This window comes from Lathyrus oleraceus, chromosome 7 (genome assembly GCF_024323335.1).
Source record: "Lathyrus oleraceus cultivar Zhongwan6 chromosome 7, CAAS_Psat_ZW6_1.0, whole genome shotgun sequence".
Classification (NCBI taxonomy): Eukaryota; Viridiplantae; Streptophyta; class Magnoliopsida; order Fabales; family Fabaceae; genus Lathyrus; species Lathyrus oleraceus.
Genome location: NC_066585.1, coordinates 311,123,163 through 311,184,110, shown reverse-complemented (window position 1 = coordinate 311,184,110; position 60,948 = coordinate 311,123,163). Strand labels below are relative to the sequence as shown.

General features: G+C 36.7%; 3 protein-coding genes and 2 long non-coding RNA genes across 5 annotated transcripts; 1 reads left to right on the top strand and 4 right to left on the bottom strand.

The window, feature by feature from the left end:
• Positions 1–5,444: 5,444 nt before the first annotated feature.
• LOC127103582 (eukaryotic translation initiation factor 4 gamma-like) lies at positions 5,445–9,515 on the bottom strand. The gene is made up of 2 exons (XM_051040830.1): positions 9,459–9,515; positions 5,445–5,918 (listed from the first exon to the last, which is right to left on the bottom strand). The coding sequence occupies exons 1-2, from the start codon at positions 9,513–9,515 to the stop codon at positions 5,445–5,447; spliced, it is 531 nt and encodes a 176-aa protein (XP_050896787.1).
• Positions 9,516–14,055: 4,540 nt separating this feature from the next.
• LOC127103581 (extensin-like) lies at positions 14,056–14,484 on the top strand. Its single transcript, XM_051040829.1, has one exon. It carries the CDS (start codon positions 14,056–14,058, stop codon positions 14,482–14,484), a length of 429 nt encoding a protein of 142 aa, XP_050896786.1.
• A 1,242-nt stretch (positions 14,485–15,726) lies between these two features.
• LOC127101141 (uncharacterized) lies at positions 15,727–17,044 on the bottom strand. The gene is made up of 4 exons (XR_007794572.1): positions 16,981–17,044; positions 16,473–16,911; positions 16,340–16,432; positions 15,727–15,749 (listed from the first exon to the last, which is right to left on the bottom strand). It is a non-coding gene; the product is annotated as an uncharacterized LOC127101141 (long non-coding RNA).
• An 11,671-nt stretch (positions 17,045–28,715) lies between these two features.
• Positions 28,716–29,192, bottom strand: LOC127103580 (eukaryotic translation initiation factor 4 gamma-like). The gene has a single exon (XM_051040827.1). It carries the CDS (start codon positions 29,190–29,192, stop codon positions 28,716–28,718), a length of 477 nt encoding a protein of 158 aa, XP_050896784.1.
• Positions 29,193–38,278: 9,086 nt separating this feature from the next.
• Positions 38,279–39,743, bottom strand: LOC127101142 (uncharacterized). Its single transcript, XR_007794573.1, has 3 exons — positions 39,492–39,743; positions 38,933–39,025; positions 38,279–38,342 (listed from the first exon to the last, which is right to left on the bottom strand). It is a non-coding gene; the product is annotated as an uncharacterized LOC127101142 (long non-coding RNA).
• Between the last annotated feature and the right edge of the window lie 21,205 nt (positions 39,744–60,948).

The following is a 60,948-nucleotide window of genomic DNA, read 5'->3' as shown; positions in this document are numbered from 1 at the left end:
GAAAACAATAGAAAGGGAAACACCAAAGATGGATATGCCATCACTGTGGGAAATTTGGTCATCTGAAGCCGTTCTGCTATAAACTGTATGGTTATCCTACGCCTGCTCATCATCAGAATCACTATCAATCCAGACCCAAACAGCACAGGCCTATCATTAAGAAGCAATGGATTCCTAAGACTAATGTTACAGGTTTGATAGCTCACATTCTCCCTCAGAATCTCAGCCAAAGAAGAGTGGTACTTTGATAGTGGATGTTCCAGACACATGACTGGAAACCAAGACCTGCTAACTGATCTGCATCATCATAGCATAAGCCATGTAACCTTTGGAGATGGAGCAAAAGGTGAAATCAAGGGAATAGGTAAGCTTGATCGTCTTGGAGTTCCTAAACTTGACAAGGTTCTTCTAGTTAAGGGCTTGACTGCAAATCTAATAAGCATCAGTCAACTATGTGATCAAGGTCTGAATGTTAACTTCACCAAAACTGAATGTCTAATCTTTGACAAAAATAGTAAAGTGATTATGAGAGGAATCAAGACCAAAGACAACTGCTACATGTGGAGCTCTCAAATGGATTATCCCTTAAAGTATTCCTATGTCAAAATGGAATGGATAAAGATGAGTATAGATGCTCTTAAGAGTGATGAAAAACAAGTCTGTGGGAAATGTCAGACAAAGATGTCACACTAGAAGCTCAGACTTAACCTCACCTTCATAGGAGAAAAGGCTATGATGGCTCAAACAACTGAGAGGATAGATCAAATAGGTGGACATGAGACCAGTCATAGGCAGAATGGAACTGTTGGGACTAGGCCACAGGGGACTATATGTTTATCTCAAAGCAAAAATGCCAAGAACAATGTGGAGAAGATTGGGATGACACCTGCTCCTACACCTGTGAAAGGTATAGAAGATGGAAGCAGTTGGGCTCAACTGGGTTGGATGAAACTATTGATGATTGCATACAATGTCACACACGGTGTCATGACATTATATTATGACAACCTGAATGCTGAAACTAGGTCCAAAAATCAGATTCAGCACAGATGGACAAAGTACTATTTTTGCTATTATCACTTCATTAGAAAATTCGTGGAAGACAAATTCAGAGGTCTAAAGCATGGACTCGAACTAGCAGACAAGGTTGCAAGGAATTTGGGTGAAATTCAAATTGAATATGAGGGAGGGAAATTACGGATTTGGACTCCTGTGAAATTATGGCAATTAAAGTGGAAAAATAAAGGAAATAAAAATAGTGTCTGCCCTTTTAAAAGGAAGAGCCACATTAATGATAAATCATTCCCTAGAATTGAACATAGTATCTATTCCCTCAGCACACGCTACCTAAACACAACAATCTCCATCTCCATTCAACTTCTCAGAGAAGCTCAGCTAGGGCAAATAAACTTCTCTCAAAATTCCTATAACATGTCTCAACATCCATCATCATCTGGTTCAAAATCCTCTCACCATGCAAAGACTCCCTCCATGGAGTTTCTAGATGAAGACGTGATGGACGTTACTCCACTTTGCATGATACCAGGCGACACCTCAGGTCCCTCCTCCAAGGCTGGAGATAAGCAAGGCAATACCCCTGGTAACTCTTCTCTTCCAAAAGACATGCATTATGTTGATCGTGCGATAAGGAACCTAGTCACTAGGATTCTAAGTGAAGGGCATGAAGTCAAAGGGGTTTCTACCCCTCTGTCCAGAAGGGACCCCTCTCCTAAGGAGGAACCTCATGCTGATAAAGATGATGATTCATCTAGATCAGAAAAGGAAGTGGCTGCTGAGGGGCTATGCTCTCTAGGTAAAACCCCACCTAGCAAGAAACCAGCAAATATGTCTCAGGAGAATATTATTGACCTAGAGGAAGAAAGCTCTGAAGAAGAGGATGATCCTTTGGTTCATCTTGTAAAACCTAGTGTAGCTGAGAAACTGAGAACTAGGAAAGGGAAAAGTATGGCTAAAATGAGAACAGCAAGAGTGAAAAAGGCTACTGGTGTAGGACCCTCAAAATCCTGGAGCAAAGTTGAGGTTAGGAAAAGGAAAGAAAGAGACAGCTTTGACTCTGAGGAGGATGTCGAAGACGATGTCCCAGACATCTCCCCTGCAAAAAGGCAGGCTGTTCAGAAGTCTCCTGGCAAAGTTGCTGCTGTGCACCTAGACAACATCTCCTTTCATTTAGAAGATGGTGCTGCAAAATGGAAATTTGTCATTCAGAGGAGAGTAGCTGTTGAAAGAGAGCTTGGAAAAGAGGCTGTAGATGTGAAGGAAGTAATTGATTTGATAAAAAATGTTGGACTAATGAAGATTGTGGTAGCTCTACCCCAATGTTATGAGGGGTTAGTAAAAGAGTTTATTGTTAATATCCCTGAGGATATTTATGAAAAGAGCAGCAGAGAGTTCTGCAAGGTGTTTATAAGGGGAAAATGTGTGAAATTCTCACCAAGTATTATCAACAAGTTCCTAAGAAGAGGAACTGATGGAGGAGTGGACCTAGAGACTACAGACAATGAGGTCTATAGGGTTATTACAGTTGGCCAAGTTAAGGAATGGCCTAGTAGGAATCACTTATCAGCTGGGAAGCTCACTGTCAAATATTCCATCTTACACAAGATTGGTTCAGCTAATTGGGTGCATACTAATCATATCTCTACCATCTCCATTAGTCTTGGAAGAATCATTCATGCAATTGGAACCAGGATTAACTATGATTTTGGAAAGTTTATATTTGATCAAACCATCGGACATGCCTCTACAAATGCTGTGAAATTGCCCATTGCCTTCCCATCCATCATTTGTGGCATTATCCTGAGCCAACAACCAGGCATCCTGAGTACAAGTGACATTCCAAGCAGGAGAAAGTCCCATCTATCAATACACTATAAGCTTTTTGAGGGAAGTCATGTCAATGATGTTGTCATGACATCTGCCAAAAGGGAGCCTGAATCTCAAGGGAGCTTGATTGATCAACTAAAAGAAACCTGCAAGGAATTAGATAATAGTATAAGGGTGGTCAAGGCAAGAAAAGAAGCCTTGGAAGTTCTTATTTGTAGCCTGGAAAAGGAAGAAATGGAGAAGGCTGCTAAGAATTCAGATGCAAAAGCCCAATCCAGTGGCAGCTCTGAAAGCTCTGAAGGCTCTGAAGGTGAAGGTGAAGGTGATACTTCTTCTTTTGATTGATGGTTCACCCCCTTTTTTGTGTGGAAGATTGAAGATTGTGTCAGGGGTGTTGTGTGGTTGTTGTGACTGTTGCTGTTCTGGTGCTGCTATTTGGAAGACTGAAGTGTTATTGTCTTTTTTTAAAAATATGTAATTTGTGGCAGTCCTCATTGATGCCTGTTTGTAATATTTTGGGCTCTTGATGAGTTCCTTGGATTTGTTCATTATCTCAGCTATCACAGCTGTGTATGATGATGGTTTGTACTTCCTGAATATTATGTTTTAACATGTTTAATGTTATAACATCTGATCTAACATTCTCTACTAGGCTAATAGACATTTATTTTGTCTGATTGGTCACCTTTGGTCAATTTTGACTAAAAAGGGGGAGAAGTGCTGATGTGGAAGCTGTTGTGGAAGTTGTATGTAGCTGAACTGAAGGACAACTATTATTGAAGGAAGTGCACAAGTGTTAAAACAGAATGTTGTTCTGTTTACAGATGTCAAAAAGGATGTTTGGGATGGTGCACAGGTGTTGATGTTGAAGCAGATGTCAGAATGACATTCTGGCTGGTACAGGTGCTGGAGTTACAGTAGCTGTTATGTTCATGGAAGATGTTTGATGTCTGCACAGATTTAGGGGGAGAAGGAGTACCCTTGTGCATTTGTGTGTCTTACTAGTTGCATCCATACCTAGTAATTATGTTTTTGTTGCACAGATTTAGAGGGAGGAGAAGTACCCTTGTGCATGTGTGTATTACTAGTAGCTATATCTAGTAATTGTATTTGCTTTTGCTGCTGTTTAAACAACTGTTATGTTGTTTAACTGCTGATAGTTTACCTTGTGAACAAAAAGACAAATATATGTTTTAGCCAAAATTTGCCAAAGGGGGAGTTTGTTGATTCTAAGTGTTGGCAGCAATTTTGGTAAAACAAAGAGTGTTCCCAAGATGTTATGTGTGATGTCTTAACATAAGATATCATATGTACCTGCTGGAGTTCAAGAACATGTTCAGGCAGGATTGTTTCAGAATGCCACATACAATGCCATGGCTTCTGATATTGGATGTACCTACTGGAGCTTAAATGAAAGACATGTTCATGCAGGATTGTTTTAGATGACATACACAAGGTCAAGGCATCTGATATGGTTGTACCTGCTGGAAGTTATAAAAGGAATTATTGGATTATGCAGGATTTTTCCAGGATGTCAGACCCGATGTCATGACATCCTGTACACAGAACATTCAGTGTGAATGTCTGGTGTTTTGTGATTGCACAATTAATGGCAATCTATGTATGATTGAAGATCTGATTAGCTGGCGCATTCAATCATGGATTACAACCTGATTTACTTATTTTCCAAGGAGATCTAACCAGCTGTTATAAAAAGATTTGATTGGAAAATAGATTTAGGGTTTTCAAGATGTCCAAGCCCAACTGAATGCTTCTATAAAAAGGGACTTAGAAAACCTGTTTTATAACACAACCAATACTGAGCGAAATAGAGAGAGAGAGCTAGGATTTGTGTCTGTTTAGTCGTAAGACTTGTAGGTCCTTCAAGTCATCCATTGATGACTGAATTGGACTGATTTGTGGTTGTAATTTATCACTCTAAAGATGTTAAGCAAGAGTGTGTGTCTACTTGATCAAAGTTGTGAAGCAAGATCAAGTGTGTGTCTTCTTGATAAAAGCTGTGAAGCAAGATCAAGAGTGTGTCTTCTTGATAAAAGTTGTGAAGCAAGATCAAGAGTGTGTCTTCTTGATTGAAATTGTAAAGTAAAATCAAGAGTGTGTTATTGAAAAGTGTTTTATTTTCACAAGGGATTGTTGTTTAAAATCAATGGTGTGTGATTGTAAGGAAGTGAGTGGGTTCTCATATCTAAGAGTGCTTAGGTAGAAATTGCACGGGTAGAGATTAGGTGAGAGAGACTGTAACTTGTTGAAGTGTACGGAGAGTCTTTGAACTGATTCTATTTTAGTGAATTTCCTTCCTGGCTTGGTAGCCCCCAGATGTAGGTGAGTTGGACCGAACTGGGTTAACAATTGCTTGTGTCTTTTGCATTACCTTTCTTTATCTTTCTTCTGTTAGTGTAATTCAGATATTAGTGTCGTGACATTGCATTTGACATCTCATATCTGATACCAGAATTTCACAAAGTAAGAGAAAAACATGTAGAGTGAAACAGAGTTCATTAGATAACATGAGAGAAGTACATATGAGAAAGCCTTAGAGGCAAAAGCAGTTAAAAAACAAAACAGAAAGCCTAGGGTGCCTAAGGGTTTGGAGGAGGAGGCATCCTCTGAAGTAATTGGGTGAGAAGATTCTGGATGCTGGAATTGACTGAATCTTGTTTGTCAAGTCTGTCTCTCACAAGTTGTTGTTCCTTCTGAAGTTCTTCCAGTTTCTGGAGCACCAACAGAGAAATGTCAGATGTCGATGACTCACCTCGAGTCAGAGCAACTTCAGTAGACTTTGCAACGTCCTCTGCAACAATGTGTTTTTCTTTTTTAGCGTCAGCTTTAGCTTCTGCGGCAGTAGCCTCAACGCTAGCTTTTTCCTCAACCTCCTTTCTTGCCTGCTCTTCAGCTTCCAGCCTAGCCTTTTCTTCAGTTTCCTTTAGTGTTTTCTCTTTAGCTTCCTTGAATAGACGTGACTCTAATCTCTCCTTAGCTCCTATGATATATTCATTTCTGACATGTTTAGAGAGTCCTTTCACCTTAAAGACCTCAGGGTCAGGGATTTCTAGCTGTTCAGAGTCAGAGGAAAGGTCGTAGTATGGATGAGATGAGGGAGGTTAAATGGCTTCATTTAGAAGTAGGGCCTCAGAAACGGGAAGTGTTGTGGTGGTGGGGTCGAATTTTTGTAAAGTGGGTGAAGATGTGGTTGCTTCAGAGTTATGGGGTTCGGAGGGAGTTGGGATGGGGATAGTGGGTTCAGAAAGAGTATATGTAGGAGATGGTTGAGGTGTAGCGGTAAATTCATGATCATCAAGCTATGGATAAGCCAGACATCAAATAACAAGAGTCGCCACCGCGCTTTTATTGTTTCCAAGGGAAAAGTACGAACAAAACCCATAAAATAAGAAGTTTTCAAATCAAAACTAATAAAATGCCAGAGATTACAGGTAAGGGGGTTGATTACACAGAGGGAAGGTGTTAGCACCGAAAGTGTCCTAGGTACTCCTAGGGAGCCCTTTCTTGTGTGCATATGTATTTTGTACAAAAATGATGTTTACAAACAAATAGAATGAGGGGGTGAGAAAATAATTCATTAATTATATTTTTTGTGTTTGACAAGACCTTCGGACTTGTGCCTACGTACCAATATAAAAATGAGGGATCAAAACCTCGTAGTTCATGATACAAATTTCAAAGTGGATGCTTTGCTTTTAACAAAAATTAAGTTTGAAAGGCACAAAGGCCCTAAAAAAAGGTTTGAATGAGTTAGTTCTTTTTGGCTTTTGAATAGTTTTAAGTCAAGTATAATTAAGTTTATTCACAAACTTGATTGAGAAAAGAAGTTTAAAAATGCAATGGCCTAAGGCCAAAGTTTCTAGTTTGCCAAATGGTCTAAGTTTAGAAACAAAACAAGTACAAACAAAGAATTTTTTTAAAAGGAGAGAGAGATTTTTAAATTAAAGAGATGGGGAGGATATGAAGAGACTAATCCTAAGCATAAAATTAAAAGTTAAGAGTTGAAAAGATCTGACCAATGGGCTGCAATCCAATAGACAAGAATGTCATATAGAAACCCAAATTCCCTTTGACATTAGAATCAAGCAACAAATAATGCACACGATATTAACTTGAAGAGCAAGGCATCAAATAAAGATAGCCACATCCAAGTTTATCCACTCCATGATCTTCTTCACATTTTCCCATGTAGCAGATGAATTCCACAATGCTACAAGTCACAGGTTCAAAATAACAACTTCACAATGATCATGTTGCAGATGAACTCAAAGAGATCTTCAATGATGTATCAGATGAGGTTTCAAATTGCAATCACTTGGTTTCATGAAAGTTGGCATTGGCCAAGTCCTTTGCATAGGGAGTGTTGCCTAAATTCTAAGTCCAATTGTCTCAGATCAAACCAACAGTCCACACAAGATGTTTTTTTAGGGTTTTTGTTCTTATTATGTACATTAATGGCTAAAGACCACACAAACAAACACAATATACACAAGCAAAATATATCAGAAAATATGGTCAAAACGGACAAGGTGAAAATGAGATTAATATAAACAAATAAAATGGTATGAATAATGGAAAATGAATAAGGCTTAAAATATAAAGTGAATTAAAGTAAATAACTTGAAATTAAATGTTAGTTGTTAATGAGTTAGAAGTTAGTATTGCTTTTTCTTTTTGTTTTATGTCATTCTTTGGAGAACACTCAACCCACTTATCACAAGCATGTATCCTTGAACCAAGACATCTTCCAAAGGAAGGAAAAAAGGCCAAGTTTCCACACAATACCATGAAAGAGGGGAGACTTACAATCTCACTAAATAGAATGTTATGTCTTTTGTGTCAAAAATTTAGCGCTATGTTAAGCAATCGTAATTGGACTTATGTAGAAGTCACAACTATTTGAGGTCAGACAATAGAATTTTGGTGTCAATGCATGTTAGAGACATAGTATAATGAACTATGCTCATGAAACATACCACACACAAAAAGAATATGCAAAAGAGGTGGTTTAATCTCATACATACTTATGTTGATTTTTCAATCAACTAGCCTTAGGACATTTAGATATCATAGGACCATGACATGAATGCATAAAGAAGGGGAATAAGATGAAGAGGGAGTGGAATGGATCAAAACTCAAATTGGACAAAGGAGGACTTTTACCAAATTAAGATCATTCATTCATTTTGGGAGATGGAATGTACATTCCATCAATCCCCTAAATTCAATGATCTTAACCTAGCAAAGTCAAGTCAACCTTGACCAAGGCCCAACAACACAAGTCAAACTCATACAAACAATCAAAATGGTTCAACACAATCATTTGGTATTTATTCAATAAAAAAATACTAAAAATAATGCATTAAATTAAATATGGTTTGTCATATTCCTAAAACCTCATCAAAACACCAAAGAAATGGCCATGAGATTTATCATGGGTCAAAGGACCTTGGAGAAAATTTTTCAGAAATTTTGGAAACTTAAAAGTATTTTTAAATAATTAAAAATATTCATAAAATCAATTAAATCATGAAAAATATTAATAATGATCCAAAAAATAATTTTAATTCAAAATATGAAAGGGGATTTTATATAATTTTTTTTGGTGAAACTCTCATATTTTTTGGATCAATATTAAAATTAATATGAATTAATGAAAATAAAATAAATAAAATGAAACTCAAATATTTAGAAAAAACGTGGACCACTTGATCTCCCTCATTAATTGAGGTGGCAGATCAAGTGGCCATCAATGCGCTTTCCACCATAGTCACTAGTCAACGTGTAACACAAGTGGTTATTACAAGCAACGCGTGAGACTAAAACATTTTGAACAAGATCAATGGCCCTGAACCTATCCAGCACATCACCAACGCTAAATCTCTGGTCACCTTCTCAGGCGAGCCTCACCGGACTGGTTCAGTCATCACCATCACATAATTGAAAAAGGAGGACATGATCTGAAAGAAAAAATGGCATAGAGCACGAATCTGACCTCAATTTTAACTAACTCCAAATATATAGAAAGATATGAGGAGTTGAATTTTGAGGTGTGTCAACTGATTTGCTTCGATTTGACCTCAAAGCAACTCAATCTTCTTACCTATATTGGTAGGACTTCAGAGAACCAAAGATCCAAGAGAATTGATAAGAATTGGGTGAGAATCGAAAAGAAGAAAATTTCTGGAAAATACCTTCAATGTTGTGTAGAACTTGATCTTGCTTGCTTCAATCCTTGCTTGATCACACTTAGGAAACTTGTAGAAATGGAGAAGGGCCAATCATGCCAATCATATCAATTCACCTCATGGAGAAGGGCCATGGAGAGGAAATGACATTTAACAATGTCGGAGGAACATGAATCTTATCTGCATAAATTTGAAACTTGTGGCATTTCTTCACAAACTTGCAACAGTCAGATTCCATTGCCAGCCAATAGTAACCTGCTCGCAACATCTTCTTTGTCATTGCATGTCCATTGGAATGAGTACCAAAGGAACCTTCATGTACTTCAGTCATCAACAGGTATGCTTCGTGTCTATCCACGCATCTGAGAAAACCCATATCGAAGTTTCTCTTGTATAATACATCACCATTGCAGATGACACAAATATCTTAGGAAATGCTAATTCGGTAAATCTATATTCCATTAAATCCCAATTACGCGATTTTGAAAAGGTCTCTGATCTTAGCGTTAACTTCCATAAGAGCAAGGTCATGGGTTTAGCACTTTAAAGGATTTTTAGTCAGCAACCTCTGATTTTCTATCTTGCGAAATTAGCTATTTTCCATTCTCTTTCCTTGGCTTACCAATTGAAGCCAACCCTAGAAGGAAATCACTTGGGATCCAATTCTTTTAAAGCTCTATCATCGTCGGGCTTCGTGGAGAGGTAAATTTGTTTCTTTAGAAGGGTGTGGTACTCTCATAAGTTTTGCTTTAAATTCACTTCCGTTGTACTATTTATTCCTTTATAAATGTTCAAAGATAGTTCTCCAAGAAGTAGTGCAGATTCAAAGTGTCTTTTTGTGGAACAATGTAGAAAAAAAAGGCATATTAACTGGGTAGCTTGGTCCTCAATATTCAAATCAAAATCGGAGGGGGGCTTAGGGGTCCAGAGTTGTAATTGTTTCAATGCAACATTGTTGGGTAAATGGGACTGGAGGTTTATTCCGGATCGTACAAATATTTGGTTTCCTCTTTTATCTTTTAAATATGATGATGACATTAAGGGTCAAATTTTAGTCCCCTTCTGGCCGGATAATAGTAAAAGATCCTCAATTTGGTTGAGGGATCTAAGGGTTTCGTTAGGTATTAGGGATGGCGAAGCAAATTGGTTCGGTAATGGGTTTTCTTGCAAGCTATACAAGGGTTCCTATATTGACTTTTGGAGAAATCAATGGATTGGAGATGCCCAATTGAAGCTGCAATTTTCTAGTCAGTTTGAAAAAGTACAATTTTCTAGACCTTCTAGAGAGGATTTGGGATAGTGGTGACATGGTGTTTGGTCTTGGAACCTCAATTTAATTCTGATCTTCTTGTGGAAGCTTCTCAGACAGATTTAAATGATCTTCTTCTCATTCTTAATTTGATTCCAAATGTTGTTGACAATTTTTTCTGGTGGAACGACACCGCGGGATTCTCAGTCAAAACGGTTTGTGCAAGGTTAACTTCTATCTTGTCCGTAGATTATCATCTTGAGGTGGACATATCGTACCTTCAAACTTGTCAGAAAATTAAGTGGATCGCATGGTATAGTTTATCCATTTTATCTTGGTACGGAGAGTAAGGGCCTGTTTGAATTGATTTCTAAGAACTGTATTTTAGTTCTAAAAAATTATAAAACAAAAAATTTGTTTGATAAGACTTTTATGTCATAGAGTTTTCATAATTAATTTTAGTATTCTGTTTTTAAAAATTAAAAAGTGGAAACATCTTTTTGATGTTTTTCTTTTCTATTTGGTGTTTTGAAAATATATGGAAAATAATGATTTTTCATTAATGGCATTAATGTAAATATGTTAAATTTTTGTTTTATATTTTGTTTTTGCAAGTTTGTGAATTTTTTTAATATAGCATCACGATAATAATGTTCTGTGTTTTTTTAAATTTTGTTTTAATATATTTATGTTTTTTTTACTGTATCATACTTTTTATCTATTTTTAATCGTATAAAAAATCCACTTTAATATAGAACTCTCTCAATTAATTATTTTTAATCAAAAGTAAATTTATAAAAATATATTTAAATTGTTAAAGTTTATTTTTTTAATATAGTCTATATTTGATGACTCATTAAAACTATTATATCTTTTATTTGGCATTATTTATTTAAACTCTTTTATCTGAGGGATCTAAGGGTTTCGTTAGGTATTAGGGATGGCGAAGCAAATTGGTTCGGTAATGGGTTTTCTTGCAAGCTATACAAGGGTTCCTATATTGACTTTTGGAGAAATCAATGGATTGGAGATGCCCAATTGAAGCTGCAATTTTCTAGTCAGTTTGAAAAAGTACAATTTTCTAGACCTTCTAGAGAGGATTTGGGATAGTGGTGACATGGTGTTTGGTCTTGGAACCTCAATTTAATTCTGATCTTCTTGTGGAAGCTTCTCAGACAGATTTAAATGATCTTCTTCTCATTCTTAATTTGATTCCGAATGTTGTTGACAATTTTTTCTGGTGGAACGACACCGCGGGATTCTCAGTCAAAACGGTTTGTGCAAGGTTAACTTCTATCTTGTCCGTAGATTATCATCTTGAGGTGGACATATCGTACCTTCAAACTTGTCAGAAAATTAAGTGGATCGCATGGTATAGTTTATCCATTTTATCTTGGTACGGAGAGTAAGGGCCTGTTTGAATTGATTTCTAAGAACTGTATTTTAGTTCTAAAAAATTATAAAACAAAAAATTTGTTTGATAAGACTTTTATGTCATAGAGTTTTCATAATTAATTTTAGTATTCTGTTTTTAAAAATTAAAAAGTGGAAACATCTTTTTGATGTTTTTCTTTTCTATTTGGTGTTTTGAAAATATATGGAAAATAATGATTTTTCATTAATGGCATTAATGTAAATATGTTAAATTTTTGTTTTATATTTTGTTTTTGCAAGTTTGTGAATTTTTTTAATATAGCATCAGGATAACAATGTTTTGTGTTTTTTTAATTTTGTTTTAATATATTTATGAGTTTTTTTTTTTGGTATCATACTTTTTATCTATTTTTAATCGTATAAAAAAATCCACTTTAATATAGAACTCTCTCAATTAATTATTTTTAATCAAAAGTAAATTTATAAAAATATATCTAAATTGGTAAAGTTTATTTTTTTAATATAGTCTATATTTGATGACTCATTAAAATTATTATATCTTTTATTTGACATTATTTATTTAAACTCTTAATTATATTTAAATTTTAGATTCCTTAATTTTTATTGGTTCTATGTTCCTCCCTTATATTACAATACCAAATACTTTAGCACTTTAATTTTTATTTTGATATTTTATTTATTTTAAAAATTACTGTAGATCCTTAAATAAATTAAAAAACATTGATTTGAATGTTATAAAAAAATTAAATTAATAATAAATAAATATATTATATATGAGTTTTGCTAAGATAGAGTTATTTAATTATATATATATATATATATATATATATATATATATATATATATATATATATATATATATATATATATATATATGTGTGTGTGTGTGTGCGCGCGCGCACACGCGCGTGTGACAAAAAAAATGCATTTATAGTGTAAAATATTTTTACACCGTCAATCAATGAGACCCGTGTATCCCGTCACATCACACTTTTATTTTTAAAATACTATTATGATTTGTATTAGAGTTATTTTAGCCGAAAACATTAATATATATATTCAAATGATTAATAAAATGTTAAAATAGAAAATCTTAAATATTCAGATTGTTTATTAACTTATCTTATCCTTGATAAAATTATATATAGCTTTGATTTGTATTAGAGTAATTTACTATAAAACTTAAAAGATTAGATTTTAGGATCTTTAAAATATTCATTTAAAAAAAAAAAATTAAAAACCAAAAACAATTTCTCCAAACGAGTTTTTAAGTTTTTTATTTTTAAAATGGTTTTTAAAAATAGAGCTACCAAATAGATTTTATTCCATTAGTTTTTTAAAAAACTATTTTTCAAAACTGATTTATAAAATATTTTTAAAAATAGAAAATCAAAACTCAATCAAACGAGTCCTAATTGTGTTGTTTTCTATACATGCTGAATTAATTTTTGGTGTTTCTCATAAAATGAAACATTGAGAACTTACATCAAAGAGTAAATTTACAATTATTAAAAAATATAATATCAACAATGTGTAATAAGTCATGTCAAATGACATACTAACCCGCTTATTTTGTTGGGTATGTAATGTGTTAATTGAAAGTTTTCTCCATTTACATGTGACCACCAACTTTATTTTTTAACTCCTGGAAGTAGTTTTACTACTATCAATTGAATAATAATTTTCAATTAAAAATCAAAATACATTCATTAATATAAGTTTATGTTAAAAATCAAAATACTTTAATTAATGTAGCATTTTTTATGGGGCAAAACGTCTTAAATAAATCAACACAAATTTTAACAATTGTTATTGTTATTTATTATTGAAGCAATAACCCATATTTGTTGAATTTTGGACTGTAATTAAGTAGTAATTTTTTATTTTTCTTCTTCCTTATTTGTTTCAATTTCATTTTAATTTGACAATGAAAAATGGAATTTCTAATAACAGTAATTGATTAGTATAGAAATTTCTTGAACTATAGCTAACCATGTTGATTGAAATATTCTTTGTGCTAACCATGTCAATTGAAATATTCTTTGTTTTTGTTTTATTAAATTTTAAAGTATGGTGTGTGATAGTAGAATTATGAAATAATAGAAAATATCATTCAATTGCAACAAATAATTGTGAATGAATACTACTATTAGATAATGAAAATTGAAAGTTCTTAAAAACTGTAAATGAATTACTACAATACTAGTAAATGAATTACTACACGTAATTGCATATATCTTCCATTTTGATGTACACTACTAGTAAATGAAGATGTTGAAACAAGAAAACTATTCCCCTATAAAAGGGTGAAGCAGAGATTGCAACATGCATCTCTAATCACTTCATTCTCTCTTTACAATGGTCACTATGACTTCATTACTACACATTGCTTTAATTTACTCGATATTGAATATTGTTTTTTCTAATGGCTTACCACCTTCCACTGAAGTTTCACAATCACCAACACCTTTCCACATTGACCAACCTTCCACTGAACTTTCCCAATCACCAACACCTCTCCACATAGACCATGAAATATTAAAACCATATTCTCCATATAAAGATTTACGTAAGAGTAGAAAAAGGTCTCCCCCTCCTCCGTCATCACCACCACCACCACCACCACCGCCACCTTCCTTTGATCACTTTAAACTGGCTCTCACATGGCCACAAACATTCTGTAAGATAGAAACCTGTTTGTCTCCATTGCCACAAACATTTGTAATTCATGGTCTCTGGCCTAGTAAAAGAGACACTGAGATACGTGATTGCAAAGTTGGGACATAAGTTTCTGTGAGCAAGGTAATTTATGTTTGTTTTTTTTTTTATGTTTATTTTTTCTTTTTTATTTTACCATATTTTTAAAATAGTAACATTATTTTATTTTTATCACCGGCTTGCTCCAATACTGAAGGAACTCACAAACGATTGGCCTTCACTAAAAAAAGATTCAATAAGTTCTAATATTTTATTTTGGATTCAATAGTGGAATTCTCATGGAACTTGTTCAATCCAGATGTTCCAGTTTCTTCCTTATTTTAAAGAGACATTAATAGTTTACAAAAGGAATAATATAAAGGATATTCTTGAAAAAATTAATATTATACCAGGCGGAAAGTTTACACAAGACCAATTTGTTAATGCAATAAAGACTCACATTAACATTATTCCCCAAGTTCAATGCGTGAAGATTGATAACTTGTATTTTTTATCTGAAATAAGGCTTTGTTTGAGGGCAAGTACAAACCTAGAATATCAAGATTGTGCCACTCCTTACAGCGGTTGTCACAGTCATACTGGAGAAGTGTATTTCTAGTGGTTGTCGCAAGGAAGTTCAATGGAGGCTGACAAATGTTCATGAAAGTTTGGAATTTATTTTATTTTCTTACTATGCAACTTTTGTTTTCTTTTTGGTTTGTTGGATGTTCTTATGGTTCTAAATAAAGACCTTGTCAGCTCTCCATACTTCAGTTTGTACTCTTTCACACTTTGTGTGTTAGATGGAATTTATATAAATAAAATTTGAAGTTTGCTTTTTATTTTATTGATCACTATAATTTTATTAATGTAAGAGCACCAAAATTAATGATACTTGTGTCTCGGTGTGCAATATGAAATATTATTAAAATTCAAGACCTTTGATTGAAAATAAGTCTCAAAATAAATATTTAAGAATGTAAGGAAGAAAACTAATGATACTTGTTAAATTGAGATGACATTAAAACTGCTAATTTAATTTTAACAATGACTATAGATGTAAAATATACCTCAAGCATAAAACTAAACAATACAGACCACATAATCACGATATTAAAAAGGCAGTGCACATTATCAATGTGAGAGGTAATCAGAATCTGTTAGAAGAACACTTGAAAGATCATTATTTGGCAAGTCTCTGCACAAGAAAATTATTTATTAACCAAATGAAATTGGAAGATCTAAGTGGAAATAAAACAATAAACTCACTCACACGATGGATATGGATCTCGAGGTTTATCAGATTAGTGAGTTACATTGGTATTGTTCATGTCAGCTTCTTGTTGTTGAGTCTCCTGCAAGCATATACTACATCATATTCATAAAATATACTAGTATAATACGATTCCATCATTACAATCCAAAGAAAACTCATTGTTGCAAAAACTTAAAATAAGGGGTCTTAGACAGATGAAAAACCCGCGTATCTTTTTACTTAAATCCTAGACAGATGAAAAAACTGTGTATCTTTTTATTTAAATCCTAGAAATATGAAAAATGTGTTAATTGTACTATATAAATCAATTCTCAAACACCAAATACAAGACAAACAAATCATAAGGTATGGACAAAATGAACAAGTTTCACTAATATGTCTTGTAATAACTAAAACAACCATGGAGTAGTAACTGTTAGAGCACTTTTTGGTTAGTTAATATAAAGTTAAAAAGCTGGACTTTACACATATAAGCCAAGGTTTTTAACTAGGTTTGATCCATTATAAACAACAACCTAATTATCTCATGTCTCTGGAAACAAGAACATCCTATGTTTTCCTTTCAAAACTAAACAGGAGGGAGTCAAGGCAAACTACTAGTTGGAAAACATAATTAACATATCAATAATTGATTCTGCCATGAGTTTGCATCTAAGAATTTAGAAATACCATGTTTATATCTAAACTCTAGAGATCGACCGGTTAATTTGAAGTGCTTTCATATAATATATTGCATTCCTCAGTATAACAGTGATGCCCAACCTAATGTATTGCATTCCTCAGTATAACAGTGATGACCAACCTAATGTATTGCATTCCTCAGTATAACAGTGATGCCCAACCTAATGTATTACATTACTCAGTATTACAGTGATGCCCGACCTAATGTAAAATCCTTCTTTAGTTTTATCTACTTCTTCAACACCCTGACAAATATTACGTACAATATCAAGCATGGCTGAGTTTGAATTGTAACTTGTTCTTCTAGTCTAGAATTCAGAAACACGGGAATTCCATATGAATCAAAATAGCTTTATAATCGTACTTGATTTTAGTATTAAAATCATGTTTTGATAACTTTCAAACCCATATAATTGTCATATTAATTATAAAATGAAATGTAAATCGTTATGAGCATACAAGATAAACCCCGGAAAGTATCCTGATGCTGTTTGCTAGCTTCCATTGGTTCCAAAACAGTTACTTGAATGACTCCCATTGTTGAGTGATGACTTGAGATCCTGCAAACATGTTTTAGAAATGCAAGTCAAAATGAAATTGGAAAATTTTGAGAAGATTGAGACTACGACCTAGAATTGAGATGCTCCATACGGCGGTGACACAGAGTGGTCGACGGAAAGGACTCACCGTGGTTCAGAAACGCTCCATGGAGATGATTCTCGATGCTTCATAACGGTCCATGGAGATGATTCGCGATGGGAAAAACCCTACCTCAGGCTTTCCTCCATTGCCTTGGACACTTGCGGTTTCTTTTCCTTTTGTGTTTGTTTTAGCAAAAAGTTTCCTAAATATACAAATCTTTACTCAAATAACCCACTTTCTTTAAATATATTCTTATAATAATCCATTTTTCTAATTATTTTTCAAATTAATTAACTTTCAAATAAACAAAAATAAAATAAAGAACTTATACGACTTCACTTAAAATTATAGTGGTATTGTCAATCTAATTGGTATCTATGTACAAACTTTAAATGGTGGTGCCAACTCAATTGATGTTAACGTGTATTGTGATTTTTTTAAAATATAAATAGAGCCATCTTCTACCATTTACTCCACGCCTCTTCATATTGTTATTTTCTTCATTGTCTCATTGTTAAAAGAGATGGGCATGTATGTTATTCGGCAACGAACCTTCCAACAAAAATGCATTTTTGGAACATCCAAAGTTTCGAGCATCTTGAAAGAAGTTTGAAAAGTTTGTTAGATTGTGTTTCTCGCCAAAAATATCTAGATTTCCTATTTGAGGTTTGCTTGCAGGACCGGCTACAAAGTCTGTTGGTTCTAGGTGTTGGCAGCAATTTTGGTAAAACCAAGAGTGTTCACAAGATGTCGCATGTGATGTCTTAACATAAGATATCTTGTACCTGCTGGATGTTTAAAATATGATTATGCAGGATTATTTCAGGATGTCAGACCCGATGTCATGACATCAGTATACAGAACATTCAGTCTAAATGTTATGTATTATGTGATTGCGTTTTTAATGACAATCTGTGTATGATTGATGAGTTAATTGAACACGTTCTCGATCAGTAATTACAACGTGATTAACTTATTTTCCAAAGAGATCTAATCAACTGTCATGAGAAGATTTAAATGGAAAATAGTTTTAGGGTTTTATGATGTCCAAGCCTAGCCAATTTCTTCTATAAAAAGGACATGGAAAACCTGATTTGATACATAAGAAATAAGGAACGAAATATTGAGAGAGAATAAGGGTTTAAGTCTTGTGTGGTCGTGTGACTTGTAAGCCATTCAATTCATCCATAGATGATTGAATTGGTCTGATTTTTGAGTTGTAATTTGTCACTCAAAGCTTTTAAGCATAAGTGTGTATCTACTTGATTAAAGCTGCTAAGTAAGATCAAGTGTGTGTCTTTGAAGAGTGTCTTCTTTTCATTGTAATTCTTGTTTAATATCACTGGTGTGGTTGAGGGGGAGTGAGCGGGATATCATATCTAAGAGTTCTTAGGTAGAAGTCACACGGGTAGAGATTAGGTGAAAAAGACTGTAACTTGTGTTGTTTACTGAGAGTCTTTGAACTGATTCTATTTAGTGGATTTCCTTCCTGGCTTAGTAGCCCCCAGATGTAGGTGAGTTGCACCGAACTGGGTTAACAATTGCTTGTGTCTCTTGCATTACTGTTCTTTATCTTTTATCCTGTTTGTATTATTCAGATATTAGTATCGTGACATTACCTTCGACATCTCATATCTGATACCAAAATTTCAATTGGTATCAGAGCAGGCATCCTGCTCTGGTTCTGGGTGAGATCTAGGGACGATACTTTCTGGTACTATGGAGAGAGATGGAGGATCTGTTCACAGGCCACCTATTTTGGATGGATCCAACTATGACTACTAGAAACCTCGAATGGTAGCCTTCCTAAAATCTCTGAATAATAAGGCTTGGAAGGCCGTGTTAACTGGCTGGGAACATCCAATAGTTACTAAGGAAGGAGAAGCTACAACTGGTAAAAATCCTGAAGAACAATGGACCAAGGAGGAGGAGGATCTAGCCCTTGGAAATTCTAAAGCATTGAATGATATATTCAATGGAGTTGACAAGAATATCTTCAGATTGATAAACAACTGTGAGGTGGCTAAAGATGCTTGGGACATTCTCAAAACCACTCATGAAGGCACCTCTAGAGTGAAGATGTCTAGACTGCAGCTGCTCACCACCAAGTTTGAAAATTTAAGGATGAAAGAAGATGAAAATATTCATGAATTTCATATGAGTATCCTTGAAATTGCTAATGCCTCAGGAGCCCTGGGAGAGAAGATGTCAGATGAAAAATTAGTAAGGAAAATACTCAGGTCACTTCCTAAGAGATTTGCTATGAAGGTGACAGCCATAGAAGAGTCTCAAGACATCTCCAATATGAGAGTTGATGAGCTAATTGGTTCCCTTCAAACATTTGAGATGGGAATTTATGATGGATCTGAAAAGAATGCCAAAAGCATAGCCTTCATGTCAAACACTGAGGAGGAAGAGGAGGAAAGTGGCCAGGATGTTGATGAAGATCTGGCAAATGATGTAGTAATGCTGGGAAGACAGTTCAACAGACTTCTGAAAAAGATGGATGTAAGATCTAAGGCAAATGTCAAGAACATCTCATCTGACATCAATAAATCCAACAATGTTGGAAGAAGAACAAGGTCAGATGAAAAGCCCAAAGAAGGAAAAGGAGTTCAGTGCCATGAATGTGATGGGTATGGACACATTAGAACTGAATGTGGAACCTACCTCAAGAAACAGAAGAGGAGTCTTGCTGCCACTTGGTCTGATGAAAGTGAAACAGAAGAGTCTGCAAATCTGGTGACTGCCTTGACTGGAAGATGGGGTTCTGATGAAGATTCAAGTGATGATGAAGTAACATTTGAAGAGTTGGCCACTACCTATAGAAAGTTGTGTCACAGAAGTCCAGAAGTGTGTCAATAGGTTGAAAGCCAGAAGAAGGTGATAACTCAACTGGAGAATGAGAAGGTAGAACACTTGGAAACCATCTCTAAATTAAAAGCTGAAGCAACGTTTCTGAATGCCAAGCTAGATGAGAGTCAATAAGTTAAAATCCAGAAGAAAGTGATAGCATAGCTGTAGAATGAGAAGGCAGAACATGTGGAAACCATCTTCAAGTTAAAGACTAAAGCTATATTCTTGAATTCTAAACTGGATGAGATGACCAACTATGTAAGAATGCTAAACAATGGATCTGACACCTTAGACAAGATTCTCCAGACTGGACAAATAACAGGAGACAAATCTGGCATTAGGTTATATGAATCTAAGCCCGACTGCAGTTACACTGGTGGCAAACCTAAATCCAAAGCTAAGTTCAGCCATATTAAAAGCAAACTTGAGATGTCACATCATATGTCACAACATCGTAAGGAAAGACAACAGAAAGGGAAACACCAAATATGGAGATGTCATTACTGTGGAAAATTTGGCCACATAAAGCCCTTCTGCTATAAGCTGTATGGTTATCCTAGTCCTGCTCACCATCAACCTAGACCCAAACATCACAGGCCTGTCAACAAAAAGCAATGGGTTCCTAAGACTAATGTTACAAGTCTAATAGCTCACACTTCCTTCAGAGTTTCAACCAAAGAAGATTGGTATTTTGACAGTGGGTGCTCCAGACACATGACTGGAAACAAAAACCTGCTAACTGGCCTTCATCCTCATGCCACAAGCTATATAACCTTTGGTGATGGAGCAAAGGGTGAAATCAAGGGGATTGGTAAGCTTGATTGCCCTGGAGTTCCTGACCTTGACAATGTCCTACTTGTTAAGGGATTGTCTGCAAATCTAATAAGCATCAGTCAACTGTGCGACTAGGGTTTAAATGTAAACTTCACCAAAACTGAATGTCTGATTACTAACAAAGAAAATGAAGTGATAATGAAAGGAGTCAGGTCTAAAGACAACTGTTACATGTGGAGTTCTCAAGAAACTGGTTACTCTTCAATGTGTACTTTAGCCAAAGAAGAAGAGGTGAAGATATGGCATCAAAGATTGGACCATTTTCATTTTAAAGGTATGAAGAGAATTATATCTGTTGAAGTTGTTATAGGAATTCCTAACTTGAAGATTGATGAAGGAAAAGCCTGTGGGGAATGTCAGATTCGAAAATAGACAAGGATGTCACACCAGAAGCTCAGACATGACACCACTTCCAAAGTTTTGGAACTCCTCCATATGGATTTAATGGGACCCTTGCAGGTGGAAAGCCTTGGTGGGAAGAAGTATGCTTATGTAGTAGTGGATGACTTCTCCAGATACACCTGGATCAGTTTTATAAGAGAAAAATCTGATGCGCTTGAAGTCTTCAAAGAGCTTTGTCTGAAACTTCAAAGAGAAAAGGAAAGTCAAGTTATCAAAATTAGAAGTGATCATGAGAAGGAATTTGAGAACAGCAAATTTGCTGAATTCTGTTCTTCTGAAGGAATTCATCATGAGTTCTCATCTCCCATTACTCCCCAGCAAAATGGTGTGGTGGAAAGGAAAAGAACTATGATTTATGCTAAGAAATTGCCCTACCACCTTTGGGATGAAACTATGAACACATCCTACTATGTTCACAGCAGAGTGACCTTGAATAAAGGGACTCCTACAACTCTATATGAAGTCTAGAAAGGGAGAAGACCTACAGTCAAATACTTTCGTGTGTTTGGTAGTAAATGCTATATCTTGATTGATCGTGAAGAAAGAAGGAAGATCGATCCCAAAAGTGATAAAGGAATATCTCTGGGCTACTCAATAAACAACAGAGCATATGGAGTCTCTACTTCCAGAACAAAAGTAATGATGGAATCTATCAATGTTGTGGTTGATGATCAATAGACTGATGTCACAGACGATGTTGGGACATCTCCAAATGATTCCTCAGCTGATATCTCTAAAAGAAATAATGAGAGTGAACCTTCTCAAGCTGAACCTGCGGATGACAAAATCAACAAGGAACCCTCCATTAGAATTAAGAAGGATCATCCCAAAGATCTCATTATAGGAGACCAAAATAAAGGGGTCACAACTAGATCAAGGGAAGTGATCTCACATGGCTACTTAAATGAGGAAGTATATGTTGAACAGCCTAAAGGATTCACAAATCCAAATCTTCCAAAGCATGTGTACAAATTGAAGAAAGCCCTCTATGGTTTGAAGCAAGCTCCTAGGGCTTGGTATGAGAGACTCACAATGTTCCTCACTAACAATGGCTACAGGAAGGGAGGTATTGACAAGACCTTATTTGTGAAAAATGAAGGAGGAAAGCTCATGGTGGCTCAAATATATATGGATGATATTGTGTTTGGTGGGATGTCAGATCAGATGGTAGAACATTTTGTTAGACAAATGTAGTCTGAGTTTGAGATGAGCCTTGTTGGAGAGCTGACCTATTTTCTTGGGCTACAAGTAAAGCAGGTGGAAGATTCTATCTTTCTACATGCCAAGAACATTGTTAAGAAGTTTGGCATGGAGAATGCAAGTTATAAAAGAACACCTGCTCCAACACATTTTAAAGTCTCCAAAGATGAAAATGGTGTTAGTGTAGATCAAAGTTTGTACAGAAGCATGACAGGAAGTCTGCCATATCTCACAGCAAGTAGACCAGACATTGTCTTTGCTGTAGGTGTTTGTGCTAGATATCAAGTTGAATATATAACAGCTGGAAGTAGTTGTTCTCAACTGGTTTAGATGAAACAAATGTTGACCGAATACAATGTTATACAAGATGTCATGACATTGTACTGTGACAACCTGAGTGCTGTAGATATTTCTAAAAATCCTATTCGGCACAACATGACAAAGCACATTGATATTCGTCATCACTTTATTAGAGAACTTGTGGAAGAGAAAATCATAGCACTGGAGCATGTTACTACTGAAATGCAATTAGCTGACATATTTACAAAGGCTTTGGATGCTAATCAGTTTGAATGTTTAAGAGGAAATTGGGGATTTATATTCATGAGAATTTATAGCAATTAAAGTGGAGTGGAAAAGGTAATAAAAATATTGTCTGCCCACTTAAAAGAAAGTGCCTCATTTATGATAAATCATTACCTAGTATTGGAACTAGTATCTATACCATTTTCACACGCTACCTCAACATAACCACTTCCATCTTCATCAAACTGCTTAGACCATCTCTGCTAGGGCAACAAAAAGTTTCTCAAAAGTTCAACAAAATGTCACAACATCCCTCATCTTCTGGTTCAAAACCCACTCACAAAGCAAGGACTCCCTCCATGGATTTTCTGGATGAAGATATTTTGGAAGTCATTCCTATTTCAGTAATCCTAGGCCATGCCCCTGGCACTTCTTCCACTGTTGGAAACACTCAAGGTAACTTTTCTGATAACCCTCCTCCCAAGGATGACATGCATTATACATATCGTATCATTAGGAATTTGGTAACAATGATCCTAAATGAAGGACACTCAGTCAAAGGAGTTTCGACTCCTCTGTATAGAAGGGACCCCTCACCTGAGGTGGAACCTCAAACTGAGAAAGATGATGATTCATCTAGGTCAGAGAAGGATATTGCTGCAGAGGGATTATGTTCTCTAGGTAAAACCTTGCCTAGTAAGAAACCTGTAAATGCTTCTCAGTCTAAGAAGCATGAAACTGGTGAGAAGGTGATTGATTTGGAGGAAGAGAGCTCAGATGAGGAAGATGACACCTTGGTTCATCATTTGAAACCAAGTGTTGCAAAGAAAATGAAGACCAGGAAAGGCAAGTTTGTGGCTGATTTGAGGATAGCCAGAACCAGTAAGAAGGATGCTGTTGTAGGTCCTTCTAAATCATGGAGTAAAGTAGAGGTCAAGAAGAGAAAGGTCAGAGAAAGTTCTGACTCTGAAGATGATGTCGAAGACGATGTCCCAAACATCTCTCCTGCTAAAAAGCAAACTGTTAGAAAGTCTCCAGCTAAGGTTGCAATTATGCATTTGGACAATATTTCCTTTCAATTGGAAGATGGTGCAGCCAAATGGAAATTTGTTATACAAAGGAGAGTTGCTATGGAAAGGGAGCTAGGGAAGGAGGCTGTAGAAGTGAAGGAGGTTATGGAATTGATCAAGACTGGTGGTTTGATGAAAACAGTTAGTGCATTGCCCCAATGTTTTGAAGGTTTAGTGAAGGAGTTTGTGGTGAATATCCCAAAGGATATTTCTGACAAGAATAGCAAAGAATTTTGCAAGGTGTTTGTGAGAGGAAGATGTGTAAGGTTCTCCCTAACTATCATCAATAAATTCCTAGGAAGAGGAACTGAAGAAGCTGTTGAGTTAGAGGCTACAGACAATGAAGTCTGTAGGACAATCACTACTGGCCAAGTCAAGGAATGGTCAAGCAAAAAGCATCTATCTGCGGGCAAATTAACTGTAAAATATGCCATCTTGCATAAGATAGGTTCAGCCAACTGGGTGCCAACAAACCATATCTCAACTATCTCTAATGTTCTTAGAAGGATAATCTATGTTATTGGAACCAAGCCCAACTTTGATTATGGAAGGTTCATGTTTGAACAAATTGTTAGACATGCCTCCACTAATGCAGTAAAGCTGCCAATTGCCTTTCCCTCGATCATTTGTGGAATTATTTTAAGCCAGCAACCTGGTATTTTAAACATATGTGATATCCCCAGTAGAAGGAAGCCTCCATTGTCAATCCATTACAAGTTATTTGAAGGCAGTCATGTCAATGATATTGTCATGGCATCTGCAAGGAAGGAGCCAACCTCATAAGGTGGCCTGATTGCTCAATTAAAAGAAACCTGTAAGGAGTTGGAAATTGGGATTAGGATGGCCAAGGCTAGGAAAGAGGCTTTAGAGGTTCTCATTAGTAGCTTGGAGCAAGAAGAGATGGATAAGGTTGGTGAAGCCAAGGAGTCAGATGCCCATATCTCAAGTGAGAGGTCTAATTCTCAAGATCAATCTAGTGGCAGTTCTGGATCTGAAGGTGAAGAAGATGCTACCTCCTCATACTAAGTTGTGGTGATGGTTCCCCTGTTATGATGACATGTGTGTTCTGGATGTTGTTTTGGATGCTTGGATGATTTGGTGTTTTTCTGTTTGATATTTGTAATTTTTGGCAGTCCTTTTTGATGCCATGATGTAATATTTTGTGACATTCTCTGCTGGACTGATTGACATTTATTTTGTCTAATTGGTCACTTTGGTCTATTTTGACTAAAAAGGGGGAGAAGTTATTGTGTGGAGAGTTGCAGTTATTATGTGCTGATGTAGCTAGCTAGGCTAAACAGATGACAACTGATGATGTTAAACAGAGTTATGTTCTATGATGTTCTGTTCTGTGATGTTGAAGGAGATGTCTGATGGTGAACAAAATGATGTTCTGTGTTGTACAAGTGGTTGTACAGGTGATGTTAAAGGAGATGTCAGAATGTGATTATGAATGTTACAGATGTTGAAGGAGATGTCAGAAGGAAATTCTGATTGTTACAGGTGCTGTTGTTGTTGAAGGAGATGTCTTTAGGTGAATAGACTTAGGGGGAGAAGAAGTACCCATGTGTTTAATGTGTGTATTACTAGTTGCTATTATAGCTAGTAATTGTGTTTGCTTCTGCTGCTGCTTAAACTGCTGTTATGCTGTTTAACTGCTGATGTGTTTTTTTCTTGTGAACAAAATGGACTGATATATGTTTTAGTGCCAAAGGGGGAGTTTGTTGGTTCTAGGTGTTGGCAGCAACTTTGGCAAAACCAAGAGTGTTCACAAGATGTCGCATGTGATGTCTTAACATAAGATATCTTGTACCTGCTGGATGTTTAAAATATAATTATGCAGGATTGTTTCAGGATGTCAGACCCGATGTCATGACATCTGTATACAGAACATTCAGTCTGAATGTTATGTATTATGTGATTGTGTTTTTAATGGCAATCTGTGTATGATTGATGAGTTAATTGAACATGTTATCAATCAATAATTACAGCGTGATTAACTTATCTTCCAAAGAGATCTAATCAACTGTCATGAGAAGATTAAAATGGAAAATAGTTTTAGGGTTTTATGATGTCCAAGCCCAGCCAATTGCTTCTATAAAAAGGACATGGAATACCTGATTTGATACACAAGAAATAAGGAACTAAATATTGAGAGAGAATAAGGGTTTAAGTCTTGTGTGGTCGTGTGACTTATAAGTCATTCAATTCATCCATAGATGATTGAATTGGCCTGATTTTTGAGTTGTAATTTGTCACTCAAAGCTTTTAAGCATGAGTGTGTGTCTACTTGATTGAAGCTGCTAAGTAAGATCAAGTGTGTGTCTTTGAAGAGTGTCTTCTTTTCATTGTAATTCTTGTTTATTATCACTGGTGTGATTGAGGGGGAGTGAGTGGGATCTCATATCTAAGAGTTCTTAGGTAGAAGTCACACGGGTAGAGATTAGGTGAAAAAGACTGTAACTTGTGTTGTTTACTGAGTGTCTTTGAACTGATTCTATTTAGTGGATTTCCTTCCTGGCTTGGGAGCCCCCAGACATAGGTGAGTTGCACCGAACTGGGTTAACAATTGCTTGTGTCTCTTGCATTACTGTTCTTTATCTTTTATCCTGTTTGTATTATTCAGATGTTAGTGTCGTGACATTATCTTCGACATCTCATATTTGATACCAGAATTTCAAAGTCCTTGACTTGGTGTTGAGTATATGACTATTTCGTTGGTAAAGTGTTTGGAATATTTAAGTATAGTGAATGTAACATTTTACAAGTTAAAATTTTAGTAAAGTAATACAGTAAAGGACAAAAAGTCTGATGTAAATGAACAAAAATAAAAAAAGACAATTTAGTAAGTTAAATGACTTGTAAATATAAATGGAAGCAAAAGTACATTTTGAAGGGAGATGACTCTTTTCCCGTAAACGCTTTGGTACTTCAAGTATACTCGTACTGCAATGCTAAAAATGTCACCCTTGAAATGATCATTACAATTTGCTTAATCATTGGGAGGTTACAACCCATTCACGAGATGACACATGTCAGAGCACCACTCCCATGTTTGCAAGTAACTTCCCACATTCAGATACCCACGATTAATTTCCATCATGGTGTGTTGGCCTTCGACTTCAACAGGCTTCCCTCTCCGTCGACCCCGTACTCCGATTTTCTACCTCGTTGATCCAATCCTTCGTCGTCCCTGTGGTTGACCAAGCCTTGCACTCCCTGGGACGAAATTTGTGAGCTAACAAATTGCCCCATGAAAGGGTTGGTTTCAAATTGAGCTCTTCGAACGAGAAACCTGACTTTTGACTTTCTAAATCAAGAAGGGGGGGTTGAATTGTTTTCACTGACGATAAAAACTTTTAGCAACACTACTCACACAAAGATAATAACTAACAACATAGAAGTTTATCCAGGTTCGCTTGAAAATCAAAGCTACTCCAGTACACCCGGTCAAAGTGATTTCGCCTTCAATAAGGACTTAATCCAATAATCTAGAAAGATTACAACAATCGTCTAAGAGTTCAACAATCTCTTAGCCCTCTCAAGTCTACAGACTTCATATGTCACTTGAGAAATTATAACAACTATTGAGAATTACAAGAATGTATTTAATGCTTCTAGATAAGCAAGAGGAACACGATTAATAACAAATGATCAATGATCACACCAAGAGAAACAACTCGTGTGTGATAACCGAATTATAAAATGGCAAGAATTTAGTATATGATTTCAAAATGTATGTGCAAAATTCTTGAGTGATGATAGTTGGGTCTTTTTATAGTACTTGGAGATGATACTGTTTGAGAGAACATTTATGGTGATATCTTTGCCAATAATGGGACTTCATGACATTAATTTCCTTGTCCTTTATATAGCAGTCTTGGAGTATATTCAATATTGTCCATATATAGATTGATACCATACTTAGAATACTTCTTTGTTAAGTTTCTGATTTTGATTTGTCAGATGATCTATTGAGCGTGAGTCAGAGTGAGTTTGAATCAGAGTCTTTTTAGTAGATCTTGTATTCTTCATATAGTTATTAGTTGAGTCTTCTTTAGATAGTTCTTTGACTGATCTTCAGATAGAGCGTCTTCAGATTCTATGGATACTGTATGTGACACATAATCCTCAGATTTTGTATGTGATATTCTTGGATATGCTTGTGTTCAGCGTCAGATATGATTTATTCAATTCTGAGTCAGCCGTTCTGGACTTTGTGTGAAGTCAGATATTATTTTATCAGATTCAATTTCCCTTAGAGTTCTGCACACTTAGAAAATTTATCAGGGTATCAAATTGTTTCATTCTTTGTTATCATCAAAAACTCGAGATAAATTGTAGAACCAAAATCTTGTTCTAACAATCTCCCCCTTTTTTATGATGACAAAAACTTCAGACTATTGATGAAACAATGATACTTCACAATATGGAGACGAAAATAAATTAGAGTCAGATACATTATGACCCCCCCCTAAGATTAGCAAGCTCCCCCTAAATCTGATACTTAGAGAGTTTAGAGTTTCTTACTAGAGCCTCTTATGTTGCTTAGCATGTTTCTCAGATATTAATTTTGATACATCCTATAAGAAAACTTAGACTGTGCGATTTATTTAAATATTAGAATGTAAGCAGTGCATTATGAGAGTTAGATATTTATTTCATCAGAAGGTTGTTTATTTATTTCTCCCCTTTTCTGTCAGACTCAAAAAGAACAAAGTAAGAGAAAAACATATAGAGTGAAACAGAGTTCATTAGATAACATGAGAGAAGTACATATGAGAAAGCCTTAGAGGCAAAAGTAGTTAAAAAACAAAACAGAAAGCCTAGGGTGCCTAAGGGTTTGGAGGAGGAGGCATCCTCTGAAGTAATTGGGTGAGAAGATTCTGGATGCTGGAATTGACTGAATCTTGTTTGTCGAGTCTGTCTCTCACAAGTTGTTGTTCCTTCTGAAGTTCTTCCAGTTTCTGGAGCACCAACGGAGCAATGTCAGATGTCGATGACTCACCTCGAGTCAGAGCAACTTCAGTAGACTTTGCAACGTCCTCTGCAACAATGTGTTTTGCTTTTTTAGCGTCAGCTTTAACTTTTGCTTTAGCTTCTGCGGCAGCAGCCTCAACGCTAGCTTTTTCCTCAGCCTCCTTTCTTGCCTGCTCTTCAGCTTCCAGCCTAGCCTTTTCTTCAGTTTCCTTTAGTGTTTTCTCTTCAGCTTCCTTGAATAGACGTTCCTCTAATATCTCCTTAGCTCCTATGACATATTCATTTCTGACATGTTTAGAGAGTCCTTTCACCTTAAAGACCTCAGATGTCATCCATCTGATAAATCCATTCTAGTGAGTCCTTACGTCAGAAGGATTGTCACTTAGATTAGATTATTCAGATAGCTGTTTGAGCTTCACAACTGAGCATTCTGAGAGTAAAACAAATGACTCTTCTAGGGTTAGGAAGATTGGTTCAAGTTTAGAGGTTGGATTAATGGGTTCAGATGGAGTTTGAGTGGTTAGAAAAGGTTTAGTGGGAGGTTCAAAACTTGGTAGAGTTATTGAGGGTGCTAAAGGAGGTGCGGAGAGAGATGGTGTAGGTTCAGAGGTTTTTGGGACAAATAAGGTATGTTTAGAGTTTGTTGTGTCTTGGAGTTGAGCCAAGGTTGGAGAGGAAGGGTCAGGGATTTCTGGCTGTTCAGAGTCAGAGGAAAGGTCGTAGTATGGATGAGATGAGGGAGATTAAATGGCTTCATTTAGAAGTAGGGCCTCAGAAACGGGAAGTGTTGTGGTGGTGGGGTCAAATTTTTGTAGAGTGGGTGAAGATGTGGTTGCTTCAGAGTTATGGGGTTTGGAGGGAGTTGGGATGGGGATAGTGGGTTCAGAAAGAGTATATGTAGGAGATGGTTAAGGTGTAGCGGTAAATTCATGATCATCAAGCCATGGATAAGCAAGACATCAAATAACAAGAGTCGCCACCGTGCTTTTATTGTTTCCAAGGGAAAAGGGAAAAGTACGAACAAAACCCATAAAATAAGAAGTTTTCAAATCAAAACTAATAAAATGCCAGAGATTACAAGTAAGGGGGTTGATTGCACAGAGGGAAGGTGTTAGCACCGAAAGTGTCCTAGGTACTCTTAGGGAGCCCTTTCTTGTATGCATATGTATTTTGTACAAAAATGATGTTTACAAACAAATAGAATGGGGGGGGGGGGGGTGAGAAAATAATTCATTAATTATATTTTTGTGTTTGACAAGACCTTCGGACTTGTGTCTACGTACCAACATAAAAATTAGGGATCAAAACCTCGTAGTTCATGATACAAATTTCAAAGTGGATGCTTTGCTTTTAACAAAAATTAAGTTTGAAAGGCACAAAGGCCCTAAAAAAAGGTTTGAATGAGTTAGTTCTTTTTGGCTTTTGAAAAGTTTTAAGTCAAGTATAATTAAGTTTATTCATAAATTTGATTGAGAAAAGAAGTTTAAAAATGCAATGGCCTAAGACCAAAGTTTCTAGTTTGCCAAATGGTCTAAGTTTAGAAACAAAACAAGTACAAACAAAGAAACTTTTTAAAAGGAAAGAGAGATTTTTAAATTAAAGAGACGGGGAGGAGATGAAGAGACTAATCCTAAGCATAAAATTAAAAGTTAAGAGTTGAAAAGATCTGACCAATGGGCTGCAATCCAATAGACAAGAATGTCATATAGAAACCCAAATTCCCTTGGACAATAGAATCAAGCAACAAATAATGCACACGATATTAACTTGAAGAGCACGACATCAAATAAAGATAGCCACATCCAAGTTTATCCACTCCATGATCTTCTTCACATTTTCCCATGTAGCAGATGAATTCCATAATGCTACAAGTCACAGGATCAAAATAACAACTTCACAATGATCATGTTGCAGATGAACTCAAAGAGATCTTCAATGATGTATCAGATGAGGTTTCAAATTGCAATCACTTGGTTTCATGAAAGTTGGCATTGGCCAAGTCCTTTGCAAAAGGAGTGTTGCCTAAATTCTAAGTCCAATTGTCTCAGATCAAACCAACAGTCCACACAATATGTTTTTTTTAGGGTTTTTGTTCTTATTATGTACATTAATGGCTAAAGACCACACAAACAAACACAATATACACAAGCAAAATATATCAGAAAATATGGTCAAAATGGACAAAGTGAAAATGAGATTAATATAAACAAATAAAATGGTATGAATAATGGAAAATGAATAAGGCTTAAAATATAAAGTGAATTAAAGTAAGTAACTTGAAATTAAATGTTAGTTGTTAATGAGTTAGAAGTTAGTATTGCTTTTGCTTTTTGTTTTAAGTCATTCTTTGGAGAACACTCAACCCACTTATCACAAGCATGGATCCTTGAACCAAGACATCTTCCAAAGGAAGCAAAAAAGGCCAAGTTTCCACACAATACCATGAAAGAGGGGAGACTTACAATCTCACTAACTAGAATGTTATGTCTTTTGTGTCAAAAATTTAGCACTATGTTAAGCAATCGTAATTGGACTTATGTAAAAGTCACAACTATTTGAGGCCGGGCAATAGAATTTTGGTGTCAATGCATGTTAGAGACATAATATAACGAACTATGCTCATGAAACATACCACACACAAAAAGAATATGCAAAAGAGGTGGTTTAATCTCATACATACTTATGTTGATTTTTCAATCAACTAGCCTTAGGACATTGAGATATCATAGGACCATGACATGAATGCATAAAGAAGGGGAATAAGATGAAGAGGGAGTGGAATGGATCAAAACTCAAATTGGACAAAGGAGGACTTTTACCAAATTAAGATCATTCATTCATTTTGGGAGATGGAATGTACATTCCATCAATCCCCTAAATCCAATGATCTTAACCTAGCAAAGTCAAGTCAACCTCGACCAAGGCCCAACAACACAAGTCAAACTCATACAAACAATCAAAGTGGCTCAACACAATCATTTGACATTTATTCAATAAAAAAATACTAAAAATAATGCATTAAATTAAATATGGTTTGTCATATTCCTAAAACCTCATCAAAACACCAAAGAAATGGCAATGAGATTTATCATGGGTCAAAGAACCTTGGAGAAAAACTTTCAGAAATTTTGGAATCTTAAAAGTATTTTTAAATAATTAAAAATATTCATAAAATCAATAAAATCATGAAAAATATTAATAATGATCCAAAAAATAATTTTAATTCAAAATATGAAAGAGGATTTTATTTAAATTTTTTTGGTGAAACTCTCATATTTTTTGGATCAATATTAAAATTAATATGAATTAATGAAAATAAAACAAATAAAATGAAACTCAAATATTTAGAAAAAACTTGGACCACTTGATCTCCCTCATTAATTGAGGTGGCAGATCAAGTGGCCATCAGTGCGCTTTCCACCATAGTCACTAGTCAACGTGTAACACAAGTGGTAATTACAAGCAACGCGTGAGATTAAAACATTTTGAACAAGATCAATTGCCCTGAACCTATCCAGCACATCACCAGCGCTAAATCTCTGGTCACCTTCTCAGGCGAGCCTCACCGGACTGGTTCAGTCATCACCATCACATAATTGAAAAAGGAGGACATGATCTGAAAGAAAAAATGGTGTAGAGCACGAATCTGACCTCAATTTTAACTAACTCCAAATATATAGAAAGATATGAGGAGTTGAATTTTGAGGTGTGTCAACTGAGTTGCTTCGATTTGACCTCAAAGCAACTCAATCTTCTTGCCTACATTGGTAGGACTTCAGAGAACCAAAGATCCAAGAGAATTGATAAGAATTGGGTGAGAATCGAAAAGAAGAAAATTTCTGGAAAATACCTTCAATGTTGTGCAGAACTTGATCTTGCTTGCTTCAATCCTGGCTTGATCACACTTAGGAAACTTGCAGAAGTGGAGAAGGGCCAATCATGCCAATCATATCAATTCACCACATGGAGAAGGGCCATGGAGAGGAAATGACATTTAACAGTGTCGGAGGAACATGAATCTTATCTGCCTAAATTTGAAACTTGTGGCATTTCTTCACAAACTTGCAACAATCAGATTCCATTGCCAGCCAATAGTAACCTGCTCGCAACATCTTCTTTGTCATTGCATGTCCACTGGAATGAGTACCAAAGGAACCTTCATGGACTTCAGTCATCAACAGGTATGCTTCGTGTCTATCCATGCATCTGAGAAAACCCATATCGAAGTTTCTCTTGTATAATACATCACCATTGCAGATGACACAAATATCTTAGGAAATGCTAATTCGATAAATCTATGTTCCATTAAATCCCAATTACGCGATTTTGAAAAGGTCTCCGATCTTAGCGTTAACTTCCATATGAGCAAGGTCATGGGGTTTAGCACTTTAAAGGATTTTTATCGGCAACCTCTGATTTTCTATCTTGCGAAATTAGCTCTTTTCCATTCTCTTTCCTTGGCTTACCAATTGGAGCCAACCCTAGAAGGAAATCACTTGGGATCCAATTCTTTTAAAGCTCTATCATCGTCGGGCTTCGTGGAGAGGTAAATTTGTTTCTTTAGAAGGGCGTGGTACTCTCATAAGTTTTGTTTTAAATTCACTTCCGTTGTACTATTTATCCTTTATAAATGTTCAAAGATAATTCTCCAAGAAATAGTGCAGATTCAAAGTGTCTTTTTGTGGAACAATGTAGAAAAAAAAGGCATATTAACTGGGTAGCTTGGTCCTCAATATGCAAATCAAAATTGGAGGGGGGCTTAGGGGTCCAGAGTTGTAATTGTTTCAATGCAACATTGTTGGGTAAATGAAACTGGAGGTTTATTCCGGATCGTACAGATATTTGGTTTCCTCTTTTATCTTTTAAAAATGATGATGACATTAAGGGTCAAATTTTAGTCCCCTTCTGGCCGGATAATAGTAAAAGATCCTCAATTTGGTTGAGGGATCTAAGGGTCTCGTTAGGTATTAGGGGTGGTGAAGCAAATTGGTTCGGTAATGGGTTTTCTTGCAAGCTATGCAAGGGTTCCTATATTGACTTTTGGAGAAATCAATGGATTGGAGATGCCCAATTGAAGCTGCAATTTTCTAGTCAGTTTGAAAAAGTACAATTTTCTAGACCTTCTAGAGAGGATTTGGGGTAGTGGTGCCATGGTGTTTGGTCTTGGAACCTCAATTTAATTCTGATCTTCTTGTGGAAGCTTCTCAGACAGATTTAAATGATCTTCTTCTCATTCTTAATTTGATTCCGAATGTTGTTGACAATTTTTTTGGTGGAACGACACCGCAGGATTCTCAGTCAAAACGCTTCTATCTTGTCCGTAGATTATCATCTAGAGGTGGACATATCATACCTTCAAACTTGTCAGAAAATTAAGTGCATCGCATGGTATAGTTTATCCATTTTATCTTGGTAGGGAGAGCAAGGGCTTGTTTGATTTGATTTCTAAGAACTGTATTTTAGTTCTAAAAAATTATAAAATAAAAAATTTGTTTGATAAGACTTTTATATCATAGAGTTTTCATAATTAATTTTAGTATTCTGTTTTTAAAAATTAAAAAGTGAAAACATCTTTTTGATGTTTTTCTTTTCTATTTGGTAATTTGAAAATATATGGAAAATAATTATTTTTCATTAATGGCATTAATGTAAATATGTTAAATTTTTGTTTTATATTTTGTTTTTGCAAGTTTATGAATTTTTTTAATATAGCATCAGGATAACAATGTTCTTTCTTTTTTTAATTTTGTTTTAATATATTTATGAGTTTTTTTTTCTGTATCATACTTTTTTTATCTATTTTTAATCCTATAAAAAAATCCACTTTAATATAGAACTTTCTCAATTAATTATTTTTAATCAAAAGTAAATTTATAAAAATATATCTAAATTGGTAAAGTTTATTTTTTTAATATAGTCTATATTTGACGACTCATTAAAATTATTATATCTTTTATTTGACATTATTTATTTAAACAGTTAATTATATTTAAATTTTAATTTAGATTCCTTAATTTTTATTGGTTCTATGTTGCTCCCTTATATTACAATACCAAATACTTTAGTACTTTAATTTTTATTTTGATATTTTATTTATTTTAAAAATTACTGTAGATCCTAAAATAAATTAAATAACATTGATTTGAATGTTATAAAAAAATTAAATTAATAATAAATAAATATATTATATATGAGTTTTGCTAAGATAGAGCCATTTAATTTTTAACGAGTATATATATATATATATATATTATATATATATATATATATATATATATATAATATATATATATATATATATATATATATATATATATATATATATATATATGTGTGTGTGTGTGTGTGTGTGACAAAAAGAAATATGCACTTATAGTGTAAAATATTTTTACACCGTCAATCAATGAGACCCGTGTATCATATCACACTTTTATTTTAAAAATATTGTTATGATTTGTATTAGAGTTATTTTACCCGAAAACATTAATATATATATTCAAATGATTAATAAAATATTAAAATAGAAAATCTTAAATATTCAGATTGTTTATTAACTTATCTTATCCTTTATAAAATTATATATAGCTTTGATTTTTATTAGAGTAATTTACTATAAAACTTAAAAGATTAGATTTTAGGATCTATAAAATATTCATTTTTAAAAAAAATTAAAAACCAAAAACAATTTCTCCAAACGAGTTTTTAAGTTTTTTATTTTTAAAATGGTTTTTAAAAATAGAGCTACCAAATAGATTTTATTCCATTAGTTTTTTAAAAAACTATTTTTCAAAACTGATTTATAAAATATTTTTAAAAATAGAAAATCAAAACTCAATCAAACGAGTCCTAATTGTGTTGTTTTCTATACATGCTGAATTAATTTTTGGTGTTTCTCATAAAATGAAACATTGAGAACTTACATCAAAGAGTAAATTTACAATTATTAAAAAATATAATATCAACAATGTGTAATAAGTCATGTCAAATGACATACTAACCCACTTATTTTGTTGGGTATGTAATGTGTTAATTGAAAGTTTTCTCCATTTACATGTGACCACCAACTTTATTTTTTAACTCCAGGAAGTAGTTTTACTACTATCAATTGAATAATAATTTTCAATTAAAAATCAAAGTACATTCATTAATATAAGCTTACGTTAAAAATCAAAATACTTTAATTAATGTAGCACTTTTTATGGGGCAAAACGTCTTAAATAAATCAACACAAATTTTAACAAATTTGATTGTTATTTATTATTGAAGCAATAACCCATATTTGTTGAATTTTAGACTGTAATTAAGTAGTCATTTTTTAATTTTCTTCTTCCTTATTTATTTCAATTTCATTTTAATTTGACAATGAAAAATGGATTTTCTAATAACAGTAATTGATTAGTATAGAAATTTCTTGAACTATAGCTAACCATGTTGATTGAAATATTCTTTGTGCTAACCATGTCAATTGAAATATTCTTTGTTTTTGTTTTATTAAATTTTAAAGTATGGTGTGTGATAGTAGAATTATGAAATAATAGAAAATAGCATTCAATTGCAACAAATAATTGTGAATGAATACTACTATTAGAAAATGAAAATTGAAAGTTCTTAAAAACTGTAAATGAATTACTACAATACTAGTAAATGAATTACTACACGTAATTGCATATATCTTCCATTTTGATGTACACTACTAGTAAATGAAGATGTTGAAACAACAAAACTGTTCCCCTATAAAAGGGTGAAGCAGAGATTGCAACATGCATCTCTAATCACTTCATCCTCTCTTTACAATGGTCACTATGACTTCATTACTACACATTGCTTTAATTTACTCGATATTGAATATTGTTTTTTCTAATGGCTTACCACATTCCACTGAAGTTTCACAATCACCAACACCTTTCCACATTGACCAACCTTCCACTGAACTTTCCCAATCACCAACACCTCTCCACATAGACCATGAAATATTAAAACCATATTCTCCATATGAAGATTTATGTAAGAGTAGAAAAAGGTCTCCCCCTCCTCCGCCATCACCACCACCACCACCACCACCTTCCTTTGATCACTTTAAACTGGCTCTCACATGGCCACAAACATTCTGTAAGATAGAAACCTGTTTGTCTCCATTGCCACAAAAAATTGTAATTCATGGTCTCTGGCCAAGTAAAAGAGACACTGAGATACATGATTGCAAAGTAGGGACAGAAGTTTCTGTGAGCAAGGTAATTTATGTTTGTTTTTTTTTATTATGTTTATTTTTTATATTTTATTTTACCATATTTTTAAAATAGTAACATTATTTTATTTTTATCACCAGCTTGCTCAAATACTGAAGGAACTCACAAACGATTGACCTTCACTAAAAAACGATTCAATAAGTTCTAATATTTTATTTTGGATTCAACAATGGAATTCTCATGGAACTTGTTCAATCCAGATGTTCCAGTTTCTTCCTTATTTTAAAGAGACATTAATAGTTTACAAAAGGAATAATATAAAGGATATTCTTGGAAAAAGTAATATTATACCAGGCGGAAAGTTTACACAAGACCAATTTGCTAATGCAATAAAGACTCACATTAACATTATTCCCCAAGTTCGATGCGTGAAGATTGATAACTTGTATTTTTTATCTGAAATAAGGCTTTGTTTGAGGGCAAGTACAAACCTAGAATATCAAGATTGTGCCACTCCTTACAGCGGTTGTCACAGTCATACTGGAGAAGTGTATTTCTAGTGGTTGTCGCAAGGAAGTTCAATGGAGGCTGACAAAGGTTCATGAAAGTTTGGAATTTATTTTATTTTCTTACTATGCAACTTTTGTTTTCTTTTTGGTTTGTTGGATGTTCTTATGGTTCTAAATAAAGACCTTGTCAGCTCTCCATACTTCAGTTTGTACTCTTTCACACTTTGTGTGTTAGATGGAATTTATATAAATAAAATTTGAAGTTTGCTTTTTATTTTATTGATCACTATAATTTTATTAATGTAAGAGCACCAAAATTAATGATACTTGTGTCTCAGTGTGCAATATGAAATATTATTAAAATTTAAGACCTTTGATTGAAAATAAGTCTCAAAATAAATATTTAAGAATGTAAGGAAGAAAACTAATGATACTTGTTAAATTGAGATGACATTAAAACTGCTAATTTAATTTTAACAATGACTATAGATGTAAAATATACCTCAAGCATAAAACTAAACAATACAGACCACATAATCATGATATTAAAAAGGCAGTGCACATTATCAATGTGAGAGGTAATCAGAATCTGTTAGAAGAACACTTGAGAGATCATTATTTGGCAAGTCTCTGCACAAGAAAATTATTTATTAACCAAATGAAATTGGAAGATCTAAGTGGAAATAAAACAATAAACTCACTCACAGGATGGATATGGATCTCGAGGTTTATCAGATTAGTGAGTTACATTGGTATTGTTCATGTCAGCTTCTTGTTGTTGAGTCTCCTGCAAGCATATACTACATCATATTCATAAAATATACTAGTATAATACGATTCCATCATTACAATCCAAAGAAAACTCATTGTTGCAAAAACTTAAAAGAAGGGGTCTTAGACAGATGAAAAACCCGCGTATCTTTTTACTTAAATCCTAGACAGATGAAAAAACCGTGTATCTTTTTATTTAAATCCTAGAAATATGAAAAATGTGTTAATTGTACTATATAAATCAATTCTCAAACACCAATTACAAGACAAACAAATCATAAGGTATGGACAAAATGAACAAGTTTCACTAATATGTCTTGTAATAACTAAAACAACCATGGAGTAGTAACTGTTAGAGCACTTTTTGGTTAGTGAATATAAAGTTAAAAAGCTGGACTTTACACATATAAGCCAAGGTTTTTAACTAGGTTTGATCCATTATAAACAACAACCTAATTATCTCATGTCTCTGGAAACAAGAACATCCTATGTTTTCCTTTCAAAACTAAACAGGAGGGAGTCAAGGCAAACTACTAGTTGGAAAACATAATTAACATATCAATAATTGATTATGCCATGAGTTTGCATCTAAGAATTTAGAAATACCATGTTTATATCTAAACTCTAGAGATCGACCGGTTAATTTGAAGTGCTTTCATATAATGTATTGCATTCCTCAGTATAACAGTGATGCCCAACCTAATGTATTGCATTCTGTTATGATAGAAGGCCAGAGGAATATTCCTATCACTAATGCACATGTGGAAAAAGGACACTTGTCACATGATCCAAATTATCAGGAACCAAGACGTGGCACAAGAGAGAGAATTCCTAACAGAAAATACAGTATAGACTGTTAAATAGAGGCAGGATTGGGAATGATAGGGTGTGGAATTTAGTGGATGAAAACCTAGTCCTTTCTCTCTCTGAATTTAGCAGCTTTCCCATGGTTGTTAGATTTTCTTGTATCTTCCTTTCCATTTGCTAATTCTAAAATTTCAGAAGATAAAAATTGTACTAGATACTTGTTTGAGAATATAGTACAATTTAGCACAAATTATTTTGTTTACCTTTTACTGTTATTTGAACCATAACAACTTCCTCAGTATAACAGTGATGCCCAACCTAATGTATTACATTACTCAGTATTACAGTGATGCCCGACCTAATGTAAAATCCTTCTTTAGTTTTATCTACTTCTTCAACACCCTGACAAATATTATGTACAATATCAAGCATGGCTGAGTTTGAATTGTAACTTGTTCTTCTAGTTTAGAATTCAGAAACACGGGAATTCCATATGAATCAAAATAGCTTTATAATCGTACTTGATTTCAGTATTAAAATCATGTTTTGATAACTTTCAAACCCATATAATTGTCATATTAATTATAAAATGAAATGTAAATCGTTATGAGCATACGGGATAAACCCCGGAAAGTATCCTGATGCTGTTTGTTAGCTTCCATTGGTTCCAAAACAGTTAATTGAATGACTCCCATTATTGAGTGATGATTTGAGATCCTGCAAACATGTTTTAGAAATTCAAGTCAGAATGAAATTGGAAAATTTTGAGAAGATTGAGACTACGACCTAGAATTGAGATGCTCCATACGGCGGTGACACAGAGTGGTCGACGGAAAGGACTCACCGTGGTTCAGAAACGCTCTATGGCGATGATTCTCGATGCTTCAGAACGGTCCATGGAGATGATTCGCGATGGGACAACCCTACCTCAGGCTTTCCTCCATTGCCTTGGACACTTGCGGTTTCTTTTCCTTTTGTGTTTGTTTTAGCAAAAAGTTTCCTAAATATACAAATCTTTACTCAAATAACCCACTTTCTTTAAATATATTCTTATAATAATCCATTTTCTAATTATTTTTCAAATTAATTAACTTTCAAATAAACAAAAATGAAATAAAGAACTTATACGACTTCACTTAAAATTATAGTGGTATTGTCAATATAATTGGTATCTACATACAAACTTTAAATGGTGGTGCCAACTCAATTGATGTTAACGTGTATTGCGATTTTTTTAAAATATAAATAGAGCCATCTTCTACCATTTACTCCACGCCTCTTCATATTTTTTTCTTCATTGTCTCATTGTTAAAAGAGATGGGCATGTATGTTATTCGGCAACGAACCTTCCAACAAAAATGCATTTTTGGAACATCCAAAGTTTCGAGCATCTTGAAAGAAGTTTGAAAAATTTGTTAGATTGTGTTTCTCGCCAACAATATCTAGATTTCCTATCTGAGGTTTGCTTGCAGGACCGACTACAAAGTCTGTTGGTTCTAGGTGTTGGCAGCAATTTTGGTAAAACCAAGAGTGTTCACAAGATGTCGCATGTGATGTCTTAACAGAAGATATCTTGTACCTGCTGGATGTTTAAAATATAATTATGAAGGATTATTTCAAGATGTCAGACCCAATGCCATGACATCTGTATACAGAACATTCAGTCTGAATGTTATGTATTATGTGATTGCGTTTTTAATGACAATCTATGTATGATTGATGAGTTAATTGAACACGTTATAAATCAGTAATTACAACGTGATTAACTTATTTTCCAAAGAGATCTAATCAACTGTCATGAGAAGATTTAAATGGAAAATAATTTTAGGATTTTATGATGTCCAAGCTGTAACACCTCAAAATTTTCCCTCCTCTTCTTGGGACTAGTTTGACACATTGCATTTCATATTCTAGGGCATTAGACATTGCATTTTGCATATCATATGAAAATAAGAAAAGTCATCCTCCAAAGTCTTTTCAGAAGATGGAGAGGTTACATGAGTCAAGCCTGAGGGTTTCTATGAAATGATCAACCATCTGAGGGTTTGCATTTCAATTAGGGTTTCCTGATCTTTCAGAGGTTTTGAGCATTATCTTGTTTGCAAGGATATATTACCATCGTCATGGTTCTATCATATTCAAGGGCTTCATTGTTCATTCTCAAGTTCCTTTGGATTAGGGTTTTGACCTCTGGTCAACCCTAATCAATGACATTCTTTAAACCAGGGCTTCTCAAAGAAAGGAGGTATTTGCTGATGAAGAGGATCACATGATCATTATATTGGGCTTATATGAGCTAGGGTTTCATTTCTGAGCCATTTCCCCAAGTGGTGGAGGTTCAAGTTGATCAGGGCATGTCAAGGTCATTTGAGGACCACAAAAAGTCAACTGTGCAAGAGCTGAGGGCTATGAGTTGGGGAGATGAATTTAAACACCTCAATCATGTTCAAACGAAGTCCATTTGTCATTTTAAACATCTATCTTGAAGATTTTGAAGTCATGGCAAAAGTTTCCAAAAATGGAAAATGACCTGTAATTAAAAGTTTCCAAAAATGGCAAGTTTTTGGTTCATATTAAACTTGACTTTTCAACATCAAAGAAGCTTCAAATGGATTTTTGGTGAACATGAAAGTTGAAGATATTTCTCTCCCCTTTTCAAAAAGTCCTATTTCATGATCATCTGATGATTGGTTGAGAAATTATGGCCAAATGATCACAAAGTGTACATGGAAGTTCAACATGGCATAACTTTTGATCCAAAACTCCAAATTGGTCCACTCTTTTTGCAAAATGCTTGTTATGACCAAGAGATTCCAAATCAATCTTTGCCTTGCATGAAAGAATATCACATGACCACTTGTTCACACATGTGCATTTTGGAGGGAAAATTCATAATTTGAATTTGGTTCAAGATACAAGCCAATTAACACTTCCATCATGATTGTTGAATGATCTTAAGTGGATTTGCACCTCAACATGGCACTGTTCACGTATGGATTGTATATGCTACCTCACACTTGCAATTTTGCAAAATACCTTATATCTCTCTAATCTCAATTAGCCATTGCCTAATCCTAATTTCAGCATGATTAACACAGAGTATAAATACAAAATCATAACTGTTTTTCAAGGGAGAACAATTTCAGATCTGAAAATTTTCATTCCCTCCAAAATTCTCTCTCTTTGAAATCAAATTTTCTTCATATAAACCTGTATTTTCTTTGCATAATCTTGCTCACTGTGTATCATTGAGTAGAAATCCACCTTTGGTTTGAAGAATACAGTGCAGATTCAAGCTACACGAGTGCAAACTCATGAAGATGGAACTTGAAAATTGAGCTAGATCTAAGCTGTTTCTATTGCCAATTCTTGCACAAAGCTTTAAGGCACGCATAGAGGAGTAGATCTGGAGCTCTATAGCAGCTGAGGACACGATTTTTGATCACTGCATCTCAAGTAGGTGAAAAATTTATCATCTCTTTTCTTCAATTTCTTGCCATGATTAGGTAGATCCTGTTGCACTGAACATGCTGATATAATTAGATTTTGAATTGGCTAAGAAATGAGATGATGAGTTGAAAGATTTGATGTCAATTATGTTTCCGTTCGATCTGTTCATGTTAGGGAGAATTAGGACTAATGAATATGATATTTGTGATCTACGTTGCAAGACCTTTCCAACCATATAAGATTTGTAGGATTCTGGAAAATTTCGCGTTTGATTCCGTCGGAGCTAGCCGGGGAAGCCGACCGGAACTACTGTTCCGGTGTCTGTAACAGTCTCTAGGGTTTGTGCTTAAAACGCTGCGTTTTGGTGAGCGCGCTTGGAACCTTGCGCGCATCAGTTCGATTCCTGGCCATTGCGCTTTTGAATTTTATTTGAATTTTGCTTTGATCCTGAGCGCGCGTGTTCGATCCTTTGCATTGTAATTTTCTTTATTTCATTTGAATATTATCATTTGACCTTGCCGTGCGTGGGTTCGAATCTGGCTTTATGCATGTTGCTAATTTCATTCAAATTTCATTTTCCATATTATTTCATATTATTTCTTTTTATTTCATTCAACTTTTAAAAATCATTAAAAATAGTAGAATGCTCCAAATTGATCCTAATTTTTTTCCACATTCTTGTTTTGATCTCTAGTTTTTTATAGGATTTATTTCATGATTTGTTGGCATCTGGATTTTTATTTGATATTTTTTGCTTGAACACGGTGTTAAATTGATATGCTATGGTTCATTGCTTTGTGAAATGCTCATCTTTAATCCAATTGACCTGAAATTTGGTATGCTTGATCCTCACATGTGATATGATTTTTGAGCTTTGGTTTGAGATTTTTATCATATGCTATCACTGTTTTGGACACATGGAGATGTAATGTGACAATTTGTGTCACATTTTGGATGTAGCATTTGTGAATTTTGGTTTACCTATCATTTGAGCTCTTACGGATCTAATTTTTTGCACAGTGCTTGTTCATAACATGTGGAATTCACATAAAAAATGTCAAGACCATTGGATGTGTTTCTGTTTTGATTTGGATTTTCTAATTTGGATGTCCAACTTTGTGCATATTGTTTGCCTTTGCATGACATGAATTGTTTGAGCCACTTTCCTTGTGAATTGATCTTGGTCCTTTTGAGGATATCTTGTTGATTGATTAAATGTGCATTATGCAAAAGATTGACTTCTGTTTTGATCATTTGATTTGGTTTTGGACCTAGTCTTTGTACTAGTGGTTTGTACACATACTAATTGTGCTTTGTGTTTCAGGTTTGAGCATTTGGCACTAATGGTTGGTTTGGTTTCACTTTGTGAGATGCCAATACCTTTGATTACTAACTATTGTTGTGTTGTAGGTTCATTGATGTGATGAACTCATTTGAGTGCTTGCACTTGTGACTTGCATTGTGTAAAACTGTTGAATAGTTCCACTGTCTGTCTGTTGGTTTTCTGAATACAATATTAACTGTTTGGCTTTTGTACAGGTACATTAGTGGCTAGCTAGCTTTTGCTTAAGCCTTGGAGTATGGTTGATACACCACTTAGGTAGCTCCTCTTTTACTCCATGTAGTCTGGAAGTCCTGCCACTTTTTTTGCAGGCATTTGGCTGAAGTCCTCCTTAAGAGGCTCTGATTGTGATTGTTTACATTTGTGCCAAAGACCTCTAAATGAGGAATGTTACTTGATAAGACCTCCAAATGAGGCAATTGATAGATAGAAGGGATTAGTAGCCAATCCCCTGTTATTCAGTGAGTCGTTCTTTATGCTCGCACTACGTGCTGATGCTCTAGAACATGTACCCAAGATCTTTGTATAGTGTCAGTCAAGTGGAATAGGGTCCCTCTTTCTGGATCCCCACGCTTTCATTGTTTTGAGCTCACCCAGGCCAGGGTTAAGAGCATGAGGTCTCATCCTCATTACCATTTTGATCTGCTCACCCTAACTCTCAATGTTAGTGGTTAAGAGCTTCAGCATACCCCTACAGTTTTGGCTTGTTTGTCGAGGTTGATATGACCCCTCTTGACTAAAGCCCAACCATTTGTCTGAGCCTCTTGTTTATGTATAGAGTGTGATGCTTGTTCAATTGTGTTGATGTTTATTTGCTGTTTGAACTGACTTGCTTCCTGTGTGAGTTAGATGCATGATTAGAGACTTCAACTTAGGGATTATGGATTGCATGACAACTATTAGGCTCGAGTCAGTCTCCCTTTTAGTTTGTTGTTTCCCTGGTATCTGGTTTGGAGAAAGTTTCTCCCCTGTTAAGGGGAACTACGTCGCCCTGATTCTCATACCAGATGAGATACGTAGGCAGGAGATCGAGCGAGATCTCTTCGGGCACCCTTTTTCTTTTTTGTGTGTGTGTGTTAACCCTTTTTTTTTGAGTGTGGTCAAACTTTTTGTTTCATTTGACGTCTCAGCGTCTCGGGTTTGTGTGACAACTTTTAGGCTCGAGTTCTAGACTCCCTATTAGTTTGTCAATCTGATAACCTTTTTCTTTGGTATTCGCTGGTTAGCGTGTGCTATTGTTTGGAGTTGGATATAAGTCCATGTATTGGCATTCTGTTTCCTGTTTGATTGTTGTTGTTAGGAGTCGGATATAAGTCCATGTATTGGCATTCTGTTTCCTTGCTTGTTTTGTTGTGTGGAGTCGGATATAAGTCCATGGATTGGCATTCCGTTTCCTTTTGAGTGTTTCTTTTGACGTCTCAACGTTTCTTTTCGGTGTTTGTTTCGGCGTGCGTTAGCCGAACTACGAGTGTTCTGATTCTTTCTCTTGATAGAGAAGATACGTAGGCATAAGATGCGATATCCTAGCGAGCATGTTTCCCATTTCCCCGAACTACGTTGACTCTGATGTTTGTTTCTGACAAACTACGTAGGCCCAGGATGCGACATCCTGCCGAGTCCACTTCCTCCATTTTCTTTCACCTGTTTATTATTCCAGTGTGTGCATTCTCTTTGATTAGTTATTTAGCAACCTTTTCCTATTCTTTTGAGCGTGGATCCCGTCGAGTACGGCGGACGTGAGGGGTGCTAATACCTTCCCCATGCGTAACCGACTCCCGTACCTTGCAATCTCTGGTCATAAGACCGTTCCTTTCCCTTTCTTAGGTTAGTCCTGCGCTCACTTTCCGTCATAGGATGAATAACGTCGGTGGCGGCTCTGTAAACTTGTTTTTTTTTTCCGCCGGTTGTTTTTCGCGTTGCGACATAAGCCCAGCCAATTGCTTCTATAAAAAGGACATGGAAAACCTGATTTGATACACAAGAAATAAGGAACGAAATATTGAGAGAGAATAATGGTTTAAGTCTTGTGTGGTTATGTGACTTGTAAGCCATTGAATTCATCCATAGATGATTGAATTGGTCTGATTTTTGAGTTGTAATTTGTCACTCAAAGCTTTTAAGCATGAGTGTGTGTCTACTTGATTGAAGCTGCCAAGTAAGTGTTGGAGAATTGCCATCCAAGGCGCAGCGGAAATTAAAAATTTCTCCATTTAGTGATCCTTATGAATGGGCATGATCAGTGATAGAATCGTTACCTCTTGTGGCGATTCAAACCTTTGGTGCAGATCTCTGATAATGATCAAAACCTTTGATACAGATCCACGGGGCGATCACGAACGTTGAAGGATGACAACGTCTCTACTCAGTCCACACGAACGGATTCCTTCAATCGCAGTGCTAGCTGTTATGAATGAAGGCTTTGAGTGAGAGAAAGAGGGAAACAAAATTCCAAGTCTCTACTTGAATTTCTTTCTGAGTGGATTGGAGTGACAATGCTTCTACCCAAGGGGTTCTATTTATAGAACCACTTTGTAATACCCCAAAATTTACCCTTCATTTTTCCTGAAAAAAAACGGAAAAAAACGAAAAAAGAAAAAAAATTAATTAATTAATTAAATAAATAAAATAAATAAATAAAAATAAATAAATAAATAAAATATAACAAATTATTTTGGACTTGGGTCTCCCTCATTTGAGCCCACTACCCACGAAAATCAGTCTATAAATACTGAAGTTTCAGTAGAGGAAAACACACTTGGAGTTACACTGGGAGATTCACTGGAAAAAGATAGTGAGAGAAAGAAGACAGAACAAAGGGGGATTTTGAGGAGAAACAAAACACTCTGAGGTTTCCTTGGAACAAAACCCTGAGGAAAAAGATAGTGAGAGAAGACCTGACAGAGAACTCAGAGCAGCCTCCAAACCCTGAAGGGAACTCAACTTGTAAACCTCACGGGTGCAACTCAATTTCAATCAAGCTCTCCAATCAGGTTTGCCCTATATCCATCATCTTTATGCCTTTAATTTGAATGCTCTAAATGTATGAGGTATTATGGGTGAATTTGATACATTTTTTGTGAGCCTTTTGTGAATTTTGATGGAATTATTCATGTGGTTACATTTTGATTTAGGGGCAACTCTGGGTTACCCTATTTTGTTTCTCTAACCTGTCTTTGCGTTGCCATGACATTGTTTTCCCTGGATTTCACCTTGTTTGTCTAACCTTTCTGTTGAGTTTTCGCGAGGGCTCACATACTCTTGCAGGGATACCATCCGGAGGTTTATCCTGATTAATCGTATTGACTGATTTTCTTTGATGGTCTAGCTGGAGAGATCTCAGGGTTGCTAATCCTTTAATTGCTGTAACTTCGGATCTTTATCCGTGTGGTAATTTTTTCCTTTTCTCGTACTTTATCGCTTTCTTAGCTGGAAGACCTCGATAGGAGGCAATGTTTGGGCCCCTTGGTGGCATTTTACTTTGAGATACATGTTTTGTGTTTTGTATTCATATCCCCACATGTAGCGCGGTTCCTTCGTCAAGGACTGCCTGTTTGCCCTCGAGCATCCCAAACCCTAAAACCCAAAGCAACACGTTTACTCCTTCTACTACAGGCGAGTAAGTCTCCAAAGATCGAGCATCCGGTAGATTGCGTAGTGACGTCGTTCGTCCAAAACCCAATCCATAACCCCGTAGTTAGCCGAACTACGGCTTGCTCTGATTCTCATTCCAGATGAGATACGTAGGCATAAGATGCGATGTCTTAGCGAGCACACATCCCCCCAACCCATAGGTCAGCCGAGCTACGAAGACTCTGATTCTCATATTCAGATGAGATACGTATGCAGTGGATGCAACATCCGCGCGAGTCATTTTCATTTAACCCTTTTTGTTTTTTTGGCAAACAGCACAAGATAAACCCACACCCTTTAGACAAGAACTACAAAAGTGGATCCCGTAGAGTACTACGGATGCGTAGGGGTGCTAATACCTTCCCTTCGCATAACCGACTCCCGAACCCAATATTTGGTTGCGAGACCCCGTCTTGTCCTTTCCTTTTTCAGGTTTACTTCGAGCGTTTCCTTTCCCTCCCGTGGGATAAATAACGCACGGTGGCGACTCTTCTGTCATTTTCTTTCGCCGGTTGTTTTTTCGCACACTGTATTTTTCAGGTTGCGACAGCTGGCGACTCTGCTGGGGATTTTGAGAAGTTGACCTCTTGCTGGTCCATCTTCCCTAAGCGAGTCCCTCCTAGCTTTTGTAGTTTGTTTGTTTATTGGGTGTTCATGCTGTTGTACAGTTATTTATTTACCTGCTTTACCTTATTACATTGTGTACATATCATTGTTGTATCTGTTGGCTGGCTATGGCTGCTTGGTGATCTTTGTGAGATGAGTTCTATACCCGAACTCGAGTGCACTTAAGATAGGAGAATGGCATAGTCCTGTCAACTTGTGTGGAGTATTCCTTAGCGAGTTGACTTGCAAGCCCATTCACTTGGTGGAGGTCATGTTGAGATCAATAATGTCACATAAGTAAGTTGTGGTTAGACATTACTTGTTCCAATATAGACCTAAGAAGCCAAGGACCTTAGTTTGCCAAACCCATCTTGGCCTATTCGTAGGACGTAGTGCGAAAGTCGTTCAAGTGTAAGATTTGATACGATTGTTACGCGATACTACACTCATAAGAGTCTCTCTTGAGAATATTGTTGGAATACGAGTAGTCGTTCCTCTGATAATATCCGAAAGATGGGATTATGACTATGGGAACCTTTTGTAGAACATGTTTGGCAGGTTTAAACCTTAGTACACTCCTTTTGGGTGGTTATTAACCTAAACTCCATGCTCGTGACTTGCGACAAACCCTTGATTCATGGTTGATCTGATCAGGTATCCTTAATATCAATGAAACTCGGGTATTGATAAGGTGTAAACCATAATCCGCCAAAATGGGTGGCTGATATTAAGGATAACATGATCCATCCCATGACCTTTGTTTGGTGTGCTCTTAATTTCTCTCCAGACAGTGCAACCTGACAGATGTTCAAGCAGATACAACAATCCTGATTGGCATGCCATTGCATTGCATTCACATCATCACACCATTTGCATTCATATCATTTAACACATGTTTATCCTTTTCAAGGAGGTTTAAATCTTCTTCTTGATTCTAGTCGGGGTTTTCTTCTTACAATGTTTATCAAATGTGAGACTGGAATCAAGGGGGTAGAATACCTTTGGAATTGATAAACATGTCATTGCATTTGCATATTCATTAGCATGTCTTGCATAACAGGTACTGCCGCAGGGGTGAGCATTCCAGCTGCAGCACCACTACAACAACAACAATCACAACGTCAACCAGCTCAGTATCAACAGCAGCAACAATCGGGTAACAGACCCGCTTATCAACAGAGGCAAAGGATGATGGACCGACGTTTCGACACCCTTCCAATGTCGTATGCCCAGTTGCTTTCTAGTCTTCAACAACTACAACTTGTGCAATTGCGCACTCTGGCTCCTCCTGTTGGTAGACTTCCGGTGGGTTACGACGCCAACGCTAGGTGTAGCTTCCACTCTGGGGCACCTGGCCATGACATTGAGAACTGCAAAGCTTTTAAGCACGTAGTTCAGGACCTCATAGATTCAAAGGCCATCGACCTTGCGCCAGCTCCGAATGTCGTCAACAATCCCATGCCCCAGCATGGTGGTGCGAACGTTAATTTGGTAGAGGGAGAAGCCAAGTCCATTAGGGATGTGTTGAAGTTGAAGACTCCATTGTTGGATATCAAAGGATGCTTGCTGAAGGCCGATGTCTTCCCCGGTTGTGGGAAGGGTTGTTTGGATTGTGCCACTCAGAGTGGAGGTTGTTTGAAACTACAGCAGGGTATTCAGGCCTTGCTCGACAAAGGTATCCTCCAGGTTGAGGGTCTGTCTGTCCAAGAGTCTGCGGAAGGGGTTGAGGAAGAAGTGTTTGAAGATGCTACTGATGAATTCGCAGATGTTGTTCCTGTTAATTTTGTGATTCCCAGTGAGGTCTCTGCAGTCAACAAAGAAGATGGGGATAGTGATTGTGACATTGACAACTGGGTGCGTCCGAGGATCCCGGATGAAGTCATCAACAATTGGTCTTCTGAGGAGATTATCCAAGTCACTCTTCTTGAAGAGTAATTTTCTTTGTTTATTCATGCATATCCAAGTCTTACGTTCCGCCCAGGGCGTAATGACTCATTGTAGGGCCCATCTATGTGACGCTTGCATTTTTTATCATAAATAAAGGACGTCTTTTTGCATTCAAATATTTCGTTCCCTATCTTTCTATTTTTGCAGTTTTTCAAAATAAATAAAAAAAAAAATGGCAATGTTTCGTTTAGTTTTCACTTCTTGTTCACACTCATAAGCACATACCATCACTCATGCAGATGCACATCACCGGATCCTATTGATAACGGTTCTGCTATGGCTCGTTTCGACTTTGAAAATCCAATCTTTCAAGCTGAAGAAGAGGGTGATGAAGACTGTGAACTCCCTGAAGAACTTACCAGGTTATTAAAACAAGAGGAAAAGGTTATTCAACCGCATCGAGAGTCTGTTGAAGTGATTAATCTCGGCACCGAAGACGCCAAGAGAGAAATCAAGATAGGGGCTGCTTTGAGAGATTATGTGAAGAAAGGGCTGATTGAATTGCTGCAAGAATACGTTGACATCTTCGCCTGGTCTTATCAGGACATGCCTGGGCTGGACACAGACATCGTGGTACACCGCTTGCCTCTCAAAGAAGGTTGTCCTCCGGTCAAGTAGAAACTTAGAAGAACAAGACCAGAGATGGCTGTCAAGATAAAGGAAGAAGTACAAAAGCAGTTGGATGCAGGGTTTCTAGCAGTCACCAATTATCCTCCATGGGTTGTAAACATTGTCCCAGTACCTAAGAAGGATGGAAAGGTACGGATGTGTGTCGACTACCGGGATCTGAACAGAGCTAGCCCTAAAGATGATTTCCCATTACCTCACATCGACGTTTTGGTGGATAATACAACTCAGTTCTCGGTATTCTCCTTCATGGATGGATTTTCTGGCTATAACCAAATCAAGATGGCACCAGAAGACATGGAAAAGACAACTTTCATAACCCCATGGGGCACCTTCTGCTACAAGGTGATGCCGTTTGGTCTGAAAAATGCTGGAGCAACATATCAACGAGCAATGGTGACTCTGTTCCATGATATGATTCATCATGAAATCGAGGTTTATGTGGACGATATGATTGCCAAATCTCAGACAGAAGAAGAACATTTGGTGAATTTGCAGAAACTGTTTGAGCGTTTGAGGAAATTCAAACTGAGACTTAATCCGAACAAGTGCACTTTCGGGGTGAGATAGGAAAATTGTTGGGTTTTATCGTTAGCGGAAAAGGGATTGAGGTGGATCCCGACAAAGTGAAAGCAATACAGGAAATGCCTGAGCCAAGAACAGAGAAGCAAGTCCGTAGTTTCTTAGGGAGGTTGAACTACATTGCAAGGTTCATCTCTCACCTAACAACCACGTGTGAGCCAATTTTCAAATTGCTGAGGAAAGATCAGGCTATCAGGTGGAATGAAGATTGTCAAAGGGCTTTCGAGAAGATAAAAGAGTATCTACAGAAACCTCCAATCCTTATACCTCCAGTTCCTGGGAGACCTCTGATAATGTACCTATCAGTGACTGAGAACTCGATGGGGTGTGTATTGGGACAACATGACGAGTCTGGTCAAAAAGAGCATGCCATATACTACCTTAGCAAAAAGTTTACCGACTGTGAAGTCAAATATTCGCAGCTTGAGAAAACTTGTTGTGCTTTGGCCTGGGCTGCTCGCCGACTGAGGCAGTATATGTTGAACCATACTACCTTGTTGATTTCTAAGATGGATCCAGTGAAATACATATTCGAGAAGCCAGCTCTCACCGGAAGGGTCGCTCGTTGGCAAATGATTTTAACAGAGTATGATATTCAGTACACGTCACAGAAGGCCATCAAAGGGAGTATTCTGTCAGACTATCTTGCTCAGCAGCCGATTGATGATTATGAGCCGATGAAGTTTGATTTTCCTGATGAAGACATCATGTTCCTCAAGATAAAAGACTGTGAAGAGCCAGTTGTTGAGGAGGGACCTGATCCAAACGAAAAATGGACTTTGTTGTTTGATGGGGCTGTCAATGCTAGAGGAAGTGGAATTGGCGCTGTTATTACTACTCCGAAAGGTGCCCACATACCTTTCACCGCTCGTTTGACTTTTGAGTGCACAAATAATGAAGCTGAGTACGAGGCCTGTATCTTGGGTATTGAGCAAGCCATTGATCTGAGAATCAAGACTCTGGACATCTTCGGAGATTCAGCTCTGGTGATCAATCAAGTAAATGGTGATTGGAATACTCTCCAGCCCACTCTGGTCCCCTACAGAGACTACACGAGAAGACTGTTGACTTTCTTCACAACAGTAAAATTGTATCATATACCTCGTGATGAGAACCAGATGGCAGACGCACTTGCTACTCTATCCTCCATGATCAAGGTAATTCGTTGGAACCATGCTCCCAGGATCGATGTGATGCGCCTTGACAGGGCCGCGTATGTGTTTGCTGCTGAATTGGCAGTCGATGACAAGCCCTGGTATCACGATATCAAGTGCTTTCTGAAGAATCAAGAGTACCCTGCAGGGGCATCCAATAATGACAGAAAGACTTTGAGAAGATTGGCAGGCAGTTTCTTCTTGAACAAAGACGATGTGTTGTATAAGAGGAACTTCGACATGGTTTTGCTCAGATGTGTGGACAGACACGAGGCGGACATGTTAATGCAGGAAGTTCATGAAGGTTCCTTCGGTACTCATGCCGGTGGACATGCAATGGCTAAGAAATTGTTGAGAGCGGGTTATTATTGGATGACCATGGAATCAGATTGTTTCAAGTATGCTCGGAAGTGTCATAAATGCCAGATTTATGCTGATAAGGTGCATGTACCGCCGAATCCTCTGAATGTGATGTCTTCGCCGTGGCCGTTTGCCATGTGGGGCATTGACATGATTGGAAAGATTGAGCCGACTGCTTCCAATGGGCATCGCTTCATCCTTGTTGCCATCGACTATTTCACCAAGTGGGTCGAGGCAGCGTCGTTCGCGAATGTCACCAGACATGTGGTTGCCCGTTTCATCAAGAAAGAAATCATTTGTCGCTATGGGATTCCCGAAAGAATCATTACCGATAATGGTTCTAATCTCAACAACAAAATGATGAAGGAGTTGTGTCAGAACTTCAACATTCAGCATCACAATTCTTCCCCTTACCGCCCTAAGATGAACAACGCTGTTGAGGCGGCAAATAAGAACATAAAGAAGATTGTGCAGAAGATGGTCGTCACGTACAGACATTGGCATGAAATGCTACCCTTTCGCCTTGCATGGGTACCGCACTTCAGTACGTACATCGACCGGGGCAACCCCTTACTCCCTTGTGTATGGTATGGAAGCAGTCCTACCTGTTGAAGTGGAGATTCCTTCTCTAAGAGTCTTGTTGGATGTCAAGCTAGACGAAGCTGAATGGATTCGGACAAGGTTCAATGAGTTGAGTCTTATCGAAGAGAAGCAAATGGCAGCCATTTGTCGTGGGCAGTTGTATCAGAGTCGGATGAAGAGAGCCTTTGATCAGAAAGTGCGTCCTCGTTGTTTCCAAGTTGGAGATCTAGTTTTGAAAAGGATCCTTCCTCCTCAGACAGATCACAGGGGCAAGTGGACTCCTAACTATGATGGACCGTATATTGTCACCAAGGTTTTTGATGGTGGGGCTTTAATGCTTGCAACTATGGATGGTGAAAACTTCACTTCCCATGTGAACTCAGACGCAGTTAAAAAATACTTCGCATAAAATAGACCCGCTGGACAGTAAAAAAGAGTAGTCCAGGCAAAAATGGGCGTCCCGGCGAACCAAGAAAATGAAAGGGTTCGGGCAAAAATTAGGGAGAAAAATAAAAAAAGATTGTACACCCAGTAAGTTGAAAACCTAAAAAGGCAACTTAGGCAAAAATGGGTATCCCGGTGGATCGAAAACCCGAAAAGGGCGATCCAGGCAAAAGTTAGGGATTAAGCGAATGACTGCGTTCTGAGTAGTTCTGAATCTCATCTCGTGCCAATGACTGGAAATTTTTGAAGGATAGGAAACAGTCCAATCACTCTTTCAGAGAGCTGATCATCTGGAGAATCTTGAAGACGGGCAAGTCATAGCAGAATTGGAACCCAATAGAAATCCATTTCACATTGCCATTAGATTAATTTCTGTTTTTATCTATTGTGCGATTACCTCTTTCCAGGGATTGCTTCTTAATGTAAATGCCTATTGAGAGGCCATTCAATCAATAAAATCATGTTATTCAGTATATCTCTGTTTTCATTTTCATTTTACTATTTTGTTTGCAAAAATGACGTCCGAATTTTTGATAAACATTGCATCATGACACATAAGGGCTTTACAGGTACATGCTTAATAAACATTTAAAATTGTTGTAAATTTTAAGTGCTTTGGATCGTCTATTCAGAACAGATACCCTCGGGGCATTTCCTTAAAATTCCCTGCAGATGATCGTGAATATCTTCCCCAGTGAAGTCACCAACAGACAAATTCGGTGTCTTATCCCTGCAGAGCTGATCAGAGCGTTGGATTCTTCAATCCCCAGCAGTTTCTCACCACCGTACTTCCCCAAGCGGTTGTTTCAGGACATACACTCCCCAGTAGAGTTGATAGTACCAGACTACATATCCCCAACGGGGTTGACAGTGCTAGACTTTATCTTCCCAGCAGAAGTGGCTGCTCCTTAGAGTTCGATGCCAGATCGATAATCCCAATGCCAGATCCATGGTTTCTTTCCTTGAAGCAGAACCTCGGTACCGTATCAGTGTTTGCTCCCCCTGCTGAGTCATCTCTCGCAAATCGTGGTTGCCAGAACCATTGTAGCTTTCCTCAGCAGCAGGCTTCCGATGCCATTCTTTCCCCGATCAGAGTCTCGGTATGGCCAGAACACCGCATGGCTAGTCATCTCCCCACAGAGTTCATTGTGGTGTGTATCTCCAGCAGCCTGGCCAAAGCCCAAAGGATGGTAATCATTTCCCCAACAGATCCCCTTGCCTCGGCTTGGCATTCTACCCAGCATTTCGCATCCCTGCATGTAGAATCATATTGCATTGCATCCTTCCAAATCGCGTAGCATTTCCATTTTCATGGAGCATTACGCCATTGAAAAATTCAAACATACGCATGTAAGCATAAAACATTCTCGGTATCCCAAGTGATAAGCTAGAAGTTGTTTTCAGTACTCAGACTAAAGATTGTTCATGACTTACCTTTGTTATCCCCAGCAAGTGTCATTGGCCCATGCGACGCCTCTATTATCATTCCCTATTTCTACCAATGCTGACAGGCATGAAGTTTTCCGGTATCCAGACCGAAGTGGCATTCAGGCCAGTTTTCCGGTATCCAGACCGAAGTGGCATTCAGGCCAGTTTTCCGGTATCCAGACCGAAGTGGCATTCAGGCCAGTGTTCCGATGTTCAGATCGAAGAAGTTTCCGACGGTCAGGTCGATGCGACTTGTGGCGTTCAGGACAGTTTTCCGATATTCATATCGAAGTGGCATTCAGGCCAGTTTTCCGATATCCAGACCGAAGTGGCATTCAGGCCAGTTTTCCGGTATCCAGACCGAAGTGGCATTCAGGCCAGTGTTCCGATGTTCAGATCGAAGAAGTTTCCGACGGTCAGGTCGATGCGACTTGTGGCGCTCAGGCCAGTTTTCCGATATTCATATCGAAGTGGCATTCAGGCCAGTTTTCCGATATCCAGACCGAAGTGGCATTCAGGCCAGTTTTTCGGTATCCAGACCGAAGTGGCATTCAGGCCAGTGTTCCGATGTTCAGATCGAAGAAGTTTCCGACGGTCAGGTCAATGCGACTTGTGGCATTCAGGCCAGTGTTCCGATATTCAGATCGAAGTGGCATTCAGGCTAGTGTTCCGATATTCAGATCGAAGTGGCATTCAGGCCAGTTTTCCCGATATTCAGATCGAAGTGGCATTCAGGCCAAGTCTTTCCGATGTTCAGATCGAAGAAGTTTCCGACGTTCAGGTCGATGCAACTTGTGGCATTCAGGCCAATTTTCCGATGTTCAGATCGAAATCCTTTCCAGTATTCAGACTGATGAGCGGCATTCAGGCCATGGTTATTTCTGTGTTACCATTTATTTTGGTATCCAAGTTAACATTCTTTTTCGGTATTCAGACTGACTTTCACCGTACCAGACGGATTCTTCTTTCAAGACCACCTATTTGCCGATTCTGACAGACATTGTTATTTCACTTCACTTCAGTGCAAATTTTTGGGCTTTTATTGTATTCAATCCCTTGAAACCTCGAAAGCACGAAAGCAGCTGCCATCTTCTTTCCGGGTCTCCAGTTGATTGAATAGGGGCAGCTGTAATACCCCAAAATTTACCCTGAATTTTTCCTGAAAAAAAAAACGAAAAAGAAAAATGGAAAAAAAAAAACAAAAAAAATTAATTAATTAATTAATTAAATAAATAAAATAAATAAAATAAATAAATAAATAAATAAAATATAACAAATTATTTTGGACTTGGGTCTCCCTCATTTGAGCCCACTACCCACGAAAATCAGTCTATAAATACTGAAGTTTCAGTAGAGGAAAACACACTTGGAGTTACACTGGGAGATTCACTGGAAAAAGATAGTGAAAGAAAGAAGACAGAACAAAGGGGGATTTTGAGGAGAAACAAAACACTCTGAGGTTTCCTTGGAACAAAACCCTAAGGAAAAAGATAGTGAGAGAAGACCTGACAGAGAACTCAAAGCAGCCTCCAAACCCTGAAGGGAACTCAACTTGTAAACCTCACGGGTGCAACTCAATTTCAATCAAGCTCTCCAATCAGGTTTGCCCTATATCCATCATCTTTATGCCTTTAATTTGAATGCTCTAAATGTATGAGGTATTATGGGTGAATTTGATACATTTTTTGTGAGCCTTTTGTGAATTTTGATGGAATTATTCATGTGGTTACATTTTGATTTAGGGGCAACTCTGGGTTACCCTATTTTGTTTCTCTAACCTGTCTTTGCGTTGCCATGGCATTGTTTTCCTGGATTTCACCTTGTTTGTCTAACCTTTCTGTTGAGTTTTCGCGAGGGCTCACATACTCTTGCAGGGATACCATCCGGAGGTTTATCCTGATTAATCGTATTGACTGATTTTCTTTGATGGTCTAGCTGGAGAGATCTCAGGGTTGCTAATCCTTTAATTGCTGTAACTTCGGATCTTTATCCGTGTGGTAATTTTTTCCTTTTCTCGTACTTTATCGCTTTCTTAGCTGGAAGACCTCGATAGGAGGCAATGTTTGGGCCCCTTGGTGGCATTTTACTTTGAGATACATGTTTTGTGTTTTGTATTCATATCCCCACATGTAGCGCGGTTCCTTCGTCAAGGACTGCCTGTTTGCCCTCGAGCATCCCAAACCCTAAAACCCAAAGCAACACGTTTACTCCTTCTACTACAGGCGAGTAAGTCTCCAAAGATCGAGCATCCGGTAGATTGCGTAGTGACGTCGTTCGTCCAAAACCCAATCCATAACCCCGTAGTTAGCCGAACTATGGCTTGCTCTGATTCTCATTCCAGATGAGATACGTAGGCATAAGATGCGATGTCTTAGCGAGCACACATCCCCCAACCCATAGGTCAGCCGAGCTACGAAGACTCTGATTCTCATATTCAGATGAGATACGTATGCAGTGGATGCAACATCCGCGCGAGTCATTTTCATTTAACCCTTTTTGTTTTTTTGGCAAACAGCACAAGATAAACCCACACCCTTTAGACAAGAACTACAAAAGTGGATCCCGTAGAGTACTACGGATGCGTAGGGGTGCTAATACCTTCCCTTCGCATAACCGACTCCCGAACCCAAGATTTGGTTGCGAGACCCCGTCTTGTCCTTTCCTTTTTCAGGTTTACTTCGAGCGTTTCCTTTCCCTCCCGTGGGATAAATAACGCACGGTGGCGACTCTTCTGTCATTTTCTTTCGCCGGTTGTTTTTTCGCACACTGTATTTTTCAGGTTGCGACACACTTGTGTGGGCTTCAAGCTAAAAAGCCCACTTAAGTGTATTTTGGCCCATATCTTATAATATGCCCAAAATCACTTAAGTATTTGGTACCTTACCATATTTCGTCTCCCACTTAAGTGCACCGTACCTTACGGTGTTCCTTAGTTACTCTATCTCTCATCAATCCGTCCTTTGTGTGTGACCCTATAGGTTTTCACGGCGTTGGCAATTATATTAAATCACGCATTTAACATAATAAACGGTGAGCGGTATCTAGCAACACATCACTGCTACCTAAGTCACGAAAATGTCATGTGATCTGACAAAACCTCCTGTGATAATAATTATGTGTATAATTACCCCTTTGCCCTTATGTCTATATTGAACACAAGTTATAGACCGTGTCACCCTTGTCCAGTTCAATATTGGGCCCATAGACATTTATCCTGTTACGCAGGATTGGAAAATTCCATCTAGGACACTCATGTCCCTCAGCATGCTTCGTGGAGTACCCATCAACTGTCTTTATGGTTATCCAGTTATGGACAACGTTGGATCAGCAATAAAGCACTCGACTCTACATCTAGGATCCATAGTGGTTTCAGGTCGAAGAGTAGTATACACTATTATCACCATGAGAATAACTTATGACACTTTGCATAACTTTCTATATAGTATTCTCATAGCGGGTCAATCCGTTATAAATATTACTCCTAATATTCATACCTATGTTTAAGACTTGATAACTCTTTATCCATGATCCATGAGATGTAATCATCAGTCTACAAACATAATAGTCTTAATGCTTTAATGTTATCCCACTTCACATTAAAGCTCGACTACGGATACTTTAAGAACAATGCCCTTATGTTTAATGTGTTCTCATGATTAAGTCACACTTAATACATTAAACGGACTATCTATTCTAGGGACTTTATTAATCAACCATAATAAAGAAAATGCCTTTCAATAAATAATTCGATACAAGTACCAAAAGTATTAGCCTCTAGGGCTTACACCAACAATCTCCCACTTTACATATTTTCACACAACGTCTAAGTATGTGTTTGGATCGTTGGTGAGATCTAGGCTCCTTAGCTTGTGCGATAACACCATTGTTATCATAATAGAGACCAATGGGATCCATAATGCTAGGGACTATGCCAAGTTTATTGATCCAAACAGCTTCCTTTGCTGCACTTAAGGCAGCAATATACTCGGCCTCAATTGTAGAATCAGCAACTGCATCTTGCGTTGAACTCTTTAAGCTCACAGTGCCACCATTTAAGCAAAACACATAACCAAATTGGAATCATTCATATTAAAGCGTCTCAGCACCTTGTCTATGTACTCTGACTTAGGCCAAGCATTTCATGATCTATCTCTATAGATTCTGATAGGCTGCTTCACCCAGGTCCTTCATAGAAAAGCATTTCCCCAACCAAGACTTTACTTGTTTCAGGGTAGGGATATCGATTCCAATGAGTAATATGTCATCTACATATAATACCAGGAATACGATCATGCTCCCACTAACCTTCTTGTAGACACAAGGCTCATCTTCGTTCTTGATGTATCCATACAGTTTTAGTGTTTCATCAAGGCGAAGATTCCTAAGTAGGTCACAGGCTCATCTTGATCCATGAGTAATACATCACCTTGATCAGATATCCATATATCTCAGGTAGGTGACGTATCCTGCCTGGCCTACGCTGGTCTTGTTCTACTTGAGCAGGTTGCTCTTACACAACTACTTGTGTTTCCTGCTCTAATTCCTCCATAGGTCTACCGATGCTTTGTGATTCTTGAATTTCTTCAAGCTCTACTTTCCTCCCACTGGTTCCTTTGGAATTAAAATCCTTTTCTAGGAAAACTCCAGTTCGAGCGACAAACACTTTGCCCTCCGAAGGATTGTAGAAGTAATATCCTCTTGTTTCTTTAGGATACCCCCACAAATAAGCATTGGTCAGATTTGGGCTTAAGCTTAGTTGAAATTTGTCGTTTCACATAAACTTCGCAACCCCAAATCTTCATGTAAGACATATGTGGTCTCTTACCACTCCATATTTCATATGATGTCTTTTCAACCTTTTAGATGGAACACGGTTAAGTGTGTAAGCTGATGTCAATGGTGTATGTCCTCAAAAGGAGTTTGGAAGATTGGTGTGACTCATCATGGATCGGACCATGTCCAACAGGGTTCGATTTCTTCTCTCAGATACACCATTCCATTGGGGTGTTCCAGGAGGAGTGAGTTGGGATAGGATCCCACACTCCTTCAGATGGTCATCAAACTCTAGGCTTAAATATTCACCACTTTGATCTGATCGAAGAGTTTTAATATTCTTACCTAGTTGGTTTTAACTCGTTAGGTTTCACCCTTTTGTATTAATGTTATTAATAGGCATTTCAAGATCAAGGACATATAGTCCATTGTTCATTTGTGCAGTAGCATAGAATATATCATTCAAATAAATTGAGCAACAATTGTTCTTTATTATAAATGAAAAACCAAACTTGTCCAAACAAGCAATGGAAATAATATTCCTGCTAATTGCAGGTACATAATAACAGTTCTCTAACTGAATTATTAAACCACTAGGTAAAGTCAATACAAAAGTTCCTACGGCTAAAGCAGCAACCTTTGCTCCATAGCTAACTCGTAGGTCGACTTTACCTTTTGCCAAATCTCTACTCCTTTTTAGTTCCTGCACATTTGTACAAATGTGAGAACTGCATCCAGTATCTAATACCCATGATGCAGAAGTAGATAAATTAATAACAAAAATACCTGAAGTTGAAGTCTCTACTCCATTCTTCTTATCTTCCAGGTACTTTGGGCAGTTCCTCTTCCAGTGTCCGGTCTTACCGCAATGGAAGCAGGTGCCTTCTTTT

Bases quoted from the DNA above. Each gene is read 5' to 3' on its own strand.
- LOC127103581 (XM_051040829.1), top strand. From the start codon at position 14,056: ATGGTCACTATGACTTCATTACTACACATTGCTTTAATTTACTCGATA.
- LOC127103582 (XM_051040830.1), bottom strand. From the start codon at position 9,515: ATGGAATATAGATTTACCGAATTAGCATTTCCTAAGATATTTGTGTCA. The intron at 5,919-9,458 runs GTGATGTATTAT...GACTCTGAACAG, and splicing joins TATTTGTGTCATCTGCAATG to CTAGAAATCCCTGACCCTGA.
- LOC127103580 (XM_051040827.1), bottom strand. From the start codon at position 29,192: ATGACATCTGAGGTCTTTAAGGTGAAAGGACTCTCTAAACATGTCAGA.